This window comes from Cupressus sempervirens, chromosome 9 (genome assembly GCF_028749045.1).
Source record: "Cupressus sempervirens isolate cs-2001-9-10 chromosome 9, ASM2874904v1, whole genome shotgun sequence".
Taxonomy (NCBI): domain Eukaryota; kingdom Viridiplantae; phylum Streptophyta; class Pinopsida; order Cupressales; family Cupressaceae; genus Cupressus; species Cupressus sempervirens.
Window position 1 is genome coordinate 222,492,471 of NC_143126.1, and position 72,089 is coordinate 222,564,559.

The following is a 72,089-nucleotide window of genomic DNA, read 5'->3' on the forward strand; positions in this document are numbered from 1 at the left end:
TTGTTGGTTCAGATGCATCAAGAGGGGTCACAGGTTAACCTATGGCCGCTCTCAATGCATTTCATGACAACATATGTTGCTAGGGGCCCTAGGACCCCTAGGGAAATATTTGGTTCGATCAAATGCGTTGAGAGTAGTCATAGGTTAATCTATGACCCCTCTCAATGCATTTCATGACAACATATGTCTTTAGAGAGCCTTATAGCCCCTAGGGATTCATCTAGTTGGTTTGAATGTGTCAAGAGGATTCATACGTTAACCTATGACCCCTCTCGATGCATTTCATGACAACATATATCCCTAAGGGCCATAGGTCCCCTTGAGATGGATTTGGTTGGTTTGAATACATTGAGAGGATCCGTAGGTTAACCTATGACCCCTCTCGATGTATTTCATGACAACATATGCCCCTATGGGCCCTAAGTCACCTAGGCACACATTTTGTTGGTTCAAATGCATTGAGAGGGGTGATAGGTTGACCTATGACCCCTCTTGACACATTTCATGATAATGTATGTCCCTAGGGGCACTAGTGCCCCTAGGGACCTATTTGGTTGCTTCAAATGTTTCAAGAGGTGTCATAGGTTAACCTATGACTCCTCTCAATTCATTTCATGACAATATATGTCCCTACAGGCCCTAGGACCCCTAGGGAAGCAGTTGGTTTGTTCAAATGCACTGAAAGGGGCCATAAGTTAACTTATGACCCCTCTTGACACATTTCATGAAAACATATGTTCCTAAGGGTCCTAGGGCTCCTAGGGACCCTTTTTCATGGTTTGAATGCATCAAGAGGGCTCACAGGTTAAGCTATGTCCTCTCAACACATTTCATGGCAACATATATTTTTAGGGGCTCAAGCGCCCCTAGGTATGCATTTAGTTGGTTCAAATGCATTGAGAGGGGTCATAGGTTGACCTATGACCCCTCCTGATCCATTTCATGACAATGTATGTCCCTAGGGGCCCTAAGTGTCGTACGGACCCATTTGGTTGGATAGAATGCATTGAGAGGGGTCATACGCAATACTTATGACCCCTCTTGATGCATTGCATGACAACATATGCCCCTAAGGCACTAGGACCCCTAAGGATGCATTTGATTGGTTCAGATGTGTCTAAAGGGGTCATAGGTTAACTTATGACCCCTCTCGATGCAATTGATGAAAACTTATGTCCCTTGGGGTGCTAGGGGTCCTAGGGATGCATTTGATTAGTTGCAATGTGTTGAGAGGGATCATAGGTAAACATATGACCCCTCTCGACACATTTGGTTGGTTCAAATTCGTCGAGACCTATGACCCCTCTCAATGCATTTCATCACAACCAATGTTCCTAGGGGCCCTAAGGCCCCTAGTGACGCATTTGGTTGGTTCAAATGCATCGAGAGGATTCATAAGTTAACATGTGACCCCTCTCAAGACATTTCATGACAATGTATGTCTATACTGGCCCTAGGGACCCTAGGGACACATTTGGTTGGTTTGGATGCATCGAGAGGGGTCATAGGTTAACCCATGACACATCTTGACGTATTACATGACAATATATGTCCCTAAGGGCCCTAGGACCCCTAGAGATGCATTTGGTTAATTTGAATGTGTCAAAAGAGTCATGGTTTAACCTATGACCCCTCTCAACGCATTTCATAACAACGTATCTCCCTATGGGTCCTAGAGCTCCTATGGACCCATTTAGTTGGTTTGAATGCTTTGATAGAGGTGATAGGTTAGCCTATGACCCCTCTTGATGCATTTCATGACAATGTATGTCCCTAGGGTCTCTAGGGCCCCTATGGACCCATTTGGTTGATTCAAATGAGTTGAGAGGGGTTATAGGCTAACCTATGACCCCTCTCAATGCAGTTCATGACAACTTATGTCTCTAGTGGCCCTAGGGGCCTTAGGGATGCATTTGGTTGGTTCTAATGCATTTGGAGGGGTCATAGTGAAACCTATTACCCCTATCAATATATGACATGTCTCGACGTATTTCATGAAAACATATGTCCCTTAAGGCCCTAGTGCCCCTAAGGATGTATTTGGTTGGTTTGAATGCATCAAAAGGGGTCATAGGTTAACCTATAACCCCTCTCGATGCATTTCATGACAAAATATGTCTCTAGTGGCCCTAGGACCCCTAGGGACAGATTTAGCTAGTTTGAATGAGTCGAGAGGGGTCATAGCTTAACCTATGACCCCTCTCGATGTATTTCATGACAACATATGTCCCTATGGGTGCTAAGGACCCTAGGAACACATTTGGCTAGTTTGAATGTGTTGAGAGGATTCATAGGTTAACCTATCAGCCCTTTTGACACATTTCATGAAAATGTATGGGGCCCCTAGGGACGTATTTGGTTGGTTCAAATGCATTGAAAGGAGTCGTAGGTTCCTTTTGATGCATTTCATGACAATTTATTTCACTCAAATGTGTCGAGAGGGGTCATAGGTTAACCTATCACCACTCTGTACATATTTCATGATAATATATGTCCTTAGGGGCCCTAGGACTCTTAGGGACGCATTTGGTTTGTTCTAATGCATCAAAAGGGGTCATAGACAACCTATGCCCCTCTCAATGCATTTCATGACAACATATGTCCCTAGGGGTGCTAGAGCCTAGAGGGACACATTTTTTTGGTTTCAATAAATCAAGAGGGGTCATAGGTTAACCCGTGACCCCTCTTGATGCATTTGACCATAATGTATGTCCCTAGGGTCCCTAGGGTACATAGGGATGCATTTGGTTGGTTCAATAGCATTGAGAGGGGTCATAGGTTAAGATGTGACCCCTCTCGATTCGTTTCATGACAACATATGTCCCTATGGGCTCTAGGGTCCCTAGGGATGCATTTGGTTGGTTTGAATGTGTTGAGAGGGGCCATAGGTTAACCTCTGACCCCTCTCAATGCATTTCATGAAAACATGTCCCTATGGGCCCTAGCACCCCTAGGGACCCATTTGGGTTGTTCAAATGCATTGAGAGGGGTCATAGGTTAATCTATGACCTCTCTCGACACATTTTATGACAATGTATGTCCCTAGGGGCCCCCTAGGGATGCATTTGTTTGGTTTGAATGTGTTGAGAGGGATCATAAGCTAACCTATGAGTTGCCTCAAGGCATTTCATTACAACATATGTTCCTAGGGGAACTGGGCCCCTAAAAATGCATTTGGTTGGTTCAAATGCATCGAGAGGGGTCACAAGTTAACCTATGCCCCCTCTCAATGCATTTCATTGCAATACATGTTGCTAGGGGCCCTAAGGCCCCTAGGAAAATATTTGGTTGGGTCGAATGTGTCGAGTGGGGTCATAGGTTAACCTATAATCCCTCTCAATCTATTTCATGACAACGTATATCTCTATGGGCCCTAAGGCCCCTAGGGATGCATTTGGCTAGTTCAAATGTGTCGATAAGATTCAAAGGTTAACCTATGACACCTCTCGACACATTTCATGACAATGTATGTCCCTAAGGGCCTTAGGGCCCCTAAGGATGCATTTTGTTGGTTCTATGATTGCTCTTGGCACATTTCATGATAATGTATGTCCTTGGGGGTCCTAGGGACCCATTTGGTTGGTTCAAATACATCGAGAGGGGTCACAAATTAACTTATGAACCCTCTTGATACATTTCATGACAATATATGTCCCTATGGACCTTAGGACCCCAATGTATGCATTTGGTTGATTTGAATGTGTCAGGAGGTGTCATAGGTTAACCTATGACCCCTCTCGACACATTTTATCATAACGTATATCCCTAGGGCCCCTAGGGCTCGATTTGGTTGGTTTGAATGTGTCGAGAGGGGTCATAGGTTAGCCTATGACTCCTCTCTACACATTTCATAACAATATATGCCCCAAAATAGCATAAGACGCTTAGGGACACATTTGGTTTGTTCGAATGTGTTGATAGGGGGTTCTAGGTTAACTTATGACCCCTCTCGCCACATTTTATGAAAACATATGTCCCTAAGGGCACTAGATCCCTTAGGGATGCATTTGGTTGGTTCAAAAATGTTGAGAGGGGTCATAGGTTAATCTATGACTCCTCTCGATGTATTTCATGACAACTTATTTCCCTAGAGACCATAGGGCCCATAGGGATGCATTTGGTTAGTTTGACTACGTCTAGAGGGGTCATAGGTTAACTTATGACCCTTCTTGATGCATTTCATAATAAGCTTTGAGTGTGGTCATAAGTTAACCTACGACCCCTCTTGACAAATTTCATGACAATGTATGTCCCTAGGGATGCATTTAGTTGGTTCAAATGCTCGGAGAAGGGTCATAGGTTAATTTGTGACCCCTCTCAATGCATTTCATGAGAACATATGTCCCTAGGGGCCCTAAGGTCCCTAGAAATGCATTTAGTTGGTTCAAATGTGTTGAGAGGGGCCATAGATTAACCTATTTTGCCTCTCGATGCATTTCATGACAATGTATGCCCCTAGGGGTGCTAGTGCCCCTAGGGAACCATTTGGTTGGTTTGAGTGCATTGAGAGGGGTCATAGGTTATCCTATGACCCCTTTAGACGCATTTCATGACAACGTATGTTGCTAGGCACCCTCTAACCCCTAGCGATGCATTTGGTTGGTTCGAATGTGTTGAGAGGGGTCATAGGCTAATTTATGAGCTCTCTTGACACATTTCATAACAATATATGTACGTAGGGAAACAAGGACCCCTACGGACACATTTGGTTAGTTTGAATGCATCAAGAGGGTTCACAGGTTTACCTATGGCTTCTCTCAACCCATTTCATTATAAAATATGTCATTAGGGGCCCCTAGGGAAACATTTGGTTGGATTGAGTGTGTGTAGAGGGGTCATAGGTTGGCCTATGACCCCTCTTAATACATTTCATGACAACATATGTCCCTAGGGGCCCTATAGCCTCTAGGGATGCATTTAGTTAGTTTGAATGCATCGAGAGTGGTCATAGGCTAACCTATGTCTCCTCTTGACACATTTCGTGACAATGTATGTCCCTAGGGGCCCTAGGTCCCCTAGTGTCATATTTGGTTAGTTTGAATGCATCGAAAGAAGTTATAGGCTAACCTATGAGCTCTCTCGTGACACATTTCATGACAACATATGTCCCTAGGGGAACTAGGACCCCTATGGATGCATTTGGCTAGTTTAAATGCATCAAGAGGGGTTATAGGTTTACCTATGGCCGCTTTCAACCCATTTCATGATAAAATATGTCATTAGGGGCCCTAAGACCCCTAGGGAAACATTTGGTTGGATCAAGTGTGTGGAGAGGGGTCATAGGTTGGCCTATGACCCCTCTCAATCCATTTCATGACAACACATGTCCCTAGGGGCCCTAGATCATCTAAGGACTCATTTAGTTGTTTCAGATGGGTCGAGAGCAATCATAGGCTAACCTATGACACCTCTCATTGCATTTCATGACAATGTATGTCTCTAAAGGACCTAGGGCCCTTAAGGATGCATTTGGTTGGTTCTATGATGCCTCTTCACACATTTCATGACTATGTATGTCTCTAGGGGCCCTAGGGCCCCTAGGGACCAATTTGGTTGGTTTGAATGCATTGAGAGGGGTCATAGGTTAACCTATGAGCCATCTCAATGTCATGACCTATGACCCATCTCAATTCATTTCATGACAATATATGTCCTTAGGGACCTTAGGATCCCTAGGGACACATTTGGTTTGTTTGAATGCATCGAGAGGGGTCACATGTTAACCTATGACCACTCTCAACTCATTTCATGACAAATTATCTCCCTTGGGGCACAATGGCTCTTAGGGACCCATTTGGTTGGTTCAAATGTGTTGAGAGGGTTCATAGTTTAACCTATGACTCCTCTCGATGCATTTCATGAAAACCTATGTCCCTAGCAGCCCTAGGGATACTAGAGACACATTTGGTTGGTTCAAATGCATCGAGAGGGGTCATAGGTTAACCTATGACCCCTTTTCGATGTATTTCGTGACCCCTCTAAATATATTTCACTACAATTTATGTCCCTAGGGGCTCTATGGCCCCTTGGGATGGATTTGGTTGGTTCGAATGTATCAAGAGGATTCATAAATTAACCTATGACCCCTCTTGATGCATTTCATGACAATGTATGTTAGTATGGGTGGTAGGGCCCCTAAGGATTCATTTGGTTGGTTCAAATTCATTGAGAGGGGTCATAGGTTAACTTATGACCCCTTTTGACATATTTCATGATAACGTCTTTCCTTAGGGGCCCTAGGAACCCATTTGGTTGGTTGAAATGCATCGAGAGGTTTCATAGGTTAACCTATGACCACTCTCGATGCATTTCATGACAATATATGTCCCTAGTGGACCTAGGACACCTAGGGATGCATTTGGTTGGTTCAAATGCATTGAAACCTATGACCCATCTTGACACATTTCATTACAATGTATGTCCCTAGGGCCCCTAGGGTTGGTAGGGACCCATTTGGTTGGTTTGAATGTGTTGAGAGGGGTTATAGGTTAATAATTAACTCCTCGCGATGCATTTCATGACAACATATGTCTCTAGTAGTCCAAGGGCCCCTAGGGACACATTTAGTTGGTTCAAATGCATTGAGAGTTTCATAGGTTATCCTATGAACACTCTTGATGCATTTCATAAGAACATATGTCCCTAGTGGCCCTAGGGCTCCTAAGGACACATTTGGCTGGTTCGAATGCATCAAGAGGGGTCATAGATTAACATATGACACCTCTTGATGCATTTCATGACAACATATGTCCCTAGGGGCCCTAGGACCCCAAAGGATGCATTTGGTTGGTTTGAATGTGTCGAGAAGGGTCATAAGTTAACCTATGACCCCTCTCAATGCATTTTATGACACCTTATATTCCTAGGGGCCCTAGGGCCCCTAGGGACGCATTTTCTTAGTTCTAATGCATTGAAATAGATCATAGGTAAACCTATGACCCCTTTGAATATATTTCATGACAAAATATGTTCCTAGGGGCCCTAGGGCCCCCAGGGATGCATTTGGTTGGTTTGAATATATCGAAAGTGGTCATAGGTTAACCTATGACCCCACTTGATACATTTCATGACAATGTACTTCCCTAGGGGCCCTAAGATCTATAGGGACACATTTTGTTGGTTTGAAAGCATCGAGTGGATTCATAGGTTAGCATATGACCCATCTCAACACATTTCATCACAATGTATGTCCCTAGTGGCCCTAAGGACCCTAGGGATGCATTTTGTTGGTTTGAATGCATCGAGAGGGGTCATAGGTTAATCCATGACCCATCTTGATGTACTTCATGACAATATATGTCCCTAGGGGCCCTAGTACCCCTAGGGATAGATTTGATTTATTTGAATGTGTTGAAAAGAGTCATAGGTTAACTTATGACCCCTCTCAACACATTTGATGACAACGTATGTCCCTAGGGGCACTAGGGCTCCTAGGGACCCATTTAGTTGGTTTGAATGCTTTGAGAGGGGTGATAGGTTAAAAATATGACCCCTCTTGATGCTTTTCATGACAACGTATATCCGTAGACCCTAGTTACCCTAGGGACCCATTTGGTTGGTTCAAATGTGTTGAGAGGTGTGATCGGTTAACCTATGACCCCTCTCAACACATTTCATGACAACATATGTCCCTAGGGGCCCTAGGATCCCTAGGGATGCATTTTGGTTGTTTTGAATGCATTGAGAGGGGTCATAGGTTAACCTATGGCCCCCTCTTGATCTAGTTCATAATAACTTATGTCTCTAGCGGCCCTAGGGCCGCTAGGGATGCATTTGGTTGGTTCCAATGCATCAAGAGTGGTCATAGGGAAACCTATTACCCCTCTTAACCTATGACTTGTCTTGATGTATTACATGACAACATATGTCCCTTGGGGCCCTAGGGCCCCTAGGGACGCATTTGGTTGGTTTGAATGCATCATAAGGGTCATAGGTTAACCTATGACCCCTCTTGATGCATTTCATGACAACATATGTCCATAGGGGCCCTAGGACCCCTAGGAACACATTTGGTTGGTTTGAATGCATCGAGAGGTGTCAGAGGTTAACCTATGGCCCCTCTTGATGCATTTCATGACAATGTATGTCCCTAGGGTCCTTATAGCCCCTAGGGATGTGTTTGGCTCATTCGAATGGATTGAGAGGATTCATAAGTTAAGCTATCATCCCTATTGAGACATTGCATGACAACGTATGTCCCTAGGGCCCCTAGGTACTTATTTGGTTAGTTCAAATGCATCGAGAGGGATCATAGATTCCTCTTAATGCATTTCATGAAAATGTATTTCCCTAGGGGTCATAGGGCCCCTAGGGACCCATTTTGTTTGTTCAAAAATGTTGAGAGGGGTCTTAGGTTAACCTGTCATCCCTCTCTACACATTTCATGACAATATATGTCAGTAGAGGCCCTAGGACCGCTAGGGATGCATTTGGTTGGTTCAAATATGTCAAAAGGGGTTAAAGGTTAACATATGACCCCTCTCTACATATTTAATGACAACGTATGTCACTAGGGGCTCTAGGGCTCCTAGGGACCGATTTGGTTGGTTCAAATGCACTGAGAGGGGTCATAGGTTAACTTATGACTCCTTTTGACATATTGCATGAGAACGTATATCCCTAGGGCGGCCCCCTAGGGATGCATTTAGTTGGTTTGAATTTGTTGAGAGGGGTCATAGGTTAACCTATAACCCCTCTTCATGCATTTTATGACAACATATGTCCCTAGGGGCCCTAAGGTCCCTATAGACCCATTTGGTTGGTTCGAATGGTAGAGAGGGGTCATAAGTTAACCTATGACCCCTCTCAACAAATTTTATGACAACATATGCCCCTAGGGACCTAATGATCCCTAGGGATGCATTTTGTTGGTTTGAATGTGTCGAGAGGGGTCATAGGTTAACTTACGACCCCTCTCAACGCATTTCATGAAAACTTATGTCCCTAGGGACCATAGGACCCCTAGGGACAAATTTAGTTAGTTTCAATGCATTGAGAGGGGTCATAGGTAAACCTACAACGCCTCTCAACCTATGACCCTTTTTAATGTATTTCATAACACATATGTCCCTAGGGGCCTTAAGGCACCTAGGGATGCATTTGCTTGGTTTGAATGCATCAAAAGGGTTCATAGGTTAACCTATGACTAACCCCTCTTGATGCATTTCATGACAACATATTTTCCTAGAGGCCCTAGGACCCCTAGGGATGCATTTGGTTGGTTCCATGCGTCAAGAGGGGTCATAGGTTAAACTATGACTGCTCTCGATGCATTTGATGACAACGTATGTCCCTAGGTGCCCTAGGGACCTTAGGGACACATTTAGTTTTTTTGCATGCATTGAGAGGGCTCATAGGTTAACCTATGACCCATCTTGATGCATTTTATGACAACGTATGTTCCAGGGCCCCTAGGGACCCATTTGGTTGGTTTGAATGTGTTGCAAGGGGACATAGGACACATTTCATAACAAAATATGTCCCTAGGGGCCTTTGGAGCCCTAGGGATACATTTGGTTGTTTTGAATGTGTCAAGGGGATTATAGGTTAACTTATGACCCCTCTGGATGCATTCCATGACAATGTATGTTCCTAGGGACCCTAGGATGTATTTTGTTGGTTCCAATGCATTGATAGGGGTCATAGGTAAACCTATGAGTCCTCTAAACCTATGACCCCTCTCGAAATATATCATGACAACATATGTCCTTAGGGGCCCTAGGGCCCTGAGGGATGCATTTGATTGGTTCAAATGCATCAAAAGGGGACATAGGTCAACCTATGACCCCTCTTAATGCATTTCATGACAACATATGTCCCTAGGGGGCCTAGGGCCTCTATCAATCCATTGGGAATGTGTCGAAAGGGGTCACTAGGAGCCCTAGTGACATATGTTGTCATGAAATGCATCGAGAGGGGTCATAGGTTAACCTTTGCCCCTTTTTGATCCATTTCATGACAATATTATATTTAATAGTAATAATAATTGTATATATTATGATATATAATAAATAATCATATAATATTACTATTTATTTTTAATAATAATAATATTTATCATATATATTACTATATATTATAATAATATATTATTACTATATATAATAATAATTATAATCATAAATATAATAATAGTTATTAATAATAATCATAACCATATGTAATAATAATAATTCCCACACTTTCCAAATTTTTGTTTCCCTCTAATATGGGTCGTTTCCCTCCAAAATTTGCAATGTGGGTGGTTTCCCTCCAAATTTTTGGCAATTGGAAAATTTGGACTTTTCGGTTACTGGATTTCATATTGGGTATCCGATCTATAATTAGATACCTAATTTGAAATCAAGTATATGATTAGGATTGGTATTTACCAAACCTATTTTGTCAACCCAAAAGTCATGTTTGAGAAGGGTTTCACTAACACTCAGACTTCAAGCAGTCATTTCACAATATTATTTTCATCAAAATTGAATGAAACAAAAAGGGTTTTCTTATAAAACTCTAAAGATTCCATTAATATAATTGCTATCAAATTCTAAATTCAATAAGTATTTATTAGTTAATTTTCAATGAAGGTGATTGTAAAATGCTAATTGACATACTGATTGAAAAGTAGCTATAACTTTCAAATGATATAAAATTTTTGAAATCCAAAAGTTGTGTCACATTTTATGCTTCGCCTAGTATAAGGAAAAAAAATAAAATTTGGTAAATTTTTCAATTAGTTAAGGTGGTCAGAGAAGAGAGTTTTTTTTTATTCTAAAAAAGTTATAATAGAAAATTTATATTCACTTATTTATGTGGAATAAAAATACCCAAAAATATGCCTCACAACCGGGCATGGGTCTAGTTTTTATACCTATAATTATATTAAAAAATATTATCAATTGATTTTGATTAAGGTGGTCAAACACACACCTACTTTTTATTTTTGCCCTAAAATTTTCATAGTATTGCATTAATATCCAAACTTTTGACCAATCAAATATTCTTTTATCTAGATAAGGCCTAATAGTTTAGAAACTACATTTGATTTCATACAAATTATTTTCTTACAACTTTTTGATATAAAGTCCAGAACCAATTTAAAATTATGTGTCAAGTTGACATAACTCTAATTTATTGGTTTTTCACTACCACTTAAGGCCATAGTTTGGTTGACCATGATCCTACACATGCCCACAAGTCTCTAACCTATAGAATGTAATGCAAAAGGAATTATCTCATTTTGGTCAACTAGTTGAAAATAATAATTGGTCAAATAGGGCCTCCTAGAATTCTAAATAATTCAAAACCTAGTCAAAATATGTTAAAAGTTACTTGAAATCCAAAACATAGGTTCTTTGTGTGTGCTGGAAAATGAGTCCTGCAAGAAGCATGGGTTAACAAACAAACACTAGTTTAAAATATTCAACATGCATCAAACGTTCACCAACATGCAAGGAATATATATCAACTAATGCTTGCTTGAGTTTTGCAACCCTAAGCAACCAACAAATCCAACCTTGCAGCCACCTCTACAACTCAACAAAGGCACCCATGAGAGGCCTTGTTGGTGTGTTAAGATGGGGGGGTATGTTTGGTGTGCTCTCCCAAACACAACAATGGAGTGAATCTCTTGAGTGAGTGAGTGCAAGTGTGCATGCAAGTAAGATATGAACCTAGACTAAATGAGATGAAGAATACCTCAAGAAATGGCTATGGAGAGAGCCATTCTTGAAGACATTCAAGGATGAAGATGGCATGCAATGAAAGAACTAACTAGATCTAAACACTATGATAAAAATGCAAGTATAAAATGAAACTACAAATGCATGTAGAAACTAGATTAACAATGCATGATGCAAACTGAATCAGCTACCAAATTGTAATTATGATCCTAGAAACCTCTATGAAAATCAAACTACAATCCAAATCCCTTAGCATGAAGATTCTAAGCTCAAAATGGCATGATAACAATGCAATAACGGGAGATGCCAATGCTTAAGACAAGCCCTCTATTTATAGGCTTGAGGGAGGGCTTGGTGAGGTGGCTTCCACATAGGTGCCACAAGGGATACACATGGGCTAAAGGACAAGCCATGCAAAAGTAAAAAAAAGAATGGGGGACAAATGTGTAAGAGGTGTAAGAGGCATAAATGAAGTGGAAGAGCTTCTCACACATGTGTGAGAAAAAATGTTTATAAAAAAAGGATTTAAGCTAATGAAATGAGATTAAGTAATGGGTAAGCTTAGAAGGATAAAAATGATGGTTATAGGCTAGGCTCTAGGTTAGGCTTAAGATTAAATTAAATGAGATTTAATTTAATCATGAGTTTAGAGGAATTAATAGGATGTGAGGGTTGAATAAACAAAGTTTATTTTAAAAAGGGAATGATGGAGAATCATGTGTTAAATTAATTTAACACATTAAGGCTAGAAGTATTTAAATTAAATTTAAATACTTAGGAGAATGAACTCATTTAATTAAAATAATTTAATTAAATAAATAGAAGAATGTGTGCAATATAATTAGCTAATTACAATGTAACGGGCAATATTAAAATTAATTAATATAGTGTTTAGGGATGATTTTAAGCGTCTACACTTTGATATGCATATTAAACATTCCCAAAGTTGTGAGTCATGAAATATAATTGGGTGCAAGATATTCAATTGTAAACTAGGCCTCATGTCATTGTTTGACACAGGCAAAAATGGAGAACTAAACCTGCTCAAAATGAAACTTCATGAATTGACTTGGAATGGAAAAATAGTAATACAAGATGCATGAAAATTTTGAATGTAAGGTGTTAGAAATAGTAAACACCTCTTAGGCCTCAAAAGGATAGCTGGGTACACATGCATTAAATGTGCTTTAAGGGCTCAAAAGCTTGGAATGGTACTCAAATTAGGAAGTTGATTTTGAGTCCCATCACGTTGTAGACTTCAAACCATCACGTGCTTCTTCAAATTGCAATATTCAAACAACACACATGGTCAAATATAATGGAGGCTTTAAAATATTTGAAATGAATCTGATATCATATAGAACCTAAGATTTATACAAACAAAAATATACACAATTAAAATTTTAGATTTTAAAGCCAACCATACATTAAGATAAAAAAATAAGTGTATATATAGATATGAGTTTCTCGATAAAATATGGAATTGACTTCTTATAAAAGAGTGGTAGAAAAAGAACTCATAGAAATAGGGCATTGAGTCAAACACACTTTTGACACTACTCACAAACCTATAGTTATGTAGATATCTCATGAATGTAGGCATCAAGTTTCCTACTTAGGCTTATAAATGTATTTGGACATATAGGTATAGAATAATAATGTGCAATAGGAATTTGGAACATGAATATAAAGCCATTTAAGTGTTGAATTTTGGTGCATAAGAACATTTTATTCTACATTAGCACAATTCAACATTGTTTGGCACTAACTATACTATGGAATGTGTAACACCATATAGAAGCATTAAATGTCATGGTTAATGTATTTTGTCGTTTCATTTCAATGAAAATGAACAGATATTGAATATAGAAAAAATAATTGGGCATTTTATATTTTATGTGGTAACTATTTATATTTGATTGTCAGAATGAATTTGTGAATTTAGAATTCCATTTCATTATTTTAATTGTCATGTTTTTTGTTTTTTTTGGAGGAGACTTACATTATCATGTAGATTTGTAAGTACTACATTATGGTTTTTTCTTATAAAAAAATTCAAAGTTGAAAATGAGTATATAATTTTGTGGATATTTATTTTAAAAAGTGCATATGCTATCAAATAGTATAATATGAACAAGGGAATTTAGAATAGAAAGATAATTTATTGTGAAATTATCTTATACAAGTGTGATTTATTACAAAATGACAAGATTCAACATAATTGAACACTAAATTTCTAAATTCAATATTTACTAGATGTCTTCTTTTGTGTTGTGTACCATTCAATAGTTAACAAAAAATGGCTCATAAATACCCATAATACTGAGAAAAAGAAATTAATTATAAAGTGAATTGTATCCGGCCAACTCACATTTCCCAATTTATCATTGCGAAGAGGCCTTTTGAAAATCATTCAACACTTAAAAAAAATCCAACTTATACAAGGTACACATACATGATTAATAAAATATAAACATATTTATTTGTTGAATTTCTTTAAGTAGATTTAGCAACATAATATAAGATGGAACTATGAAAGACAAGGTTATATTCACCAAATTGTTGATTATTCATAAGATCTTGATGAATATAAGATTGTGTTCCGTAGTTCTTGATTACTTTTATCACGTCTTTTGACATTGATAATTCTTATTCCCCCTAACTTATACAACCACTACTATTAAGCATTGGCATTATTTTTATTATTTTTATTAATAATCATATATGTTTTCTTGACAACCCAAAAAAATATGCTTAGTTAGTAACTAAAATATATAGATTTGAAATCACAATACGAAAAAGCTAGATTTGGGCTTTGATTCTGAAGAGACTTAGATAAGGAAGGGTTCAAAGTAAAAACATAAATGTTTGGGTAGTAAGCTAAACATTATTTTGTTGACAATATGCCATAATATTTTATTTTATTTTATTTTCATGTACATATGTATACATTATGAAAGAGAAAGATAATTTAACACTTCACTAAAATCCCTCAACACCCTTTCAAGTGGGGTATACCTATTCGAATTTTAAAATTATCCTTAATAGTGGTTGGCTATTATCAAGAACATTTTATATTATTATTTTCCATAAGATAAAATTTAAAAGCTATTTATAATCCTAAAATTAAATTTGCAAAGAAAATTCATTTTCAACCTAAACCCTAGCAAAAGTAATAATGTAACTTGCACAATAATGTAAACCACTTACATTTGGTAATTTCAAACCAAAGCTTCTAAATAGAAATATGAAATGTTCTCCTTATTTTCATTTCTATGCAATACTTTTGTATTTCAAAGCAAATGAAATTATTTCTATGCAATGCTTTCATATTTCAAAGAAAATGAAATTGTTTCTATGCAATGCTTTTGTATTTCAAAGAAAATGAAATTGTTTCATTCAAAACCTTGACTATATACATAGGAATAATACAACAATACATTAAAATAGAAAGTGTATGCGTAGAATAGAATGAGGCACTTTGGGGAAAAATAAAATATAAAATATTAAAAAGCTAAACATTTTAGGGTTCAATACAATTGGATAATAACTATTGAACCCATACCATTGGCTACAAAGAGAAAGGACAAATGGTGTGGATTTTTTAATTGTTGAGAGCATATCTAATGACTCATCATATCTAAAAATTGGCACATTTTTCTACACATGTTAAATTTGATCATACAAAAAAATTAGAGAACTTGAATAATAGTATAAACACATTATATTTTGAATGATTAGTAAACTAGAGAGAAGTAAATAGTGTACACAAATAATAATTATAAAAACCAAAGCTATAAACTAAAAATAAAATTCAACTCTTAATTTAACATGTTAATTTTAATAAAATTAAAATAAAAAATTGATAAGTGCATAATATTTTTTTTACTGGTCATCATTCCAATTTTGAATTCTACAAGAATAAGATATCTTAGGCAACTCCTTGAAGAAATAAAGAATAATCTTATGTAATTGCCACCATATAAATCCAAAAATAGATGAATGCTATATTCTAAAAGCTCCTTTCTTTTTTTCCTAACATGAAATGTAACTCTAAGTCTATATTTATTAATTCTAACCTATTTGACATCGCACCTAGTTTTTTTAATCCTACTAGAAGAAAGATGTGGACTAGTTTTTAGTCATGAGTACGAATATTGAATCCGTTGTATATAATAGTCTCATGTTAGTACTACCATATGTACATTCAAAATAGATGAATGCTATCCTAAGATGTCCTTTGCTTTTGTTCTAACATTGAATATTATTTTGTATTGATATTAATTGTTTGGTTCTATTAGCTGCACATAGATTTTTGTCTAATTAGAAGAAAGACTTTGACTACTTTTAAGTCTTTGTGAAGACTACATAGTGCACTGCAAATAATACATTCATATTATTACTACCATATGCAAATCCAAAGCCAAATGAATGTTGTCCTAAAAGCTTCTTTCCTTATCCTCTAACATGAAATATGATTCTAATTTGATACACATAATAGTTTTTCCTATCATAATTGATACACGTAATTCTTTTGTCTGAACTAGAAGAAAACACTAGTTACATTCGTTTGTAAGACTACTGAATGCATTGGAAATAACGAATGTCTCATATTATTAGTACCATAAGTAAGCCTTAAAAAAAAATGATTGTAATCTAAAAGCTCCTTATCTTTTCTCCTAGATTCTGAAGTGACATTCCCATTGGACGTACACAGATTTTCCTCCAAGTGGAGTAAAGATTGTAGACTGCTTTAAGTCACGAGTCAGGACTACTTTATGTAACGAGTCAACCCTATATATTGCATTGTGGGTCATTCACATCTTCGCATCTTTCGGATATATCAGGTCCATCTAACATCAAAAGCCAAATCCATGTTTGCAAGTGAACACCATGAAATTGCATTATTGTTGACGTGAGAAAGAATGGAAACATATCTCCAATATTTGGCCTGTTTGGTGAGCGGAATAGGAATACTATTCCAAAAATTTTGAATTTCTTGTTTGGATGCACCAAAACGGGATTGGAATACGAAGCAAAAATGAAATATGTATTCTATTTTTTGCCCAAAATTGGGGTTTTGCAATTCCACCAAAATAGGTGTTATTAGAATACGTATTCCTATTCCAATTTTTTTAATTTTAGAAAACATATATTTTCGGGTCTGCGAATTCCCATCAAATATTAGCTGAACCAAACAGAAAATAGGAATACGTTCTATTGCAGAATGCGTATTCCTATTCCGCTCACCAAAAGTGCTACACCAGAATTTCTACACAGCGAACTCTTTTCTTATTTTAATTTGCTGTTATGAAATATAAGAGTATGTAATCATGCTCTGCCCAGCTCTCGCCTTCTTTCCACTTATTCTCAGCTGCCTACTTATGATTCCCCATTGCGCTTCCCTCTCACCAAACGGCCAAATCTTGCTGAAAATCAAAAAGGAAGATTGGACGGACCCCAATAATTCTTTGAGCAACTGGGACGACTCTCACCAAAATCGCGCTTGGAACGGAATTTCTTGTGATAAATTCAACACCGTTACGGCTGTTGATCTCACTGGTGACTCTATTTCTGGCAACTTGACTTCTGCTCTTTGGGCCCTACCCAATCTCACTGTCTTTGACTCTCAATCACAATGCTTTCACCGACCCCTTCCCACTTGGCCTCTTGCACTGCAAGCGTTTGCGCAAGCTCGATTTTTCTCTTAACAAATTCACTGGAATGCTGCCCGCTCATGTCTCCCAATTGAGTGAGTTGAGAGTCTTGAATTTAGCGAATAACGTTTTCAGTGGCATCATTCCTATATCTTTCGAAATGCTGCCGAAGCTAGATGCTCTCTTCTTGCACGACAATAGTTTGAGCGGAACATTCCCTTTGTTTCTTGGGAATTTGGAGTCCCTAATGAACTTCACAATCGGGAGTAATCCTCTGCATCCCGGTGTTATACCGAGAGAGCTTGGCAATTTAAAGAAGCTGCAAGAGTTAGGGCTAGATAACTACAGCCGTGTAGGTGAAGTTCCACCATTCTTGGGCAATTTAACGCAGCTGAGGTCGTTGGACATTTCCCAGAATCTTCTCTCTGGCGTTATCCCGCTTTCCCTGGGCAATTTAACACGGTTGAAGTTGTTATGTTTGTGGCAGAATAATCTCTTCGGCGCCATCCCAATATTCTTGGGCAATCTATGCCAGCTAGAGGAGTTGAATATCTTGTTGAATCATCTATGGGGCAAGATTCTGGCCAGTTTGATTGCTCTATCAAATTTGCAAATACTGTCTCTGAGAAACAACAACTTGTCTGGACGAATTCCGGCCAACATTGACCAACTGAGGAGCTTATCCAATTTGAATTTTGGTGCGAATCAGCTTTACGGCACAATTCCTCAAGCAATTGCCAATCTCACAAACCTGAATCTTCTTCAACTGTACTCCAACCGGCTTACCGGGACGATACCTGCTCAGCTCGGGGAGCTACGTTACTTGAGTAACTTGATGCTCTACGACAACAAGTTCAATGGCGGGTTGCCTCACAATTTGGGTATGTACTCAAATCTCATTGAAGTTGATCTGTCCAGAAGCGGATTGGAAGGCCCTTTGCCGACAAATCTGTGCATGGGAGGAGTGTTGTATGGTTTCGAAATCACCTCGGACAATTTCAATGGTTCGCTGCCTTCTACTTTTAAAGATTGTAAGTCTCTGCGCTTTCTCTACATTGACAACAACCAGCTGAGCGGTGAGATTCCTCCAGGGCTATGGGGCGCTGTTAATCTCCAGGGATTGTTCTTAAACAACAATAAGTTCCGAGGGAAGATTTCACCTGCAATAGGCCAAGCGAAGGAGCTGAGTCGATTGAAGATAAGCAACAATTTTTTCGAGGGAAGAATTCCTGCGCAAGTCGGACAGCTGAAAAGTCTTCTAGTATTTGAAGCTGGCAACAATCGTTTGTCTGGCCCCATTCCCCGTGAGCTCGGGAGCTTGGTTTTGGTAAATATTCTTACGCTGAACCACAACTTTCTGTCAGATGAGATACCCAAGGAAATAATTTCTCTGAAGAACCTCAGTGCGCTCAATTTGGGTCATAATAGACTTACTGAGGAAATCCCTGCATTGTTTCTGAGTGACATGACTAGTCTTAATTTGTCAAACAATTTTCTTTCTAGAGGGGTTCCTCCCGAATTGGAAGCATCGACTATTTACGTTTTCAATGTTTCCAACAATCACTTGTTCGGACGCATTCCTGATGGCTTAGACAATCCGGTTTACAAGGACAACTTTGTGGGCAACCCGGGGCTATGTGGAGGTCAAAATTTGATGCTTCCTTCGTGTTCCTCTGATCAGCACAATCTCCCGTCTCGTAGTTTGGCTACTCTTCTATCGATCTGTTTAGTTGTACTGGTCGTTATCCTGTGTTCCGTTTGTCTGTATCGTTCCTTGTGTTGACCATATTCGAAAGTTGGCAAACAATAGAAAAGTTTTTCAAAACAGGTAAAGGTGGCAAAATATTTGAAACGTGGCATACAAACATAGCAAATAAAGGTGGTTTTTTGGCGGCAGCATAAAAGATTATAACACTGACATAAAGTACGTGTGATTAATTTCTCACCGCAGTATGTGCCAAGTGCTATAATATTGTGGCGGACTTGAAATGGCATTGAAATACAATTTTCTTTGTGGGTGCTTGTTAAGGTTGAAAGAAACATTAACACAGTGCATTATGAGGGTTTTCTTGGTTGTTCTCTGTAAATTTATGGTTCGGAAACAGGATTCTTTTACTGTTATTGCAAGTTTAATCTTCGTGGAAGAACTCTTGGACAGATTTTTGACAGCGAAATATAATTTTTTGAGTTTTGGCATGCAAATCTTTTAAATAGTTCACTGAAGATAATATATTTGTTTGGCATTGCGAAAGGACAAAATTTTTTCATGATACTGATTTCTTCTTTGTTCAAACCCATTTGTTTTTCTTTTTCATATGCTTGAACGAGAGGAATAGTGTGCTGCTTCTTCAAAGCTGAATATGGATTTCAAAGGCAAAAGGATAAAACGTTTTCAGGTAAAAAGACGACAGTCTTCAGGTATGTTGTGAAGAGATAAATATGTCATTTTTTGAGTAAGAGACAAATGGTGTCTTTCTTCATTTGTTTTCGAAAATACAATCAATAAAACTTAAAAAAACTGTAGCCAGAATAGTAAAGTTGAAAAGGTTTGCATTTGATCTTCAGAATTCTTTTCTTCATGAAGTCAAGGGTTTCAAAATTTTAGTTATTTCTTTCATTGCTGTTGTCAGATCTTTTTAATCACATGGCAGATCGAAACTCCAAAAGAACAAATCACAGTCATTAAATTATAATCTTTCAAGGTTTTTTAAAAGAATTCTGAGAGGAGATAGGAAAGAAGTTTTTTTTTTTTTTGGATCTTTACTGAGATTCAGACAAGAATGACATAAACTCTAAACGAAAGTTTCAAAAAGACAAAAGAAATAAATGAGAAGACACATTATCTGTAATATAGATGATTTCAAAAGCATTGCATGTTCAAACTAGAAATACTGAATAACCAGTGGTAAAATGTTTTTCTTTTTGAAGAAGTAAACAAATTATCTTGAAGATTATTTTAAGAGTATTAAACTCGGAATACTTCCAGCACAGTTTTGATTAAAAAGGAAGAGATGACAGACCCTTTCATAAAGAAAGGGCACATTCGAGTTTTAAGTAAATTAAGTTGGTTTCTTTAACAACATTTTGAAAGAAGTTTTTTTTAACAAACCTAACTGGTTCAGTTAGGTTCATGTAACTTATCAGTTTCGAATTTCATCTCTATAAATATAGAGATCATTTGTAAATAAAAAACAGAGAGAGTTGAAAAGAGGCAAAAAGAAGACTTATATTTCAAAACAATTTGTAAAGACTGAAAGTCTTATTATAAACTTGTATGCATGTATAAATGTCATACATATACATTTATATATGTGTATAAGGTTGTAATTACAGTATTGATAAAAGAGTTAAAATACCCGGAGCAGTAGAAGCTGTTGATAGTAAAAGAGTTGGAACTCAATAAAAAATACAGGTTCATGGAGTGGTTTTTCTCCCTATGACGAAACCGTGAGAATTTTTGAGGGTTTTCCACTCGGCACAAAATTGGTGTCTCTTCTTTCTGTGAGTTGGTATTATTATGCATGTTTACATTTCAGTACAGTTTGATTTCTCCACTACTATAAATTGTGAATTAAAATTAGTGTAATTAGATTACGAGATAATTTAATTGTGTTCTGATTCACCCCCCCCCTTAGAACTATGATACTTCCAACAAGTGGTATTAGAGCATAGGATTCCTTTTTGGAATTGTACCAGGGATATTAATTGGATGTCATGGCTCAATCTGAAGGAGCTTCTCTTAATAGGGCTCTACTATTTGATGGAAATGATTATGTTTTCTGGAAAGTTATGATGGAAGCCTTCATACATTCCTTAGATGTAAGAATGTGGGATGTTGTAATAACAAAATATATTGTCCTAGCAATAGTTCCCGCTGATGCTAATGAAAAACTAAAATTTGAACTGGATAAGAAGGCAAGATATGCCCTTCTTTGTGGTCTCTCTAGAGACATATTTGCCAAAGTCATTTATTGCAAATCAGCCAATGATATATGGGTTAAACTTGAAACTATATATAAAGGAGATGATAAAGTAAAAGAATCTAAACTGGTTACTCTTAAAACAAAGTTTGACAATCTAAAAATGAATGAAGATGAAACTATTGTTGCTTACTTTTTAAGAGTAGATGAAGTTGTAAATGCCAGAAAAGGTCTAGGAGAAGAGATAGAAGAACATGATGTAGTTTCAAAGGTCATTAGGTCAGTGTTATCTAAATTTGAAACAAAAATATCCACTTTAGAAGAAAAGATTTTTTTTAAAAAAATGACCTTGGATCAAATTCAAGGCACATTAACTGCATATGAAATGAGGATTAGCCATCAAGCTAGTTCCTCATCAAAAGAATCAGCTTTTAAAGCTGAAAAACATGATGAGAGCGACTCAGATCTAACAGATGCTTTAGAAGCATTGCTAGTTAGGAGAATGAGAAATAAATATAAAGGCAAACCAAAATGCTTCAGCTGTGGTCAATTAGGACACTTTGCTACAAAGTGCCCAAATGTCGAACTTGATGCTTGTGATAAGAAAACTGAGAAGTTTTCTAAAAAGAAGCCTTGGAATCAGAATAAAAGATTTCAGGATTATAAGAAGAAAAGTCTTCTTTCTAAAGAAGATTCAAATGAAGATTCTAGCGATGTGGATGAAGAAGGGGAAAGACTATTCATGGTTGAAATAGTCCATACCCCTAAACATGAACCCAGTGAATCTGAATCATTATCTGATTCAGATACAGAAGTAAATCTAGAATAAGAACATTTGAAATTGTTGCAAGAACTTAAAAGACTAAAGAAGTTGATTTCTAATCAAGAAATTGAAAATAAAAAAATTCAAGAAGAGTTAAAGGAAGGAAATATGATTATAGAAAATCAAAAACTTTTGCTTGAAGAAAAAGATAAAAAATTAAAAGTCTTACAGAGTTCATTAGAAGAATCTACCAATTAGAAAACAAAGTTCTTGTTAAGTGGTTATTGTTTTAATTGTAATATTTTTGGGCACAAGGCTATCTTTTGTGAAAATAGCATAAATCAAAGAAAAGGAAAAGTGGTTAGATGCTTTAAATGCTTTCATTATGGTCATTATGCAAATCAATGTAAACTGAATATGAGACCAAAACAAGTCAGGAATCAAGTAAGGACAATAAAAAAGTCTTTAATTGTTGAAACAACTCTATTTGCTCAAAAACCTGCAACGTGGGTATTGGATAGCGGCTATTTACACCATATGACTGGGTGTAAAAACAAATTTAAGACCCTAAAAAATTTTGATGGAGAGTTTGTTCGATTTGGTGATAACTCAGGAGCACACATTACGGGAAAAGGCTCAATAATTCTAAATAAAGACACACCAATTCATGATATGTACTTTGTTGAAGGTTTAAAACATAACTTACTAAGTGTAAGTCAGATCTATGATAGTGGATATTCTCTTTCTTTTGATGCAAAAGGTTGTTATATAAGAAATGAAAAGAATAGAGTCATTGCCAGTGGGTTGAGAACAAATGGTAATCTCTATAACCTAATAGATTCATTTGTCCAAGAAACTTCATTAGTTAATACTTCTCTAATGAGTCAAGTAGAAGAAAATTGGTTATGGCACAAAAGATTGGGACATTTAAACTTTGATAATCTTGCCAGAATTAACAAGAATAAAAAGGTTAGAGGTCTACCATAGATTACCAAACCAAAGAATATTTGTGAAGAGTGTGTTAAAGGCAAACAAACAAGAGTTTCTTTTAAAACAAAAGAATACTTGTCAAATAGACCACTTGAATTAGTGCACACTAATTTGTGTGGTCCAACTAAAACAATCTCTCTAAATGGTGAAAAATATTTCATGCTGTTTATAGACGATTATTCAAGAATGGTTTGGGTAATGTTTTTGAAACATAAATAAGAAGCTTTTGAATGCTTCAAAGTTTTCAGAAAATGGTAGAAAGAGAAACTTATTTAAAATTAAAATGTTTGAGATCAGATAGGGGAGGAGAATTCATCTCTCAAGAATTCATTGAGTATTGTGAGAAGCATGGAATAAAAAGGCAATACTTTACTACTAGGACACCACAACAAAATGGTGTTGTTGAAAGAAATAATAGAATAGTAAAGGAAATGGCCAGAACCATGTTAAACGAAGCTAAACTACCTGATAGATTCTGGAAAGAAGCTATTCATACAGCTGTTTACATTCAAAATAGAGCACAAATCAAAGTTAGAATTGCTTACACTCCATATGAATTATGGAATGCTAAAACAAAAAATGTCAAGAATTTTAAGATTTTTGGCTACAAATGCTTTATCAAAAAGAACGATGATTCTTTAGAAAATTTTAACTCAATGTTTGATGAAGGAATCTTTCTTGGGTATTCCAAGCATAGCAAAGCCTATAAATGCTTTAATAAAAGGTTGAACAAAATAGTGGAAGTTGTAAATGTCATATTTGATGAAAATTTTGTGTGCTGTAATGGTCAAGAAGACCATGAAGATTCATCCTTTCAGATATCAGATGTCATGACCCCAAAATTGAAGGATATATACATATTTGAATAATGATAAAAATTAAGAATAATAACCAATAGCTAATAATAACTATTATAATGATAATATATTCACATTTGACTATATATGATATTAATAACTAATGATAATTACAATAAATTGATTAAGAATTAATAAAACAATATAGTATTATATTTACATAACATAATATGTTATAATAACATATTTTAAACATTAATATATATATATATATATATATATATATATATATATATATATTCTTTGAAAGGATAAATATTTATAGCCTATTTATATTACTCAACTATTTTATACTAACATAAGTTATTATTCATAATTATTTATATTATTCATTATCATATACATATATCTACTACAATATGACTCTTATAAATTATCAAAAGCAATAAATAACACAAATCCAAACTAAGCAATTCAACGTGATATAATATGCATTGGGACATGTCCCCTCAAATCACATGGGTTCTAACTGGGTTGAGCTTTTCGAAGGATGTGGAGACAGAGATACAAAAGCATCCAGATCGAGTATATACGGGGATCATCATAAGGATTTTGTGAAGATAGACGACATCGAATCGCATCAAGCATTAATTTTGAAACTTCCAGCAAGCTTCCACAGAATTCATTAACACGTGGACCGAGGGATAACAACGACATCAACATTAAACATCAAGGTCGACTTCAACGAAGAAGGCAGGGCAGATTGAGGTGACGACATTCTTTTGCAAAGGGTTACAAAAAACATACTCGGAAGGAACCACATTAAAATTAAAAAGAAATAAACCAAAGCAAATCGGTGGTCCAACACGTCACCATTATAAACAACCCTCTTAGCACCAACCCACGTGAAGCTTTGTTCGCTCAACACAATAACCAAAACATCACTATTATCTCAACCTTATTGTGAAGGGAGAATAATTGAGGTTAAATTAAATTATTAATAAGAAGGAATATTAAGTTGATATAATTATAAATATAGTTTATAATTATATTAATTATTTAAAGATTGAAATTAAGTTGTCATACAACAAGGAGACAGTTATAATTAGAAATACAATTGATCTCTAAGTTATCAATAATCATATTAATTATTTTAAAGGATTAAAATTTCTTGAAGATAACTACAAATTTCCTATAATTCCACATATAAAGTGAATATTTGAAGCCTTAAATTGGAAACTAAGAGCATTCCCAAGGACATCAAAAAGGGATCATCACATCAGAAATAGTACATGATAAACATACTAAAAATGATAAACATGAACTAACTAATGAAAATGAACTGGTTGATGAAACTGAACCAAAAAATTGTTCAAGTCCTAAAATAACTAGTACTGGTTCAAAAATAAAAAATTCTTCTAGAATAATAGCTGAGAGACATCATGAGTCTCAAGTTATTGGAGATGTAGTGAAAGGAATTCTAACCAGAAGAAAAGCCAAAATAGGAGAACAGACACATATTGCTAAACATTTTTGCTTAGTAGTTGACTTGGAACCAAAGAATGTTGCTGAAGCCTTATCAGATTCTTGTTGGCAAAATGCTATGCAAGAAGAGATAAATCAAATAGAGAAAAATAAGACTTGGGAATATGTTCCTAGACCTAGTAACAAAAATGTCATAGGTGGAAAGTGGATATTTCGTAATAAACTGAATGAAGAAGGTAAAGTGGTCAGAAATAAAGCTAGATTTGTTTGTAAAGGCTATGCTCAATAGGAAGGCATTGATTTCGGTGAAACATTTGCACCAGTTGCAAGAATGAAATCAATTAGAATATTTTTTGCTTATCTTAGTCATAAAAAGTTTACTGTTTATCAGATGGATGTTAAAACAGCTTTCTTAAATGGGTATCTTGAAGAGGAGGTATATATGGAACAGCCAGAAGGTTTTGAATCTGCTGACAAACCTGATTATGTTTATCGACTGAAAAAGGCTTTGTATGGTTTAAAACAGGCTCCTAGGGCTTGGTACTCCAGGTTGGATAAGCATTTGATTTCAAATGGTTTTTCTCGTGGGAAGGAAGACATCACTTTATATATCAAGGTGATTAATGATGACATTTTGGCTATAGAAATCTATGTAGATGATATTATTTTTGGGTCTACTAATGATGATTTAGCAAAACATTTCTCTAAAATCATAGAATCTGAAATTTGAGATGTCAATGTTAGGGGTGCTCACTTTTTTCCTTGTTTTGCAAGTCTCACAGCTAGAACATGGATTATTTCTTTCCCAAACAAAATATGCCAAAGAAATGTTGAAGAAATTCAATATGTCAAAATGCAAACTTGTTAGCACTCCTATGGAAACTAGTTGCAAATTAATGAAGAATGATGATTCACCATCAGTTAATCAGACTCTTTACAGATCTATGATTAGAAGTTTGCTATATCTAACTGCATCTAGACTTGATATAATGCAAGTTGTATGTATAGTGTCAAGATTTCAATCTGATCCAAAGCAATCACATCTTAACATAGTGCATAGAATACTGAAATACATTCAAGGCACTCTTGATTATGGTTTATGGTATCCTCACTGCAATGATTTTACTCTTGTTGGTTATACTGATGCAGATTGGGGTGGATTTGATGATAAAAAGAGCACTAGTGGTGTAGCTTTCTTTCTTGGTGAGTGTCTGATTACTTGGCATAGTAAGAAACAGGATTGTGTAACCCTATCCACTTGTGAATTTGAATATGTTGCCGTTACAACATGCTGTACTCAATTAATTTGGATGGATTATTAGTTATTTGATTTGGGCATTTAGGTTTCAAAACCTATTTCAATAATGTGTGATAACATGAGTGCTATTCAATTAAGCAAAAACCCTGTTATGCACTCACGCACCAAACATGTAGCCATCAAACTTCATTTCTTGAGAGATAAAGTTCAAAATAATGAATTCAAATTGGTTTATGTGCCTACTCAAGGACATGTGGCTGATATTTTTACAAAGGCACTACCAAGAGAACTATTTGAATAGTTGAGAACACGATTGGGACTTTTCTCTCAATCACTTCTTGCATAAACTCTTTTACTAATCACTATTCTGTAATAGATTTTTGCTCCTTTCACAGAAAGCATTCATGAAAAGCAGGTGGTCAATTTTTGACGCAAAAATTTTGGGGGAGTAATATAATCAGCATTTCACACAGGTTGTTTTTAGTCGGTTCACAGATTGGTTTATTGGTTTTAGATTTGGTTTCAGATTTGATTTCTCAGTTTGTGGTTGATTCAAATTAAGTTGGTTTTAGTGATATGGATCAGCATTTCATGTGAAAATTTTTGCATCAAAAATTGGGGAGATTGTTGACCATATTCGAAAGTTGGCAAACAATAGAAAAGTTTTTCAAAATTTGCAAAGGTGGCAAAATATTTGAAATGTGGCATAAAAACATAGCAAATAAAGAAGGTTTTTTGGCGGCAGCATAAAAGATAATAACACTAACATAAAGTATGTGTGATTAATTTCTCACCGTAGTATGTGCCAAGTGTTATAATATTGTGGCAGACTTGAAATGGCATTGAAATACAATTTTCTTTGTGGGTGCTCATTAAGGTTGAAAGAAACATTAACACAGTGCACTATGAGGGTTTTCTTGGTTGTTCTCTGTAAATTTATGGCTCAAAAACAAGATTCTTTTACTGTTATTGCAAGTTTAATCTTCATGGAAGAACTCTTGGATGGATCTTGGATAGCGAAATGTAATTTTTTGGGTTTTGGCATGCAAATCTGTTAAACAATTCACTGAAGATAATATGTTTGTTTGGCATTGCGAAAGGACAAGGTTTTTTCATGATACTGATTTCTTCTTTGTTCAAACCCATTTGTTTTTCTTTTTCATATGCTTGAACAAGAGGAATAGTGTACTGCTTCTTCAAAGCTGAATATGGATTTCAAAGGCAAAAGGATAAAACATTTTCAGGTTAAAAGATGATAGTCTTCAAGTATGTCGCGAAGAGATAAATATGTCATTTTTTGAGTAAGAGACAAATGGTGTCTTTCTTCATTTGTTTTTGAAAATACTGTCAATAAAACTTAACAAAACTGTAGCCAAAATAGTAAAGTTGAAAAGTTTTTCATTTGATCTTCAGAATTCTTTTCTTCATGAAGTCAAGCATTTCAAAATTTTAGTTCTTTCTTTCATTGCTGTTGTCAGATCTTCTTAATCACATGGAAGATTGAAACTCCAAAAGAACAAAGCACAGTCATTAAATTATAATCTTTCAAGGTTTTTGAAAAGAATTCTGAGAGGAGATAGCAAAGAAGTTTTTTTTTTGGGATCTTTACTAAGATTCAAAGAAGAATGACATAATCCCTAAACGAAAGTTTCAAAAAGACAAAAGAAATAAATGAAAAGACACATTATCTGTAATATAGATGGTTTCAAAAGCATTGCATGTTCAAACTGGAAATACTGAATAACCAGTGGTAAAATGTTTTTCTTTTTGAAGAGGTAAATAGATTATCTTGAAGATTATTTTAAGAGTATTAAACTCGGAATACTTCCAGCACAGTTTTGAATAAAAAGGAAGAGATGACAGACAATTTCATAAAGAAAGGGCACATTCGAGTTTTAACTGAATTAAGTTGGTTTCTTTAACAACATTTTGAAAGAAGTTTTTTTTAACAAACCTAACTGGTTCAGTTAGGTTCATGTAACTTATCAGTTTCGAATTTCATCTCTATAAATATAGAGATCATTTGTAAATTAAAAACAGAGAGATTTGAAAAGAGGCAAAAAGAAGACTTATATTTTAGAACAATTTGTAAAGACTAAAAGTCTTATTATAAACTTGTATGCATGTATAAATGTCATACATATACATTTATATATGTGTATAAGGTTGTAATTACAGTACTGATAAAAGGGTTAAAATACTCGGAGCAGTAGAAGCTGCTGATTGTAAAAGAGTTGGAACTCAATAAAGAATACAGGTTCATGGAGTGGATTTTCTCCCTATGACGAAATCGTGAGGATTTTCGAGGGTTTTCCACCCAGCACAAAATTGGTGTCTCTTCTTTCTGTGAGTTAGTATTATTATGCATGTTTACATTTTAGTACAATTTGATTTTCCACTACTATTAATTGTGAATTAAAATTAGTGTAATCAGACTGTTAGATAATTTAATTGTGTTCTAATTCACCCCCCCCTCTCAGAACCTTCATACTTCCAACACCTTGTATTACAAGAAGCCAAAAAGCATTCCATTGTGGAAAGTAACTCCATTCCACTCGACATCAGTGAAGGAGTGATACATCTTCCCAAATTTGAAGGAGAGTAACGTGATTGGATCCAGAAGTGCTAGAAAAGTTTACAAGGTCCATCTGCAGAATGGAGAAGCAGTGGCTGTTAAGAAGGTCCATAACATAAGTAGATTAGTTGGGAGTTTGAAAAGAAAAAGCAAAGAAAAGGAAAGTAAAATGGGAGAAGTGGAGGTGAACATGTTGGGGTACATCTCGCATAAGAACATCTTGAAGCTTCTCTATTGCATTTCGAGTAAAGAGGCAGATTTTAAGCTCTTGGTGTACGAGTTCATGCCCAATGGCAAATTTTTCGACTGTCTGCATCGGTAAGGCAGAGGACAAGGAATGGTAGGTGAATGGTGGATAAGATATCAAATTTCTCTTGGCACAGCTTGGGGGTTGAGTTATATGCATCATGATTGCTGCCCTCCAATACTGCATAGTGATGTGAAATCCAACAACATCTTGCTGGATGACAAATTTGGGGCTAGAATCATAGATTTTGGCATCTCTAGAGTGCTTCAGAGGTTGGGGAAAGCACATTCAGTGTCTAACTATGTGGGCTCACATGGATATATAGCCCCCGGTATGAAACTTTCTCTCTACAAATTCTAATTTTTAAAAATTTTGGCTTGCATACTTTTCTCATATTTTCTTCCCGCGTATGAAAATCTGATGTTTAGAATATGTAGAGAGACTAAATGTCTTCTAAAATTTTGTGAGACTCTCCTTTCTGGTACTCAATTTTCTCCCACTATCGTCTATCAATAATAGGTGGTCTTTTTTTTCAATAAATCAAAAGATTAAAAATATTAAATAATATAATGTAACTATATATTGCCAAATCCTCATGGCTCTTAGTTGTTAGATGATGATAAAATGCTAGTCTATATTGTTAGATGACTCAACTTATGGTGAAATACTTTTTTCTTAGACTTATTGATTGATAATTTGATGTTAGTTATCTTACATATTAGACTAATGACACTAATCTTATGTTTAATACTTATGACTAGTGATGACCACTTTTGTACAAAGCCCTCATGATTATGACATAATTTATTAAGCATAGGGAAGTGGCTATATGAGTATATTATGATGATGATTCATGCATGTTTAATAATTATTAATATGTGCAAGTGATGTTTTTTGTTTCTTATGGATTATGGTGCTCCATAAATACTAGTGTTAGATTATGGTGACTGATTAGGAGAGTACTGTACATACTCCATAATTTCTTTTGGGCCCTATTTTATCAAGATTCGTAGATTCACCATTCGTAGATTTGAGCCAACATGTTATAACCCTAAAGCGGTTTAATATTTGTACAAAAGGGCTTAGAATTAGGGATTGTAATATGTTGTGATGCAAAATTGCTTCTTGCGGTGATATTGAGTTGTAAGGGATTATGGATTGTAATCAGGTTGTAATCACTGGATTGTAATGAGACTGAACTTGCTGTTTGGTGGACGTAGCCTAGGGATTGGGTGAACCATGTTAAATCTTGGTGCTTTGTGTTCATTTTTGTGTGATCTATTATTTTCTATTATTGGTTATATTTGCATGGAGTTTTTATTTTTGCTTATGGTTTTATCCTAACAAGTGGCATCAGAGGGAGGTTGTCTTTTAGTTATCCTCTATAGGAAAGTCTCACGCTTAAGTGGGAGTCTTATGGTTGAGTGGGAGTGATGGAAGATAAGGGTAAGCTGAGGGTTGACAGGTTTAATGGGCAGAACTTCTACTTATGGAAGATGCAAATGGAAGATTATTTTTATCAGAAGGATTTATAGAAGCCGTTGGAAGGAAAAGCCAAGAATCAAGGATCTATGTATGATTTTGAATGGGATCTTTTGGATAGAAAGGCACTTGGAAGCATTCGGTTATGCCTGGCACCATCAGTTGCATTCAATATTACAAAAGCAAAGATGATAGAAGACTTGATGAAAACCCTAGCGACACTGTATGAAAAGCCCTCTACTTCAAACAAGGTATTTCTCATGAAGCATTTATTTAATATAAAAATGGCAAAAAGTGGATTTGTTGCAGATCATTTAAATGAGTTTAATACTATTACTAGTCAGTTATCTTCTATGGGTATCAATATTGATGAAGAAATTAGGGCTCTCTTGATTTTGTGTTCTTTGCCAGAAAGTTGGAATGGATTGGTAATGGCTATGAGTAATTCTATTCTTGGATCTAGTACACTAAAATATGATGATGTGATCGGTGTTGTTTTGAGTGAGGAAACTCATAGGAAATCCTCAGGTGGATCTACATTAGAAAGTGCTTTGAATGTACAAAGCAGGGGCAGAACAATTGAGAGAGGAAATAACTCTAGAAATCATGAGAAATCAAGAGGAAAGTCAAAAGGGAAGAGGTCTCAATCAAGAGGACCAAATGACTGTTGGTACTGTGGCAAACCAAGTCATAAAAAGAAAGATTGCTTGAATTGAAAGAAAAATGAAGGAGATTAATCAGATGGAGACAAGAAGGCAAATATGGTAAGTAACAAATCTGAAGAGGATGTTTTGCTTTTTTCTTTAGAAAGTGTTGATGATTCATGGGTTTTAGATTATGGTGCTTCATTTCATGCTACACCTCATAGAGGTTATTTCATTGATTATATCCAAAGGGATTTTGGGCTTGTTTATTTGGGGGATAATGAACCCTATCAGATTGTTAGAAAGGGAAAAATTGAGATTAAGTTGCAGAATGGAAATCATTGGCTACTACATGAGGTAAGACATGTTCCAAGGCTAAGTAGGAATTTAATTTCAGCAAGGAAACACGGTGATGAGAGTTGTGTAGTTACTTTTAATGATAAAAATTGAAAGGTTTCAAAAGGTTCGCTTGTAGTAGCAAAAGGTGTGAAAGTAGGCACCTTATATCTTTGTACAGGTCATATTGTTCCTTTTACTTTGATTGTTTCAGAGAAAAATGAATGTTTAGGAACAATTACTGCAATTGAGCAGGGACAACAAATAGCTGCTGTAGATTCTGATACAACATTGTGGCACAATAGACTTGGGCACGAGTGAGAAAGGTATGAAAGTACTTCATTCAAAGAAAGTTTTACCAAGTCTGAAATGTGTTAATATGGATTTCTATGAAATCTGTGTGTATCAAAAAAAAAAGAGAGTGAGTTTTGTAAAGACTAGGAAGGAAAACAAAAAGAAGAAATTAGAGCTTGTGCATATAGATGTATGGGGACCAACTCTGGTATCTTCCCTTGGTGGCTTTCATTATTATGTTACATTTATTGATGATGCAACTAGAAAAGTATGGGTTTATTTCCTTAGACAAAAATTTGATGTATTTCAAACTTTTAAGAAATGGAAATACTTGGTTGAAAATGAGACTGGTAAGAAATTAAAATGTCTCGTATCGGATAATGGTGGTGAGAATTGTAGTCATGAATTTGAAGATTATTGCTCCACTAATAGTATCAATAGACTAAATATTGTTCCAAGGACTCCACAGGAAAATGAAGTGGCTGAACGCATGAACATGACTATAATGGAGTGCACAAGGAGCATGAGGTTGCATGCTGGGTTGCCCTTACACATGTGGGCGGAGGCTACAAAAATTTTAATATATTTGATTAATAGAGGCCCCTCTACTCCTTTGGGCTGTGGTATTCCAGAGGAGGCATGGACTGGTAAGAAGGTGAGTTATTCTTTTCTCAAGACCTTCAGTTGTGAAGCTTTTGCTCATATAGACTCTGAAAATAGAACCAAGCTAGAAGCTAAATCAAAGAAATGTGTCTTTGTTGGATATGGCATTAATGAATTTGGTTATAAACTTTGGAATTTTGAAAATCATAAAATTGTTAGAAGTTAGGATGTCATATTCAATGAGAAAGTGTTGTACAAAGATTTGTTGCAACAACATGAGAAGAAAGAAGATGATTATGTAGTGCTGGATGATACTCCAAACCCTGATGTTCCAGCTATTCCTCATGATGTGCAACAACCTCAACAACAAATACCACACACACCAGTGAATGTTAGATGGTCAATGAGGCAAATAAGACCTCCACAAATATTTTCCCCCTCTTTGTATTTTATTTTACTTACTGATGCTGGTGAACTTGAAAGTTATGATGAATCTATGTAGGTGGATACTAAGATTCAGTGGGAGTCTACAATGACAGATGAAATGGACTCTTTTTTGAAGAATAAGACATGGGATTTGTCCAAGTTGCCTGCAGGTAAAAAGGATTTACAAAGTAAGTGGGTTTACAAGTTGAAAGAAGAGGAAGGAGGTAAGAAACGATTTAAGGCCAGGTTAGTTGTAAAAGGATTTGCACAAAAAAAGGGAACTGACTTTGATGAGATATTTTCTCTTGTTGTTAAACTAACTTCTATCCATACTATTTTAAGTCTTGTGGCTATTGAAGATTTGCATTTAGAGCAGTTGGATGTTAAAATAGCCTTTCTTCATGGTGATTTGGATGAAGAAATATATATGGCTCAGCCATAGGGTTTTGAGGTCAAAGGTAAGGAGAACTTAGTGTGCAAATTGAAGAAAAGTTTATATGGCTTGAAGCAAGCATCTCGACAATGGTATCTGAAATTTGATAGGTTTATGCATGAGCATGGCTATAATAGGTGTCATTCAGATTATTGTGTTTATTTTAAGAGGTTGGATGATGATAGCTACATTATTTTATGTTTATATGTTGATGATATGCTTGTAGCTGGGTCTAACATGGATCATATTAAGGGGCTGAAATGCCAGTTAGCACATGCATTTTCTATGAAGGATTTAGGGACATCAAAAAAAATCCTTGGTATGAAGATTTGTAGAGATAGGAAGAATAGAACCTTGACACTATCTTAGGCTAATTATGTTGAGAAGGTGTTGCAACGTTTCTCTATGAAGAATGCTAAAGCTGTCAACACACCTTTACCTGGTCATTTGAAATTGACTAAGAAGATGAATCCTAAGACACATGAAGAGGAGGATAAGATGTCCAAGGTACCCTATGCTTCAGCTGTAGGAAGCTTGATGTATGCTATGGTATGCACTAGGCTTGATATTGCCCATGCAGTGGGAGCCATTAGCAGGTATATGAGTTATCCAAGATTTGAGCATTGGAATGCTATCAAGTGGATTCATAGATATTTGAGAGGAGAATCCAATAAGTGTTTACACTTTGGGGGCTCTACTACTAATTTACAGGGCTATTTTGACTCAAATTTAGTAGGGGATATCGATACCAGGCGGAGTACTATAGGTTATTATCTTTACTGTTGGTGGGGCAGTTGTGAGCTTGGTTTTTAGGTTACAAAAGATTAATGCTCTATCTACTATAGAGGTAGAGTATGTTGTTGCTACAGAGGCAACCAAGGAGATGATATGGCTTTTTTTCTTCTTGGAAGAATTGGGAAATCTTTAGAAGGGTAATTATTTGTTCAGAGATAGTCAAAGTGCCATTCATCTTGCAAAGAATTCAGCTCTGCATTCTAAGATCAAACACATACAGTTGCGGTATGATTTCATTCTGTTAGTTTTTGAGGATGGATAGTTAAAGCTGGAGAAGATACATACCAATGACAATCCAACAGATATGTTGACAAAGGTTGTAACAAGGGAGAAGTTGAACTCCTCTTCAGCTTCAGTTGGTCTTCTAGACTGAACATGAATAAAAGAATAGTAGAGTCCATGGTGGTTTGATCTAGTGGGAGCCCCATCTGGTAGTGGTATTGCTATAGGATTAGTCTCCAAGTGGGAGATTGTTGTTTAGTGTGGAGCCTGATCAGTCCCTAAGTGGAAGATTGTTAGATCATGGTGACTGATCAGGAAAGTACTTTATTTACTCTATAATTAGATTTTTTTTGGGCCCTATTTTATCGAGATTAATAGATTTTCCATTTGTAGATTTGGGCTGACATGTTATAAACCTAAGGCAGTTTAATATTTGTATAAAACATCTTAAGTTTAGGGATTCTAATATGTTGTGATGCGAAATTGCTTCTTGCGGTGGTATTGAGCTGTAAGGGATTACAGATTGTAATCAAGTTGTAATCACTTTAATGTAATAAGATCAGACTTGCTGGGATTGGGTGAACCACATTAAATCTTGGTGCCTTGTGTTCATTTCTTTGGGATCTATTATTTTTTGTTATTGGTTATATTTGCATGTAGTTTTTATTTTTGTCTGTGGTTTTATCCTAACAACTAGCTTATTGTCATGTCTGAGTTTTGTTGGGGTGAAGGTGATAGTGTGGCTAGGATAGAGGAGGCTAGTTCCTCCATAGGCTAGTTCCTTTGTTAGATTGATCATTATTTATACACTGTGTCTCGTATCTTAATCTTTAATTGACTAAAGTGATGTTAACTAAAGTTGATTGGAAGAATTATTCTATTGTATTAGGTAACTTATCTGAAAGAAAATTTTACTAACCAAAAGTTAATGTATAGGAAGTGTATTTATTATCCATTGAATATGTGAATAAAATAATGAATACAATGAGAAATGTGAGATTTTTTCATTTGATATTAATAAGAAAATAGTGAAATGTAGTAAAAAGGAGAAGATATGTTTTACCAAAACAAGAGATAGTTAGGGTGAGAGAGAGGGAGTACTAAATATATCTAACCAACTCTAAAAATGGGGGCCACTTCTCCTAATTTTTTGGTAAATGAAAATTAAGAAGAGGAACTAATGATTCTGAATGGGTAGGAAAGTGAGAAGATAGAAAATGTCCTTATGAATTGATATGTTTGAAGGATCTTAAAATTTATAGTCTTCAACCTATCTAAAATTCAATTTTGTTCAAACATATGATTTAGATAAATTCATTCTAGTTGAGTTATATATAGTCTCACACTTTTCCAAGTAGAAATGTCTATTAAATGCATGTTTATACTAGTTTATATCAAATTGCTAAATAAATAAAATTATTTCAGAAAAATGGCATTTAAATAACTCTTACTAATTTTTATGATATTTTTCTAATAACATATAAACATTATTTTATAGATATCAAAGTCAAGAATATTCTCATATAGAGATTACAATGTTTTAATTAGATATAGTATATTGTAATAAAAAAATTCTACAAACACATATTTTAACACTGAAGAAGATGTCAATTTTGAGAAAGAAAAAACTATCAAATCATATCAAAATAAAATAAAATTTATATAACATTCTAGAGGAGAGAGTTCTCTTCCCAAATGTATAATTTTTTTTTTCAAGTTAGAATATCTTTGTTTTGAAAAATGTGGTGGGAGATTAAAAATATTAATTTCAGGTGAGTTGAAATTTGCATAATTATAAAAGACAAAATATAGGTCTAAAGCCATTTAATTTTTTTTTTATTGTTCTAGCTATATCTGTTATATATAACATAGTCTGAGATTAAAGGGAAATAAGTTTATTTCCATATAGTTTTGTGGTGCAAACTAGACCCCTAATTTTTAGCATTCTCCAAAAACCTAAAATATTATATATAAAAATTAGGAAAATATATAAATTCTTATTCCAAATAGTTATAAAAAATTATAATCCAAAACTTCATCCATTTCCACACATTTTATTAGTTTACTTCATTTTCAAATTCTAAATAATAATACTAGTTTTATGTCATTGAAGGTGAACAATTATACATTTATTAGCCTTTTCCTTTACAAAAAGGTGACACTATAGGTTTGTTCTTTTATCTATAAATTAGACTCCCCCTCCTAACTTACATTGCTGGTAATGTATCCTTATTGATGTAGAATGAGAAATTGCGAAATAACTATGCATTTAAGATGAATCATGGTATGCTTGATGCTAAAGTTTATGGAATACATATACTTAAAGAATCTAAAACATGTAAAAAAAATAGAGAAACATAGAAAATAGAGCATTTCAAGAATTTTACACAAACACAATTTTTCTATTGCTCTTCCATGTTGATCTTTTACATATTGTAGGTTGCTCTACTTTTGATTCTGCGGCTTATAAAAAAAATCCATTTTTTTAAAGATCTTATAGCTAGTATGCATCACACTATAAAAAAGTTGAACTCATTGTTAAAAAATTGCAATTTACAAGATGCATTTTATGTTTTATATCTAAACTTTGAGTTCCACTTGATTGTTTTGTAAGAGAAGAACTAATTGTCTAAATAATAAAATTGATGCAAGTCAAAGTTGCATGGCAAGTCTTTGGTTGTGGGAACAAAATGATTCACAAAATCAATTGTTAGAAACTCAAATTGAAACAATTGTTATGTTGTCATTGATGTCAAATCTATTGGTGAGATAGTTTTCTACCTAATCTAAGTGTCATATCTATTTGATTGATAAAGAGGATTTGAGTAGTTTTTAATAGCAAAATCATCTAGAGAATAAGTTGAGTTATAAAAATGAAAATACAAATGAACATTTTATTAGTTGGACTTTAACAAGATAAATTATTTTTTCAAATCATGTTACAAGTAAAGAAGATAGTAATGCTCAAGTCTTGAAAGTGTAAACAAAGATAGATCAAATGTATAGGCTTGAATGAGCAACATAGGAGAAGACTAAAGAAATTTGAAGTGCATGTCGAGTGATGCTAGTGTCAACTGAGCTACAATGAATGCCAAGAAAAATAATTCTTGACTGAGCATTAGTATTGACTAACTAACAGTGTATGCACTAAGCAAGAAATTTAATAGCAGCCAAGTAGCCTAGCGATGACTGAGTGTGAGAAATTAGTGTTGGCCAAGGAATAACATTTTAACTGTTTATAAAAAAATGTAATTTTCAGCCAAATGAATTGATTTCTTGGGATATGGAAAGTGTGTTGAAGATAAGGATTAATGAGTTGGATCCTTTAACTCTAGGGGAGGGTTAGGTAAATGACCTAAGGATTGGATTCCAAGAGAAGTTTCTAAAAATGAAGAGGAAAAATGAAATGGAAATTAGATTCATTATATGTGATGAATCAAATCACAAACCCTAAAATCTACAATGGTGTTTAAGAGGAATAATATCATAATTACTTATTTAAGGAGGTATAAAGTTGAGCTTATAGTGTGTTTGTACATGTGCCTACATGCGGATGCTTGTGAAGTAGAAGCAGTTATTGATGTTATTGACTAGCAAATCTAAGAAGAAGGATGAGAAGAAGAGTGATTGCTTGAAGGGTTTCCAAGTGAATTAGAGACAAAATGACAATGGAGGCTAGACAATTAATCAATACATGAGAGATGAATAGAGATCTGTACATGCAAAGTAAGTTGTACTTAATAGATCCAAGCCTTATCATTACTTGCTAACCATTGTGAATAATATTTTAAATCCTTTAATCAAGGTGGACCTAATAGTCACAATGACTTAACATTTATGTGTAAATCCTTTAATAGGATGAAATTCTAATGGAATGTTCTAAAGTAATCTAACAAGGCTACTCTTAGTAGGGTTATTAAATCCTTTATCAAGGTCACATTAACACTATATTTTTGTAACCTTTAATAGGGTTGGTTCCTAAAGAAGCTCACTTCAAAAGAATGAAAATCGGTGTTATGTTGTTGGTATTTTTTTCCTAAATTAGGTTTCCATGTTAAATGCTAACTTGTAAAACTTGTGTAGATGTTATTATATATGGTGTTTTACTAATTATTTTTTACATTTTTCAAGTCTATTATTTTAGAATAGTGGATAGCTAGCTAATGTTATTGAATGTTTATAGTAGAGACTGAGATGTGGAATGATAAGATTTGAAGTTGTTTAATTGTTTGTTTATTAAATTGGTACATTTTGACCTTGGATAATTAATTCACCCCTCTTTAGTTATTCTAAATATTCTAACAATTGGTATTAAAGCATTGGTTCTTGTAGAGAGAAGTTTGAAGGTACTCAAAGCTAAAGATCATAGCATACAAAAGGGAGGTACCAAAGTTGAAAAAAGAAAATTTTCCTACATGGAAACTATTGACAAGGTTACATATAGTTAGGATTGGTGATGCTACAATAGAGTTTTTGGATAATTCATATGTGAATATAAAAAATTCCCTCTAACTACTTGACAACTAAGAGAAAAGAAAGAGCATAATCAGGCAATGTTGGAGATTGCTTCGGTCCTAAGCTATGATGAGTTTGATGACATAAAAGAATGAATGAATGCAAAAGAAATGTGGGATAAACTGAAGACCATATATGGAGGAGACGATAATGTCTTGTTTGTTAAATTAGAAAACCTGAGAGGAAAGTTTGATGAATTATGAATGTTAGAAGGTGAGAACATAGTCCAATATTCTACAAGAATCAAAGAGGTTGTTAATGCTATTGTAGGAAAAAATAGAAATATTGTGGATGAAATAGTAATAAGCAAGCTATTGAGAAATCTACTTCCTATTTATGCTATTAGGGTTTCTACAATACAAGGATTGAAATGTACTCTAGGTAATACATTAACTCTAGAAGGTGTGATTGGTAGGCTTATTTCTTTTTGAGATGTCTAATTTTGAATTTTACACTCCTAATACTATAAACCATGTGCTACCTAATATAGGATAAAATTCAAAATTCACTCCTAATACTATAAATTGAGTGTCAGAAGATGCCAAGTGTTGATAGTGGTTTTCGAGTATCAGAACTTCACCAAGTCTATCTTTGGAAGTCAAGTTACAAAAGTTGGGCCAACTTTGTGTATTATGATTAATTTGGTATTGTAGCCAACTCCAATAAGATGTTAATTAGATTAATATATACGTAATACATTATATTAGGTCAAAAGATGCAAGGAAAAAGAAGCAATCAACAGATAAGTGTGAATTGAAGGCTACAAGTAGTATATGGTACAAAAAAGTAATATCCATCATAGCAAGGTGATCATTGCAATTCAAGGAATCTCAACTAGCAAACTAAAGTTGTAGATCAAAGATCAGCCACTAGTTCATCCTAACATGTGCATTAGTTCAATCCTCTAATAGGGTGGACTTTATAGTCTTTTTCTAAATCTCTTAACTTAGTGCATACTTCATTGTGTATTTTGTAAATCTTTTCACAAGGTGAACCTAGCAGTCCTATTGCTCCTAATAGGGTGGGTCATTAGAAGTGATCAATTGTAAGCCTTAATAGGTTAACTTTATACTGTATTACTAAAGCTTGTGGGTATCATCCCCACCCTAGTTTTACTTTCTATTTGGAAGGTTTTTGGGTCACCATATCTTATGTCAAATTTTTATGAATGTCTTATTGATTTCATTCTTTCATCCATGCAACTAGACCAGTTTACGTGATCATAGTTTAATTGATGAATTAAGTATAAAAGTTTTATTGGTTCCCGATTCACCCCTCCCCTCTCAATAGCCTAGTCTACATTATATTTCCAACAATTGGTATCAGAGATTTTGATTCTCATATCATAAGTCTAAAATCTAGAGAAAAGATCAGAGTTAACGGAGTTATACATGCTAGATAAAGCCATTGAGAATGAGAAAATGGATCTACAATTGGCCTTGGGATAGGTCAAAAGATTAAAGGAACAACTCTGTCAATCCTAGGAAAGAAGAAAATAAATAGCCACACAAATCAATGACAATCTCTACTTTGGAGAGAAGATTGAAGATACATGCCAAGACACAAGTTTAGATAAAGAAACTATTGTAATCAAAGATCAAGTTGAGAAGAATCTCATTCTTCAAGAAGAATATAGAAAATAGAAAAGAGAGTAAGAGACACAATTAGTAAGGATGTGTGAAATCTTGGAACAAGGGGATATGGAAAATGATTAGAAAAGATTTCTATCTAAGAAGTCTAATGAAATCCATCAACTATCTCTTTAGCAAGTAGATTTTAATCAACTCACTAGTGCAAATGAGGAACTTATCAATCTAAGATCAAAGAATGAAAGAGTGAAGAATGATCTCGGCCTGGAAAAGAAAACCAATGAAAGGATGATGAAATCTCAAGAAAGCATGAAAGAAATGGATAGACAAATTCAATCAAGCCACAAAGGAAAAGCTAGACTAGGTTATATAGATGAAGGAAAATCATCCAAGCAAGGAGCAAAAAATAATAAAAAACCTACACACAATCATTGTGGTAAGATAGTTATACACCAAAAAAATGTTGGAGCCATGGTAAATAAAAATTCAATGGAAAGTGTTACAATTGCAATAAGCATGGACATAGAGAAAGTGAATGCAAAGAGAAATCTAAGTTTGAAGGAAAATGTTATAGGTGCAATAAACAAGGACACAAATCTTCAAAATGAAAGACCAAGAAGTTGAACCCAACAGAACAGATTGTGAAAGAAATATTTAGATGGGATTATAACACATGGTGTAGATGACACTACTATGGTGAGTTTGGAAGCATTGGAGGAAATTGTGTAAAACATCATATGAGGTAAAGAGACACTACAAAGAGATGTTTTATTTGTACATAACTTGGACATCTTGCCAAGAACTATATGAACAGAAGAAGAATTGAAGATGACAAGATAGGCAAAACTGACAACATCAAAAAAAAAATGAGGCAGCAATGGGTACCATTATCTCCTGAGAGTGCAAGCCAAAATCATGAAGTGAATGAAACCTAAGTCAATGAGTTGGGTGGCCCAAACATTTTGGTTTAGTTACCTATGAAGATCATTAGAATTAAGATTTAGAAGTAGACATCCTTCATTCGTTCCAACTAGTGAGAGAATGATCTAATCAACATTCAAGATGCACAAGGATCATCAACTAATGATGGTAAACTCAAGACCCTACCAAGCTAGGCTTGGTCACAAGACCTTATCGAGAAAGATTGGCATCCACTAAAACACTAGATGTAGACACCGAGCTAATGATGGTTCTACTAATTTGTAAATGTCTCTTAAGAACTAAAAACCAAACTGAGTAGAGGACAATTTGTCACCAAGCTAGTACATATGCAAAGCATTAATGGTGATTAAAAGAAGGAAATTTGTTAAAAGGAAGAAATAGAATGCATTGCTTCACCATAAATTTCCAAACTTATTTGTGAAGAGAAAATTTAGAGCCTCCAAACAATTCAAGTGCTTGTTGTTGAAGAATTATCAAGTCTTTAGAAACCCTACTGAGCATGGCATCTTTGAGTAGCAAAGCTAAGAAATGATAAAAAATGTTAGTCCATGGAGAGGAATGTGAGTTTCCTCCATTCAAGTTGAGTCTAGTGATTGTAGAGGAGTTCGACCCAGCCAGTGCACAATCATAAATTATGCCTAAGATATTGCTCATACATGACATAAATTCATTTTACCACTGTTCTATTCAGGAACTCAATACTCTACAGATGAATTAAGCATTGAATTAACTATGTGTGAATGGTGTATTGAAACATAAGCATCAATATTTGGAAACCAAGGGTTTAACACATATTTCACATATGATAAGGGATTTTTAAGACAAATGGATCAGACTTATCTTAAGCCATGTTCATAATGGGAAATTCTGGTTAGACCAACCCATTCATATTTTAAGGAGAATAATTCACAAAATCACCAATTTGTCAATACTAAACAAAGCTAAAGTGACCAAATCCATAGGTCGAGTTGAACTGGTAAAGAAAACTGTTGCTAAATGGGACAAAAGAAGAATGAAGATAAGTGGGATAACTGACATGGAGCTAAAGTTTAGAAAACACGTAATTGCTCACAAAATATACTACTCAAGTCAGTTGAACAATGTGTCAGATGAAGTTATTGACCTAGCTTACAAGGTGATGAAGAACAACATGTCCTTTGACCCTGTCGAGTTGCTACTCAATCAATTCAATGATAATATGCAGATAATGGGAGGATCAAAGCACAACCTATGTAAGTTTGGTTTTCTTTTGACATGTTTTTTTCCTTTGTTCAATAGTTATTTCTTTCCAATGGAACAATAGTATGGAGAAAAGATGTCTATCTTTTCTACCATATCAATGAATATATAGTAGAAATGGGTGAAAATTTTGGTGGCATCATGGATAATAATTTTGAAACTTTCAAAGAGAAGATGCAAAATAGGTTAGGATTCCTATAAAGATTGTGGAAGACTACAAGGAAGATATCTATTTCGTGGTTGACTGTGACAAAGTATACTTTTAGGTAGTCAGACCTAGAGTGGCATGGGTTTTAAACCTCTAGAGTATGAGGTTAACATTGATAATACTAAGGATATCATTGAATCTATGTTGAATGAGCCTACAGATCCTAAAGCCACCTATTTTAGAACTTATGATGAAGAAAAGGAAATAATTGAGCTTGAGATCAAGCTACCTCAAGTAGTGAATAGAGGAAGGAAGAGGATAGAAAAGCTAATGAAAAATACAAAGCAAGAAAGTTCTACTATCATGCTAAAAGAAGGAAAAGGAGATGATGTAGAAGAGGATGAAGTAGAGGAATTCAAAGTGAGAAGGAAGAGCCTCCCAAGAAAAAGGGGAAGGTCATCATAACCACACTTGCAAAATCCTCCCTAGCTGTATTTACTAGAAGGGCAACCAAGTCCAAGAAAAAATTGAAGTTAGGTGAAGATGAAGTAGAACATATTATCTTCAAAAGATCAGTACTTACACTCCAAGAAAAATTAAAAGAAATGGAACAAGGAAATAGCATGGCACATCCCAAATTTCTCAAATATGAGACAAGGAACGGAGAAGAAAAAAAGAAGATAGAGGATACACTCATGAAAAAATTAGGAAAGTGGAAGTATTCACTAGATAAGCTCTCATAGAAAATTCCAAAAGAGCTTATGGAGGTTGTCAAACCTAGATGAGAAAATGCAAATAAAATTGCCAAGGATATATTTGAATAGACTTTGAGGTGTAAAACCCTGCCAAGGGATCCAAAGAACCAACCTAGAATTTCACTGAGTTTGGTAGCATTATTTTTTTAAACATGAAATTAAATACCACATATAACTTATGCATAAAAGTGGAAGCAATAGTAATGTCCCTCTGAAATTAAACATACCATACATAATAGATTACATTCTTTAAGATCCCTTAACATTGAATTACATCTAAACAACTAACATTAATGAATCCATCTAGTACAACATCCACATGAAATAATAATGATAAGTCCAATGTTTATTCATTACATTTCAAATGCTCAATCATCCACTATACATGTCACAGGGTATGACAAGGTCAAAGAATATACATTCATCAAATAAGGTACATTATCCGATTTTAATCAATGATACATCAAATAAACATAATCACATGATATACACGATACATCATCAGAGAAGATCAAACATAATAAACTAAGTGCACAGTTCCTTCCAACCATTAATAACATCATTAGACTATCGTGGATCTTAGCAATCCCTCTGTGCGTAACATTCCAAATCACCGAAGAGATCATCAGTACTAACATAGTAGGAATGTAACTCCTAACATATACAACATCATATGTAGAAAGTAATCTAACATGCAAATATAAGCAGAAGATAACATCATCTAACATATGCTAAAACATCAATGAAAGGATACATATCTACCATCATCCAGGACACATCAGCCACGATGTCTCAATGAATCTCAAATGATAAGAGTGGAAAATACACTACCACCCGACTGCGTGGTACCTAATGGTCCACTCCCACCATAATGAGGAGATAATCTCAAATCCCAAATAGGCTATCAAAAATCACATAGCATAAATCTCTACAAGTCCAGGAATCCTAAAAGTGTACTAACTCAAGGGTTCCAAACACGAAATCGACATCTAATCCCTAGAGGCACACAATGACATGTAGGAACCTACTATGCAAGCATGAAAGTTTCATCGCATTTATCATGTACAATTTACCTTGGCAGTTAGCTAAACTCCACGGGTCCATACTGATCTCATGCGGCCATTAGTATCCTCTCATACTGACGAGGCATACTACAGAATGCAAGGTCGCAACTATGCGTTCTCACTACTCCCATCCTAGTCTGTATAGGCACTCAAGGCATGGGCAAAAACAAAACACTTATCTTTTTAGGTTCATTGAGTTAGTATTAGGTGTGAATATTATCACTTATTAATCCAACTTACAATGAGTTACCCTGGCAGCCTCTTAGGGCCCCAGCCCACATTGCAAGCCACTTCCCGTCACTACATGCAGATATCCTACTCTAAGCTCATGGAATCATAAATCTCAAAATCACAAAAGATAATTCATAATAAAATCATCAAATATGCATAAAAGCATCAAATCTCCATGAGCAAACATCCATAGAAAATCATGAACACAACAACTCTCTATTGGCAACTGAAGTATCACTGATAATCAAAGTATCTGATGGTTCTCAATAACCAAAATATATCTCAATCATACTGATTGAAGACTCCAAAAATGGTTGAGTTAAACATGTCACAACATGACATCATCAAGAATAAATCCACATTACAGTCCCATCATGGGGACTAGAAAATAACCAAGGATAACTAATCGATGACCAAAAATAATGGTAAAGTCAAGTGTCTCATACATAAGAATCTCAACTATCAGTAATCACATCCTATACATAGAGCATTCCATCACATAACCATGGTTGGGTTTACAAAGATCGAGATTAAAACATCATCATGACATGACAATCACATAACTCCCAAGCCTCTGGTAGACGTCCTATAACTAATCAACACTAGCCAACCCAAAACCCAAAACAATAGCATAAGAATACACAATGCAAACACATGTTTTAGTTTTGCTAAACTTGAATTTAAATGCAAAAGTCTCGGTTTACGTTTTCCAAATTAAATATCAAATGGAGAAATTTCACGTTTTACCTAATCCATGTTTTTGTGCTGGTAGATAAAAGTTTCTCCCCAAAAACCATTAGACTCAATTCTCTAAATGTTCTAAATGTCTTTTATATACACATTTTGATGATAATTACCCCCATCATTTTCAAGATAATATTTGGGATTCTTTTCATATTAATCTTTCCAAATTAAAAGATTATATTGAATCTATATTGGTCAACATTATAAAATAACTTATTATTAAAGAATTTCTCTTTAAATTCCAAACATCAATTAATATATCAATTATTTATTATTAATAATGTATATACATATATATATACCTACACACACACACACACACACACACACACACACACACACACACACACACACACACACACACACACACACACACACACACACATATACATACATAAATAAATACATATATGTATATATATAATAACATTTAATAATTTAATAACAATGCAACATTGAAAAGTCGAAATTCATATTCAAATTACATATGAAATAAAATTTAACAATTTCCACCTTTTAAAAAAACTCAAACCGAATGGGATATAAGTACTGCCAGTGCATGAATGACCTACATATCACAGGTATTCTGCGAGTCACTGGTACTTTGCTGACCGCAGGTACACTGTGATCTTGCAGTACCCTATGATACTGTAGTGGTCATAATGGTGTTGACAGGGGTGGGCAAAAAGTCCATCCACCCCTATAAAAATTAATTTTTATAGATATATTTTTAAAAATGATATCAATAACATTTTTTTCAAACGTTGTTTCCATACAAATCGCAATGTGATTTTATATATATTTTCACTGTGTGTGTGTGTGTGTGTGTGTGTGTGTGTGTGTGTGTGTGTGTGTGTGTGTGCAAATGCAAAAATTATAAACATGTATATTTTACAATGAGCATATACACGATTTATTTAAAGATCTCAATTTTCAGAATTTCCCTATAAACTATTTGGTCTCAAAATTTCCAATAATTAATCTAATGGGTTTGACTATGAATCTCAACCCTAGCCCCATGTTCTTTTCAAATCTATCCATACAAAGTTTTCTCAAATAAATTTTAGCTACCCATATTGAGAATGCATGCAATAGAAATATGAATTTCCTCAGAAGACATATGGAAGACACGAAGAAGACAGGGAATGCAAGGTCCAGAAATAGCATAAGTAAAATCACAAGAATCTACTCGGATTTTGATGCTAAATCGCTCTTCCTCAAAAAAATCGAAGAGCAAGCTCCCTTCTTCAAAGTTCTCGAATCCTCCAATGCTCCAATTGCACTCCAAACGCTATGTCTAAGCTTCCAGGAATGCCTGAATATAAAGAGCTCTCAGGAAACATCTAGAATGCTTCTTGAAATAGCTAGAAGGTGTCACCAACTAAGCATGGGTCTTTTCCAACCTTCTAGATGAGCCATAGGGTTGTAGACACCATGTGCTTAATTGATGGACTAAACTCTATGTTGTTGACACAAGAGAAATGAAAAGTGCATTAACTCCCATGCAAGTTTATAACTCCAATTCACTTTTTATATAATTTCTATTTAAATATTTATAACTTTCATTTTAATTTTTTATAACTTTTATTATTATTATTTATTTATTAATTTCTTATTATTTTATTATTAATATTAATTTTAATTTCTAATTTTCTTTTATTTAATTCTTTTTTCCTTAATTAATTCTCATTTAACTAATTATAATCAAAATATCAAATAACATGATATTTTATATTAATTTTTTCAAATAATTAATTTAATTAAATCTATTTATTAAGACTTAATTAATAGATTATTCACCATAGACCTCCAAGATAAAATATGAAAACCTATCATAGAGCAAATCACACAAAATCAGTCTAAAGGGTTAAAAAACACGAATTATGTCATCCGACAGATTCGGCGGGTAAAATATCTACATACTTGTCCTACCTCACTAGGACAATTGGCTTAAAAGTTTGGGATTTGGACTTGAGAATTTATCTCCCTTCTCTTATCATTGAGATAGTATAATAGGGTATGGTCATCTTGCCAATTCAGGGAAGTCGATACCCAGTACTTACAACCTGCAGAAAAACCATGCATGTACATACAATATATATAATGCTAAGCTAAATAGACAATGGCAGAATGTGGTGGATTGTGTAGATCCCGACTAAGCAGGTGACTACAACTCTCTTCCTTAATCACATCAAGAATGCCATATAATAAGAAAACACGCACACCATACACATGCAAGTATGGGGTAAGTATCCATAATAAAACACATGCGATAATAACCATCCAACTAATAATCAACAATGACTGAAAACAATATAATGTTCATCATGTATGCATGAAATGTAAAGTCTAAATGATCTCATCATATAACCACTGAATCCATAACATAATGTCTGATAGTCTCAAAACAATACCACTAATCCATCAACCATAAAACTAATCTACCATAGTGTGATAATAACAACAATAATGTCTAGAAAAGATGTGAATGAGGGTAGGCACTACATCCACCCCCCCTTGGGTTAGGGTTACTCCTAGAACCCTACAAATAAGTAGGGATATAACTCCCTGAATCTAGCTGCATCCTCCCAACTAGTTGAAGAATAATTAGTAGGGTCCCATTGGACCCTTACTTGCTCAATGGTTTGACCCTTGAGGGTAAACTCCTGCTGCTCCAGAATATGAACCGGCTCCAAAGCCAGCTGCCCATCCTCTACCTGCAACTCATTCCAATCAAGAACATGTATAGTATCAGTAAATACTACCGAAGCACTGAAACATGGAAAACATCATGAATGCGAGCTAGGCTAGGTGGTAGAGCAAGGCGGTAAGCAACCGGGCCAATCCTCTCTAAAATCTCGAATGGTCCCACAAAACAAGGTGCTAGCTTAGAACCCTTTCCATATCCGATCGGATTCTTTCGTGGTCACACTCTCAAAAAAACCTTATCACCTGCAGCAAACTGCTTATCAGTCCTATGAGCATCGACATACTTCTTCTGCCTATCCTGTGTCGTAGTCAAGTGCTCACAGATACGCACTACCTGTTGCTCCATATCATGAAGCATCTTAGGACCCAATAGGATGTGATCCTCAAGACTATCCCAACTCAATGGTGTACGACAAGGATGTCCATATAAGGCTTTAAATGGTGCCATGCCAATAGAACTATGATACCCATTGTTGTAAGCAAACTCCACCAGGTAGAGATAATCCTCCCAATGTGTCTGCCTATCCATCACATACATCTGTAACATATCCTCCAAAACTTGATTCACCCTCTCTGTCTAACCATCAGTCTCTGGATGATATGCCGAACTGAAGTTTAACTGCGCTCCAAGCTCATTGTGTAGAGGTGTCCAGAATGCAGATGTGAATACAAGATCCCTATCATAAATGATCTTTCTAGGAATACCATGTAATCTCACAATGTCATGCATGAAGAGATTGGCTACAGAAACTGCTATGTAGGAAGACCTAATCAGTGAAAAATGCACCACCTTAGTCAAGCGATCAACGGTGACCATGATAGCATCATGACATCAAAATGTCATAGGTAATCCTACTATGAAATCCATGGAAATGATATCCCATTTCCAAGAAGGAATGAGATTAGGCTGCAAAAGTCCAGTTGGGTGCTGATGTTCTACCTTAACTCTTTGACACTCAAGGCACCTAGCCACAAAATCAGCAATATCTCACTTCATCCCAGACCAAAAGAAAAAATGTCTCAAATCAGCATGCATCTTCTTGACACCTGGATGTGTTGAGTACGGTGTACAATGAGCTTCTTCTAGTATCAAGGTGTGAAGCTCATCCAAAAATGGCACATAAATCCTCCCCAGATGTCTTAAAAGATCATCTGATTCTCAAACGTAAGTTGCAAACTTACCTTCCAAAGATCTTCCTAAATCTATCTCTCTGCACACTTCTTGATACCATGAATCCGTAGGAAGTGCCTGAAGAATCCGAATCCTCAAATCCACACTAAGGTCATCGATGATACCACATGTTTCCTACAACTCAAAGCATTTGCCACCACATTCTCCTTACCCTGAACGTACTTTACCTCAAAATAATACTCGCATAAAAACTCCACCCATCGCCTCTAGCGAGCATTCAAATTAGGCTGAGTAAAAATGTACCGAAGACTACGATGATCACTGTGTAGCTCAAATCTGTGCCCCAACAAGAAATTTCTCTACCTTGTCAAGGCATGAACTATTGCTGCTAACTCAAGATCATGTGTAGGATAATTTAACTCATGATCCCTGAGCTTACATGATTCATACGCAATCACCCATCCATTCTGCATCAACACTGCCCCAATCCCTTCAAGAGAAGCATCTATACACACCATAAAATCACCTTCTAGATCAAGTACGGCTAGAATCGGTGCACTGGTCAAAAGCTCCTTGAGCTTCTGAAAAGCTTCCTCACATTTCTGTGTCCATACAAACTTCTTTCCTTTCCTTTGAAGAGAAGTGATAGGATGTGCTATCCTAGAGAAGTTTTGGATAAATCTATGATAATAAATGGCTAAACCCATGAAACTACGAATCTTTGACACATTTGTCGATGTCGGCCAATCTATTATCACCTAAATCTTTGCAAGATCCACTAAAATACAATCACCTGAAATAACATGCCCTAAATACTGAATCTCCGATTTGAAGAATTTGCACTTAGTTGCATTGGCATAAAGCTGATTATCTCTCAAACATTACAATATCAACCGCAGGTGTTCCTCATGCTCCTTCTAAGTCTTAGAATATATCAATATGTCATCAAAAAACATGAGTACAAACCTATCTAGATAAGATCAGAACACACCATTCATCAAACTCAGGAAAACTGATGGAGCATTAGTCAACCCAAAAGGTACCACTATGAACTCATAATGCCCATAGCGAGTTCGAAAAGTGATCTTGTGAATATCTGCTTCCTTAATCCGAAGCTGGTGGTATCCTGACTTAAGGTCAATCTTGGAGAATACTGTAGCTCCCTTGATCTGATCAAATAAGTCATCAATCCTAGGCAAAGGATACCTGTTCTTAATTGTCACCTTATTCAACTGTCTATAGTCAATACAAAGGCACAAAGAACCGTCTTTCTTCTTCACAAAGAGCACTAGAGCTCCCCATGGTGATATAGTAGGTCGAATTCTCCCTTTGGCCAGAAGTTCCTCTAGCCGAAGGCGTGGCTCACCCAATTCTTGTGTAGTCATGTGATAACGAGCTTTAGAGATAGGCTCCGATCTAGGAATCAAATCAATACTAAAGTCAATGTCCCTCTTCGGAGGCATGCCTGGAATCTCACTTGGAAAAACATCTGTGTACTCCTGCAAAATTGGGTGATCTAAAGTCTTCCTTAAAGGATCTTCCTCATCAAGATCATTTACCATAACAACAAATATCTGAAATCCCTTACGAAAACTTCGCTTCAATTGCATAGCAAAAATCATCCGCAGAGATATAGGCCTTGGTATCCCAACTATCTACATATCATTCCCTTGGTCATCTTGGCACAAAATAATCTTCTTCCTGCAATCTATACTGGCTCTATGAGATCCAAGCCAGTCCGTGCCTAAAACCATATCATAGGAAGCAAGTGTTTATGACTCGAAGATCTACTGCCGTATCGGATCTTCCTAAGCTAAGCCCACAATTATGAACTACAGAGTCTATGGAGACCTTAAAACCTGAGACTAGTTCCACTTGCCAACCATGATCTTGCTTCACCGCATCCAGCTTACACTTGGAAACTATAGATGGTGAAATAAATGAATCTATAGCTCCTAAATCAAACAATACTGAAAGAGATATACCTCTAGTAGCACCTGTGGTCTCAACCACTGTTCCTTGATGATCTGCTTGACATTGATCAACTGCTGCAAAAACTTTATGAGCTCTACTTGCATCACCAACTATAGGCTCTGAAACTATAGGTCTAGGTCCTAAGAACTAAGGTGCTCGCAGAGGACACTGAGCTGCATAATGTCCAATCTATCCACATGAAAAACATTTTATATTTCTGCCAAATCCTCTTCCCATAGGTGTTACATTTGATTGCTAACGACTGTTCTTACTAACAAAAGACTAGCTACTCTAAGCTCGCTGATTGGACTGATTTTGTTTATTGCGTTGAGCATTGCGATTATTCTTGGTGTTAGAACCTTTGCCACCACCTTGAGCTTAAGAATTTGATCCCTTCTGTTGCTGTGTCTGCTAAGACTACTGCTGATACTGTTTCGCCTTACAGAAAGAAAACTACTTGTTACCACCTGAATTGTAGTTACCTTTAGATCCTGATGCTGTTGGCGCTCCTACAAAACCACCTTGACCAAGGTTGACACTTTGCTCAACCAGGATAGCTCGATGTACGACATCCTTGAGGGTTTTTGACTCAAATACCTTAACTCCCCCAATTATATGGTTATTCAAACCCCTAATAAAATGTTGTGTCAAAAGAGCTGAATTTTCATTAAACCCTAAAAAGGACATGAGCTCATAAAACTTATGCTCATACTCGGTCACTGTCAAAGTGTACTATCTGAGATTATGAAATTCATTAGCCCTTTGCTGTTTCCATTCCTTTGGTAGGAATCGTTCACTGGAACTTTCCAAGAATAGTTCCCACATAACACTGCTCATATCGATACCTAGCTTCTTCTCCTCAATCGTCCACCAAGTGGCCCCAAAATTCTCTACATTAGTGATTGCAAATCTTGCCTTAACATTGCTATCGAACTCCTGCATGGGAAAAATCCTATCAAAGGAAATAAGGCACTACTCGACCAAATAACCAGATCCTTGCCCATTGAAAGGCTTAACCTTGGATCTTGAAAGATCCTTCATCTGAGTGGACACAATGGACCTCTGACGATCCTTCCGAGGACTTCTAGATCTGGGTCTATGCTCTTGTTCTGTCTGGTGCACTTTGGGTTGTTCTTGAACAGGAGGTAGATGTTCTAGAATAGTCTGCATCATCTGTCTCAAACTGACCTCTTCAGACTTAGCTTGGTCCTCTTTATGGCTCTCTTCCTACTGCGTACTAGAGTGCTCTTCCTTGCTCTCTACATGAGCAGATCCCTCATGGGCAGACTCATGGACACTGATAGCTCTGCCACGACCATGACCTCTGCCACCGCCTCTACCATGGCCTCTAACAGAAGACCTAGTCCTAGATACCATCCTACAACAGTGCAAACTACTATTACAATCACATGTTGCAATAGACTAAGTTCAGTTCAATGTTTAGGTTTAAGTAAGATTTCCAATTTTGAAAACTAAGTGTTGAAGTATGAAAAATATGCAAATAACAGTTCATGTTCTATTTTAGTTCACCTAGTTACTAGTTCGAAAAGATACACTTAATAGTTCAAAGTTCTAGTTGTTCCAAAATACCTAGAGCTCCCAATATAGAAACTCGGGCTATGATACCAAATGTAATGCCCTGCCAAGGGATCCAAAGAATCAACCTAGAATTTCACTAAGTTTGGCAGCATTTTTTTTTAAAACATGAAAGTAAATAACACATATAAGTTATGCATAAAAATGGAAGGAATAGTAATGTCCATCTGAAATTAAGCATAACATACATAACAGATTACAGTCTTTAAGATCCCTTAACGTTGAATTACATCTAAACAACTAACATTAATGAATCCATCTAGTACAACATCCACATGAAATAATAATCATAAGTCCAATGTTTATTCATTATATTTCAAATGCTCAATCATCCACTGTACATGTCACAGGGTATGACAAGCTCAAAGAATATACATTCATAGAATAAGGTACATTATCCTATTCTAGTCCATGATACATCAAGTAAAGATAATCACATGATATACATGATAAATCATCATAGAAGATCAAACATAATAAACTAAGTGCACGATTCCTCCCAACCATTAATAGCATCATTAGACCATCGTGGATCCTAGCCATCCCTCCATGCGTAACATTCCAAATCACCAAAGAGATCATCGGTACTAACATAGTAGGAATGCCACTCCTAACATATACAACATCATATGTAGAAAGTAATCTAACATGCAAATATAAGCAGAAGATAACATCATCTAACATATGCTAAAACATCAATGAAAGGATACATATCTACCATCATGAAGGATGCATCAACCATGATGTCTCAATGAATCTCAAATGATAAGAGTGGAAAATACACTACCACCCGACCGCATGGTACCTAAGTGGTCCACTCCCACCGTGCTGAGGAGATAATATCAAGTCCCAAACAAGCTATCAAAAATCACATAGCATAAATCTTTAGAAGTCCAACAATCCTAAAAGTATACTAACTCAAGGGTTCGAAACACAAAATCGACATCTAATCCCTAAAGGCACACAATGACATGTAGGAACCTACTATACAAGCAAGAAAGTGTCATCACATTTATCATGTGCAAGTTATCCTAATAGTTAGCTAAACTCCATAGGTTCATATTGATCTCATGCGGTCACTAGTATCCTCTCATACTGACGAGGCATACTACGGAATGCAAGGTCGCAACCATGCATTCTCACTACTCCCATCCTAGCCTGTACAAGCACTCAAGGCATGGGTGAGAACAAAACACTTATCTTTTTAGGTTCATTTAGTTAGTATTAGGTGTGAATATTATCATTTATTAATCCAACTTACAATGAGTTACCCTGGCAGCCTCTTAGGAACCCGACCCCGATTGCAAGCCACTTCCCGTCACTACATGCAGATATCCTACCCTAAGCTCATGGAATCATAAATCTCAAAATCACAAAAGATAATCCATTATAAAATCATCAAATATTCATAAAAGCATCAAATCTCCATGAGCAAACATCCATAGAAAATCATGAACACAACAGCTCTCTATAGGCAACTGAAGTATCACTGATAATCAAAGTATCCAATGGTTCTCAATAACCAAAATATATCTCAATCATACTGATTGAAAACTCCAAAAATGGTTGAGTCAAACATGTCACAACATGACATCATCAAGAAAAAGTCCACATTACAGTCCCATCGTGGCGACTAGAAAATAACCAAGGATAACTGATCGATGAGCAAAAGTAATGGTTAAGTCAAGTGTCTCATATATAAGAATATCAACTATCAGTAATCACATCCAATACATAGAGCACTCCATCACATAAGCATGGTTGGGTTTACAAAGATCGAGATTAAAACATCATCATGACATGACAATCACATAACTCCCAAGCCTCTGGTAGATGTCTTATAATTGGTCAACACTAGTCAACGCAAAACCCAAAACAATAGCATAAGACTACACAATGCAAACACATGTTTTGGTTTTGCTAAACTTGAATTTAAATGCAAAAGTCTCGGTTTACGTTTTCCAAATTAAAAATCAAGTGGAGAAATTTCATGTTTTACCTAATGCATGTTTTTGTGTTGCTAGATAAAAGTTTCTCCCCAAAAACCATTAGACTCAATTCTCTAAATGTTCTAAAAGTCTTTTATATACACATTTTCATGATGATGACCCCCATCATTTTCAAGATAATATTTGAGATTCTTTTCATATTCATCTTCCCAAATTAAAAGATTATATTGAATCTATATTGGTCAACATTATAAAATAACTTGTTATTAAAGAATTTCTCTTTAAATTCCAAACATCAATTAATATATCAATTATTTTATTATTAATAATGTATATATATATATATATACTTATATATATATATAAGAACATTTAATAATTTAATAACAATGCAACATTGAAAAGTCAAAATTCGTATTCAAATAACATATGAAATAACATTTAACAATGTCCACCTTTTAAAAAAAAAACTCAAACCGAATGGGATATAAGTACCGCCAACGCATGAATAACGTACGGATCGCAAGTACACTGTGGGTCGCATGTACTTTGCTGACTGTAGGTACACTGCGATCTCGCAGTACCCTATGATACCACAGTGGTCATAATGGTGTTGAGGGGTGGTGGAAATGTCCATCCGCCCCTATAAAAATGAATTTATATATATATTTTTTAAAAAATGATATCAATAATGTTTTTTTCAAACATTGTTTCCATACAAATCGCAATGCGATTTTATATATATTTTCACTGCAATTTATAAAGTACGATTATTCAATGTATATATGTACACACACACACACACACACATATGTGTGTGTGTGTGTGTGTATTTATATATATGTACTCGTAGAATTTAATCAAATATTACAACAGATATATATATATATATATATATATATATATGTACGTAGATGTGAAAATTATAAACATGTATGTTTTACAATGAGCATATACACAATTTATTTAAAGATCTCAATTTTCAAAATTTTCCTATAAACTATTTGGTCTCAAAATTTCCAATAATTAATCTAATGGGTTTGACTATGAATCTCAACCCTAGCCTCGTGTTCTTTTCAGATCTATGCATACAAAATTTTCTCAAATAAATTTTAGCTACCCATATTGAGAATGCATGCAATAGAAATATGAAATTCCTCAGAAGACATATGGAAGACACGAAGAAGACAGGGAATGCAAGGTGTGGAAATAGCATAAGTAAAATCACAAGAATCTACCCAGATTCTGATGCTAAATCGCTCTTCCTCAGAAAACCCACAGAGCAAGCTCCCTTCTTCAAAGTTCTCAAATCCTCCAATGCTCCAATTGCACTCCAAATGCTATGTCTAAGCTTCTAGGAATGCTTGAATATAAAGAGGTCTCAAGAAACATCTAGAATGCTTCTAGAAATAGCTAGAAGGTGTCACCAACTAAGCATGGGTCTTTTCCAACCTTCTAGATGAGCCATAGGGTTGTAGACACCATGTGCTTAATTGATGCACTAACCTCTGTGTTGTTGACACAAGAGAAATGAAAAGTGCATTAACTCCCATGCAAGCTTATAACTCCAATTCACTTTTTATATAATTTCTATTTAAATATTTATAACTTTCATTTTGATTTTTATAACTTTTATTATTATTATTTATTTATTACTTTATTATTATTTTATTATTATTATTATTATTAATTTCTAATTTTCTTTTATTTAATTCTTTTTTTCTTAATTAATTCTCATTTAGCTAATTATAATCAAAATATCAAATAACATGATATTTTATATTAATTTTCTCAAATAATTAATTTAATTGAATCTATTTTCTAAGACTTAATTAATAGAAAATTCACCATAGACCTCCAAGATAAAATATGAAAACCCATCATAGAGAAAATCACACAAAATCAGTCTAAAGCGTTAAAAATCACGAATTATGTCATCCGACACATTCGGTGGGTAAAATATCCAGATACTTGTCCTACCTCACTAGGACAATTGGCTTAAAGGTTTGGGATTTGTACTTGAGAATTTATCTCCCTTCTCTTATCATTGAGATAGTATAATAGGGTACGCTCATCCTGGCAATTTAGGGAAGTCGATACCCGACACCTACAACCCGCAAAAAAACCATGCATGTACATACAATATATATAATGCTAAGCTAAACAAACAATGGCAGGAAGTGGTGCATCGTGTAGATCTTGACTAAGCAGGTGACTATGACTCCCTTCCTTAACCACATCAAAAATTCCATACAATAAGAAAACACGCACATCGTACACATGCAAGTATGGGGTAAGTATCCATAATAAAACACATGAGATAATAACCATCCAACTAATCATCAACAATGACTGAAAACAATATAATGATCATCATGTATGCATGAAATGTAAAGTCTAAATGATCTCATCACATAACCACTGAATCCATAACATAATTTCTCATAGTCTCAAAACAATACCACTAATCCATCAACCATAAAACTAATATACCATAGTCTTATAATAACAACAACAATGTCCAAAAAAGATGTGAACGAGGGCAGGCACTACATGAGGTAACTCATGCCAAGTCTCAATGAGAAGGAGGTGAAGGAATCCTTGAAGAAAAATGAGAAGAAGTTCACTGTCATATTAAACACATGTATGCTATTGCTTAAGGATATTGAATCCATGGTGAAGAAAACTACTTCTACCTAGAAAAACATCTATCAACTACACAAATTAAGTGATTTTGTTGTGCAAGTAGATGATAAAGATGATGAAGATGAAGAAAATGTGGGAAAGGAAAATTAAGAGATTAATGATGAATAAGTGCACATCATGGATGAAAATGATGATAATAAGGAGTAAGAATAGGAACAAATAGGAGGAATCCTTCCAGAGATACAAGGCAGCAAGGAAAGATATGCAGAGAAAATAGTAGCAATAGTCATGGCTTCATTTCCTGATTCTCTAAGCACAACCTTAGTGCAATATGGCTCCAAGAAAGCTTCTACCAAGTTGGTTTGGTTACCACTACTACACCCAGCACCCAACCAAGCTCTAGACCTATTTAGATGAATTTTATATTGATTGAAGTGTCCAACACTTCATCTGTTGAGTAGCAAGTTCCTCCATCTTTAGGCTTAACCGAGTAGCAACAAGGTATTCCTATTGTTAATGCCATAACTATATTTGTTGCTAGTCCATCAATTTCCACCATTGTTTTTATTCTTAGTGTATCTATAGCTAGTACAATGATAGCTAAGAACAACTGAACATATATTCCATTAGACTTATGTTGGAGCTCAACTTTCCTACCTAAAGATGACATTTCTTATGGGCTACTATCCAAAGTAAATTTTTGACTATGGATAGATTTATGAAGATGGGATTCAGAGGGCCCTCAAGATGTGCACTTTATATAAATAACTCTAAAACAACTAAACATATCTTATTCAACTTCCCTTTTTCCAGAACTTGTTAGTCATGGTTATGTGAAAAACTAAATTGGAATTGAGCCTTTCAAAATAGTATTTTGGATTATGTAAAAAGTTGGTCCAAGAAAGGATCATCTAAAATATATAATAAATTTTGGAAGATCTCTCTATCTATACTTGTATGAGAAATTTGGAAAGAAAGGAATCTTAGAATATTCATTAATGAGGAGTTGCAAATCTCATCTCTCCTAAATAAATTAGAAGTTAGTATCATAGAATGCTAACATTAAGCTCAATTTGACTATTAGTGATTTAACACTTAGTCAATTAGTTACAATTGCTACAAAGCTCTATAGTTACTATGGATCTTATCTTTTATCTAGTAGTGTTAACCAAGTGCTTTAGTTTCTGAAGAGCTAAGTAGTCAAAATATAGTTACTATTGAGCTATACAGTTCCTACCAAGCTTCAAAAGCAATATGCAGTTCATGCCTAGTGTAGCAGTACCCACTGAGCTATTCGGTGGAAGTGATGGAGACTCTCTATAGTGTTAGCTGAATTCTCTAGTGTTAATCAAGCTCTATAGTTTTAATTAAGTTCTATAGTGTTAACTGAGCTCCCAGTGTTAACCAAACTCTACAGTGTCTACCAAGCTCTCAATATTAAAAATGTGAATCTAGTATTGATCGAGCCATGGAGTGTACACCAAGTGATTCAGTATATGTTGAGTTTCTTAGTGTTCACCAAGTCACTAGAGCTGACCAAGTTCTTGCTACTTGAAGTGCACACCACCTATCACTTGACCCAAGTTATAGTTCTACACATTTTACAAAGATCAGGTATCTAACAAATCTATAGGAAGAATTATTAAGGGAAGAAGCTAGAATCAAGGCCATACTTGTAGAAGTTCAGGGCATGATTCTTCCCAACATGGATGAATTGTAGAAGCACATTGCACATGCAAAGACTCTCATCCATGAGAACAACTTCTCCATAGTTGATCACATTATGGAATTATTAGAAAATTTCAGATTACCTTGCATGCTAGTAAGGTATTACAAGAGAATTGGGACAAGACAACGACACTAATTTTGAAAGCACATTCTAATTTTTCATCACATTTTGGTATTAACCCATAGATATTGTACACCTTTGAAATTTATGTCAAAAGGGGGAGAATATTATTAGTATAAGGGGGATAATACTAATTGGTATAAAGTATAAGAGAAGAAGAGTACTATTATAGAAGAGATATATGTATGGGGGAGTAGTATAGTATACATGTAAATATAAGGAACCAATATCTCTACAAAAGAAATTTAGAAAATTTAGAAAAACAGTGTACTATACTGAGTTTGAGACACAAAATGTTGGTAAAATAATGTTTTGACTTGTAATTTTGAGAATTCAATTTTTGGTTTGACAAGTGTTTTTGTCACTAATGCCAAAGGGGGAGATTGTTGACATTAAGGTCAATTTTTCTATCAATGAACTAAGACTTAGTCAATTGGTTATAGTTGCTACCAAGCTCTATAATTACTATAAAGATTATCTTTCATGCAACAATGTTAACCAAGTGCTTTAGTTTCTCCTAAGCCAAGCAATCAAAATATAGTTGTTACTGAGCTATACAATTGCTACCAAGCTTTAGAAGAAATATGTAGTTCTTATCGAGCATAGTAGTATCTACTGAGCTATTTAGTGGAAGTGATGGAGACTCTAGTGTTAACTAAGCTTTGCAGTGTTAATCAAGTTCTCCAGTGTTAACTAAGCTCTATAGTGTTAACCAAGTTCTCTAGTGTTAAGTAAGCTCTCAATATTAATTAAGCTATACAATGTCTACTAAACTCTTAGTGTTAACAACGTGAATCTAGTATTGACCAAGCCATGGAGTGTTAGCAAAGTAATTTAGTACATACCAAGTTTCTCAGTATTCACTAAGTCACCAGATTTGATTGAGTTCTTGCTACTTGAAGTAATTAGTATGGACTGGGTCTCCACTTCAACCAAGTGCCAGAAGATTCTGAGTGTTGATAGTGGTTGTTGAGTATCATAACTTCACTAAGTCTATCTTTGGAACTTGAGTTACAACATTTGGGTTGACTTTGAGTATTATGATTAATTTAGTATTGTAGCCAAATCCAATAAGATATTAACTGGATTGATGTGTGTGTGTGTGTGTGTGTGTGTGTGTGTGTGTGTGTGTGTGTGTGTGTTTGTAATGTATTATATCACATCAAAAGATGTAAGTAAATAGAAGCAATGAATAGATGAGTGTGAATACAAGGCTACAATAAGTATATGGTAAAACAAAGTTATATCCATCACAACAAGGTAACCATTGCAATTCAAGAAATCTCAACTAGCAAACAAAAGTTGCAAATTAGAGATCAACGACTAGTTTATCGTAACAAGTGTAATAGTTAACTCCTATAACAAGGTGGAATTTGCTATATTTTTCTAAATTTCTTAAGCGAGTGCATACCTCATTATATTCTTTGTAAATCCTTTGACAAGGTGGACCTAACAGTCCTATTGCTCCTAACAAGGAAGATCATTAGAAGTGATCAATCGTAAGCCTTAACATGTAGACTTTATACTAAAGTACAAGATCTTCTAGGTATCATCCCCACCCTAGTTTTACTTTCTATTTGGAATTTTTATGGGTCACCATATCTTTTGTCAAAGTGGTATGAATGTTTTATTGTTTTCATTATTTCATGCATGCAACTAGATCCGTTTATGTGATGATAGTTTAATTGGTGAATTAAGTAAAAAAAATTTGTTGGTTACTAATTCACCCCTCCCCTCTTAGTAACCTAGTCTACTTTATATTTTCAACATAGAAAATCAACAACATCCTTAGAAACTTGATTAAAGAAGAGACATTTTTTGAATGGGATGAAAAAATGAAAATCAATTGGAAAAATCTCATTAATCCTTTAATGATGTATCCTAAAGAAAATAAACTAGCTAGAGCTAATTGTGAATGGTTTTCACCACTAAGGGGATCAACCAAACTAAACTTTGTTGAAGCATCATGGAGAAACCCTGGTAATGTAGGCTTAGGTTGTATCATTCATAATGATAGTCAAGAAATGTTAGTCAAACGAGCCAAAGGGTTAGGTAAGGTCACTAACAATGTGGGAAAAATTGAAGCATTAATACAAGGGTTTTTCCTAAGCTTGGAATCCAGTATCAAGAAGTTGGTTATTGAAGGATATTTTCAAGTTATTTTAAACACAATTAGGAAAAGAGAAAAATTGAATTGGCAAGTCAACTACAAATTAGGAGAGGCTTTAGAATTAATGGACAAATTAGAGCCAATTTTGATTCTACACATATAAAGGAAAGGAAAAAAAATAAAAAATGCTTTAGGAAATGCAAGAGTTGACGATGACAACATAGTCATAAAAAGTATTAATCAAATAGAATAAAATAAATCCATTAACTAAACCATAGATAGAGAATTTAAGCATTCAATAGACTTATAATTAGGAAATGAAAAATATTAAAATAATTGCAAAATTCAACAAGAGCCATCCAATTACAAAACACAAACATTTTGGTTTACCTGTTGGTTAGTTATCCTAATCTCTTATTTAATATTCCTTAGCCTCCTTAAGATTGTATTTATCTTAGGCTATGGTTATGCATACACCTATTATGATCAATGGACCTATGCACCAGATAAGGACTTAGTATGGTAAGAGGACTATAAGAAATAGTCACAAACCTACTTCAAATTAACATAAAAGGCTAAAGCATCCATACATGTTGAACTTTCTTATGTCAACTTTATATCTTGGGTATATCAATATGAAGATTTTTTGGGGTTTTTTTCTTCAATTTGAATTGTATCTATGTTCCAATATATGTTTTGATATATCTCTTATAGAGTTCTACGATGAAAATAAAATAATAGATGTAAGATCTTCTGATCATGAAGGATATAAAGGCATGATCTAAGAATCAGTCTTCATGAGAGGAATTGTAGCTTTAGGAAAATAAAATATTCATGGATGGGATTTAAAATCATGAGAAAATGAAACAGTCTACTAAATACAAACAAAAATATTTTTCTATAGTAGTAATATCTGAACAAAGAGAAACTTAACCAAAATAATGAGTAATGTAATAATAAAGTAAGCTAATATCAATAAATTAAAAACATTAATCATAGGAATAAAAAAAAAGCTAAACCACAAATAAGGATTAAAAAAGTACATTCAATAAGAACTATATGGAAATATAAAATACAAGTTAAAACTGAAAAGAAGGAAAGCATTTGATATCTTCCAAAACATAGAAGGAACAAGGATAAATATATAAGATAGTGATCTAAGAAAATTCATTGATATTGTTTGAAATTTAATTATGTATAGGTGACTTTGGGGGTGCGAGAGTGTGTGGGTGGGGGGCAGGGGGGGGGGGGGGGGTGGTGTGGGTGGGGTTGTGAATAGGGAACCACTTGAAACTTTTCACTTAGAATATGTTTTCTTTACTTAATTAGATTGTTTAATCTACTTTCCATGCATGAACAAAAAACAATAAAGAAACAAACACCATAACATTTTGTCACAATATTTGGTAACCCAGAAACCCTCAAAGGAGAAGGTAAAATTGGGGTGGGGATGATACCACAAATCTTCACTACTACAATAATAAAGTTGGCCTATTAGGACTTACAACTGATCACTTCTAGTGATCTACTCTATTAGGAGTACGAAAGACTATTAAGTCCACCTTTTGAGAGGATTTTACTATACAATGAACTATGTACTCTCTTAGGAGATTTTACAAAGGATTGCTAAGTCCACCTAGCTAGAGGATTTGCTTGATGCACCTATTAGGATGCAATTAGTAGGATGATCCTTGATTGCAACTTGATTTCTCTGATATAGACCCTTTAAAGATTGTAATCACCTCACTATGATAGATGAGTCTCTACTATACCCTTTATACTACTTGGTAGCCTACTAATCCATCTTCTCTATCTTCTTCTTGCATTCCATATTTTTTTGGTGTACTTTATTTCCTTTTCTTCTTCTAATGTGTTTCACATATTAGACAAAAAAATACCTTGCTTATACATCCATCAAAAAATATTCTCATTCCAAGTCAACTTAAAAAAAAGTGATGCCCTTACAATAATCAAATTACATCTTTGGGTCAACTAAATACTGATGCTTGGGTCACACTATACATTCAAGTGCCATGCTAACGCTAAGAGAATTTAGTGAACTTGGATGATACTCTAGTACTCGGGTAATGTTGGATGCTCAGATTATAGTATCACACTTGAGTAACACTAGATGCTCAAGTTATAATTTGGCACTTAGGTGACATTGTATGCCATTCTTGAAATGAGAACTCAGCCAACCCTGCTAGCTTGGTTCACACTACTGACTCAATTTACACTAAGAAATTGTTCTATATGGTAGATCTTAGCAAACACTATATGTTTTCAATTTGCTCTAGCTACACTGAAGGATGATAATTGGAGGAAATCTCAGTTGTATTATCAACCAACCTTCCTTGATGACTTGAGTATTTTGTCACTAATTCACAATATATCTTGCAATAGGGTAAAAAATCTCCCCCTTTGGCATTACTGACAAAAACACTTATCATGTGCAATTCTATCATGAATCCAAAAAATATTAATATAAAAGTTTCAATTAAACTTCCTCTTTCCATATACTCGTGTCTACAACTCAAATTGAACTAGAAAAATGTGGCTCAGTCACAACTCAATGATTTTTCGGTTTTCTAATTTTTTTCTCCTCGCATGTACCAAGACATATTCTTTATATATACATATACATATATGTTTATACATATACATATACATATATGTTTCCCCTTGTATATATTCCTCTACATATACATAGACATTTCCTTCTATACTTTCTCCTCTTTATTTTTCCCCTAATTTTTGTTACAAATTTTGTAAAAATATCTTTAAATGATTATAAAAGAATTATTGAAGAAATCATGATGCACTTTCAAAATTAGGGCCATATTTTTATCCTAGTTTTCTTTTAATACCTTCAAAGTGTGTAGTTCAATATGAAGTTCAACTGATACCTCCATCATGAGATTTGGAACTAAGAAATTTTTATCATGAACTAGCAGCTTTGCATGTGCAAGATATTTTTACATTAAATCCATGTGGGGAAGCATCATACTCTGAATATTAGTTACTATTGCCCTATTCTCGGCTTCCTCCCTTAGTTGTTCAGCCTATAAATATGTCAAAAAGTTGACCTTCATAGAATGATTCGAGCTAGTGCTTGGGTCAAGTGCCAAGTGACTAGCACTATTCTTCAAGTCTTCATCAATCTTGGCCAATTTTTATTTTATTTCCTTGGTGAAATTTGAAGTATCACATAATTTTCTAAGTAAAGATACAATATTATTTACAACTCCTAATGTAGCAATGCGAGTGGAAAATTTCACTTGATTAATACCAATGTTTTTGGCTACATTTTCCAAATCTTTATTCTCAAATTTTCTTTATGCCCTTTTTAGAACTTTTTATTGACCATTCTAATATTTATTGAATTTATGTACAATGTTAATCAAATTCTCAATGATTGAGGCTTCATTATTTACCTCAAATTGAATCACATTCAAAAATATGTCCTTGATATCTTCAAGAACCTTTATCCCTTTCTACCTTGAGTTTCCTATACTGAGCTCTTTTCCTCCATAGTTCGCTCAAAATCTCCATTCGTTAGATAGAGAGATTAGATTGATCCTAATTTGGAATCACAATCTCTTGTTCAAGGTTAGTCTCTTTTGTAACCTTTTCTTTTTCTTTTTCCTTGGTACTTGGACAAGGAATAATTTATTTTCCTTTTCTTTCATCCTTCTTCTCTTCACCACTTGGTTGACTCTTTCTTTCTTCTTGGTTTTCTTTGTCAACTATGTCTACATCCTTTTTTGACATTTTCTTAGTTATGTTTGGCCTACAGGTAGTTAGATTTTGTTTCTTGGGTGCCACTTTGGTGGATGGAGAATTTTATTTCTTCTTCTCTTTAATCTCTACCTTCTCTACAATTGATGGAATTGTATCATCTTAAAATAGAAGCATTTCCATGGTAAGAGTGTTTATCCCTCTAAGTAATTGGGTTGAGGTTATTTCAAGTGCTTTAAATAGGCCTTTGCATGGATCTGGCAGTTTTCCCCCTTTTTTTCTTATCTCTCTTTAGTTTTTGGCCTCTTTTTGACAACTTTTCTTAAGAATTTGAAAATTTTAACTTTCTGCGTTAAGGATGACCTAAAGGATTGAGGTCAACCTCGACCCTGACCTAGGTTAAGGATAACCTTGACCTTAACCTAGGAAAAGGTTGACCATGTCATTGACCCTAGGTCCAATTTTTAATTTTTGAGAGTTTTGGGATATCTGAGTCAACTATTTCAAGTTTCAGAATGGTAAAATCTTAAATTACATTTAATCTAGGTCCACTTCTAGGGGTTATTTTTAATTTGGTTTTAATTCTCCAATGTCAACTTCTCTAGAATTTTATGCCCTAGATCACTATATAAGGAAGTGTTCTTCCCTCATTTTGACATCCGCTCACTATCATCAATTATCTTGCACATCCACTTTCTATGAGTGACTACCTTATTTTCATAAGGATATATTATCAAGCATCCATTTTCAAATGAGAAAGTATTCAATCATTTAGGTATTCAAGTTCTCCAATGAAGATCAAGGATTTAAGCATTCAATATTCATCATTCAAAACCCAAGATCTAACCATCATGGTGATGTGATCTCCCTCCAAGATCCTTTGTTCATATTCAAGATCTATATAATCTTCTCTCAAGGTTGATTTCAAGCACACAATTATGGAGGTTTAAAATCACATTTGTTAATGTAATGCTTAAGCTTTCATATCAATATACATGTTTACATTTCAAGTATACTTGCATATTTATTAAATATCATAGTTTCATTTTTAGATTTACTTCTACTACTTCTTAGCATTCTATATTTCAATTCCATTGTTAATGATTATTCTAAACTAGGGTTTGACCAAGGAAAACCCCTCACCCAAAAAAAAAACCATTTTTCTTGTAGATATAGTTGTGGAACAATGAATTAAAATGTAGATTTGGATACCCTTTTTTCCAATCTTGTGGGATCCACAAACATAAATTTTCTCAGAGTAGTACATGTCAAGGTAAAATTTTTGGGGTACAATTGCGCCTTGGGCTAAGATCGTGCCTCGCTAAGAGGGTCAAACTGGACCTCCCCTAAAAAGAACAATTTTTTTTTGGGTTTTCTCCATCTCGACATTTCCAGTTTGAAATAGATTGTAGAGAACCCCAGAACTATACACAAATGCCACAAATCAACATTTTTGAGACTTACTCAACTCCAAGGTTAGTATTTTTCTCTTATTCATTTAATATTTTAAGTAGTTACCTTTTAATAGCAAGATTATATGATCTACTCCTTTCTTCCTCTTCTCCATTACTTGATTCATTTGTGCATTGATCACTTCCATGTGATCAATCAATTTGGATTATTTATATTGGAAATTAAGATTAAGGATAGGTCCTAGTCTCTTCCTATTCATTTTGGTGAATTTGACACACTTTCCCCCTCTCTTTTGTGGAATTAGATTCCCTATTAAATTGTGTGATGTTAAATTTCATTTCATATTTTCTAGATTTTTTTCTTGCATTAACATTAGATTTAGTATATGCTATTGCATTTTAAAATTCAAAAATACAAAAAAAATCTATATATTCCATAAAATACAAAAATATTTCTGGCATTTCATTTACTATGAAGATTATTAAGATGCTTTGGTGTGTGGTTATGTTCCTTATTACCCTTGTTTTAGCATATCTTTACCATACTTATGATGTTTATGAGAGTCTCATTCATTTTAATACGCTCATGACATTTCATTTTATTCTCACTTATACTTTTGTGCACTTGATTGATACTAGTCTTCCTACATTCAAATCTTTCATCAAAGATTCATGTGGTAGACTTATTGTTCTCTTGGATTATGTGAAGAATTTTGTAGAAGATACACCACCTCGTAATCTTCCTATTCCTAATCCTACCATTCCTAATTTAATTCCTAATCCTATCATTCATTGTAAGAATTTTCCTAAGGGAAAAATCACCCAAGATCAAGAAGCGTAAGCACTAGCACAATACGGACCAATCAAGTATGATTAGAATAAAAATATGAAATTGAATTAATGTACATACATACTAGGAGTGTCTGTATATAAAGGCCTCTAGATTCCCTAGGAGTTAGCAAAATGATAAACCACACAACTAAGCACATGTACACCAAGAGTAGATTATTGTCCATTAAGAACAGAAGTTAGTAAGCTTATGTAGGTGTGTCACATAAAAAGATTTTGTAGATGCCATGTGCTTAATTGGAGTGCAAAAAACTATGTTGTCTACATGAAAACTCAAATTCATACGCAAACTCTTGCACTGTAGATGCCATGTGCTAAATCAGAGTTTCTAACTCCTATGTTGTTAACAAGACAACTCATATGACTACGCATACTCCTAGGTGTTTAATTAATAACTAAAAAAAATATGCATTAACCTAATTAAACTTAAGTAAAGTGTAATAATAATTAATTATTTACACTAACACCCCCCTTAAATACAACTTAGTGGAATGCATTTAAGCTCACAAAAGCTATAATGAAAATGCATGATGGGTCTCGACTACTAGGCCATGTTAGGTACCCATGTACAAAAGAAATGTAATCTCTCTAAAAATGGAGAAAGAGGGAAAACCTCATGGAAAAAACCCTCCCCCAAAAAGAGAGATGAAAAAATTAGATGCATGGATGGATGGAGTAATTAAGACCCCCCCATTACAACATACATCATGTATATATAATACAGTAGTATGAGAAGGACAAAACCCTATAAGAGGAAAAAGTCCCCCCCATAAGAGAGAAAAAGAAGAAGAAGAAGAGAGAGAAGGTAGTCCTCCCCCCAAAATGTAGAATTTTGATTAGTGATAGCTACTTTAAGATGAATGTAGAAGTTGATCCATGACTTCCAAATAATGTTCCTCCCCCTAGTAAGAAATAATGTCATAGGTACATATGAGATGCTTCCCCAATTTGTAGAAAGATTCCTCAAGATGAATGACATCTTTGAAACCTACTCAACTAACCCTATGTTGATATTGATGATGGTCACCCCTTCCAACATTTCTTAAAAGAACAAGTTTAGATCTAGCAAGGATGGATGTAGAACATATCCCAAAGAACCAACTATCTCCTCAAATGATAAAGAGACCTACAACTATTGTACATAAGGATCCACAATCATATCAACCTTGTAAGACTAATCATGTAGAGAATGGACAAGAGGGTTAGAGTATTCCCTCACAACAACTAAAGAAGGATCGTCTTCATTAAAGAGAAGATGCATATCATCAATAATGTTTCCCAGAACTACTATGAAGGACTCTACAAAAATAACTTGAAATATCTATTATGTAGTCATCCCTTGATTCTAGAACTAGAAGAAAAGTTGTACCAAACTAGGCTAAATTATATGGATCTATCACTATAGAAATGTATTCATGTGGAGTTTTTTCAATTTTATGACCTTATTCTATTAATAGGATTCCCCATATCTAAACTTGTTGAATCACTATCACTATTGTCACTATCAGTTTCCACAATGTATGAGAGGATTAGAGGATAAGCTAGGTGAACTTTCCTCAAAGTGAACATTCCTCTCTATGAATATCTCATGAGTCTTAGGATCCATAAGTCTATAAGCCTTAACACTTTTTCCATATCCAATGAAAGTACAAGGCCTTGGTGGTGGTGCCTTGCATTCCCTTGAAGATATCTGTGACCATGATGGACAGCCAAAAACTCTGAAGTGTTTCACAACTAGTTTTCTTCTACACCATGCCTCAAAAGGAGTCATTCCATCTAATATATTATGATGAGACCTATTAGGGATGTTATTGCCATTTCTTATTGCTTCTACTTCAAGTGATGGATGGAGAGACTTAGCTTGAATCATACAACTTTCCATTGACTTAAGAGTTATAATCCTCATTGCTGCAACACTTTTTTTTTGTGGACTAAATGCTACATGATTCTAAAGATCAAGACCCTCAAATTCACAAAAGTCTCTAAGTCTTGAGTTCACATAGCTACTTTCATTGTCCATATGAAGAACCTTAATGGCTTTACTTGATTTCTTCTCAACATGACTTTTGAAGTCTAGAAACTTATGAGACACTTCATTCTTATGATTAAGAAATTAGACCCATGTGTAGCATGAAAAGTCATCAATGAAACAACAACCCTTGTTGAAAAAGAGCCTACTAGAATTGTGTGAAGCAACTCAAGAACAACTGATGCTCTCCAAAACTTCCCTTTGTCAAACTTCTCTTTGAGATTCATATCCATAGAACAAGTTGAACATTCACCATTAGAAAATTTGATTGTAGGTAGGCCTTTGATCATTATTTTTAAGCTAAGTTGATGAAGATAGCTAAAGGAAAGATGTCCATACCGCTCATGCCATAATTTACTTTATGCGTCTGAATGTGTCAACAAGGCATGTGAAGGAGACTTAGACACTAAGTGGGAGAAAGAATAAAGTCATGTATCATGATTAACTTTACCCACTACAACCAATGAATCATATTTAAGATTTCTCACCATTAATGAATTGGGAAGGAACTCAACTTTATTGCCACCTCCATAGTGAGTGATACGGTAAATTAAAATGAGATTAGTGTTAAAGTTAGAAGCATAGAGAACATCTTTGAACTCTCCATTTTCCATCTCAACTTGTCATTTCCCTTCAACTTCCATGTGTGTATCATTCCCTACAAATATGTGAGGTATGTTAGGCTATTTCAATGAAGAAAAGTGTCCTTTTGAAGAACCCATATGATACAAGACACTTGAGTGAAGAATCCACTCCCTTGAAGAACTTCAACTAGCCATAAATGTTTTCCCTTCCTTGTGAAGTGGATGGATTTGAATCCTTGGAAGCTTTTGGCACATTGATTTTGTTCTTCCTAAGTAAGTTTTCCATCTCATCTATTCTTTTAGTCTTGCAACCTTGCTCATCATGATTTGGTTTATTGCAATATACACAAAATAGTTTATCCTTCTCATTGTTGTCTCCCTTCTTGTTGGAATAAGAATTGTCTTGTTGTGAGGAGGAAGATTATTGTGTTTCTGATTGTGATTTGGGCTTCAACTACTTTTTGTTGTTGCTGGTAAAACTTTTTCCGCCTTGATTTGTTTAGTTCTCATTACTAGCCACCAATGTCATAAACTTTTCCTATATCTATCAACTTGGATTATTTTGACATCAACATTTATGCAAATGCATCAAATGTAGGCTTAGTGAAAGCACTTCCCATGCTCAACCTATGAGTGTTGTAACTTGAAAAAAAGGATGCATACTCTAAAGGAAGCTTCTTCAAGATGTGATGAATGAATCTATCATCCTTCATGGGATTATCACAATCCTTAAGTGCTGCTCTTAATTCATTTGCTTTGTTGACATAGTCTTGAATTGTGTTGAAATTCTTAGGATCTAATAGAAGTAGATCATCCTCAATCTAAAATCCCTTTTCCTCATCAACTTATGCATCAACATCAGTGTGTTTTATGTTAGGAATAGGGCGTCTCAACCTTGTATAATTCCTATTCTTATTATTTGTTTTGTAAAATGTATTTCTTGCAAATAATGTTGATGTGTCGACATCTTGAATTGTGCATAAGGAGATCATTACTAAAATGGTTATGACGGATTCCTATGACACGTAAGAGCTATGTTAGGAAGATTCGATGATAGGTGAGGACATGTGGCAACTAGAAATTTTTTTTGGGGTTCCTATTTTCTCGGAGAATGGTAAAACCCTAAGACGGTTTACCTTTTGGGAGTAGCCCTAAAGTGAAGCGCATGTTATAAGCATTTTTAGGGTTGCAAAGAGATGTGATGCAAAAAAGGTGTATTGTTGGTATTGCGAGTAGCTACTGGAGTCTTCTATTGTTGATGTTGAACTTGCATTGCAAGTGTATTGTAACCTTGTGTTGAAGATAATGCATTGTGCAGGTTCTGAAGGGGTGGGGTTGTTTTACCGAAAGGTTTTTCCCCACTGGAAAATCTTTGTGTTATGTGTTCCTTTCTCTCTCTATTTTTTGTATGCATGTTTGGGTGCAATATTGTTGTTTACATGATATTGAATCTATAAGTGTAGAAGATTTTAATAGGATTTGCATCATACTTTCCTTATGAGATTAGTGTAGGGAGCTATTTTCGCACCTGAGTTTCCTTACAAGTGGTATCAGAGCTTGATCAACTTTTGATCCTAGTTGTTGGGTAGGGTTTTTTGAGCTAATCTCAAGTTGAGTGGGAGTCTTGTGTAGAGCATCCTAAATATTATTTGTAGATTGAGATGGCGAGTTCATCATATGGAAGAATGG

General features: G+C 34.8%; 1 pseudogene; it reads left to right on the plus strand.

Annotated features, from left to right (window-relative positions):
- The first annotated feature begins 16,987 nt into the window (after nt 1-16,987).
- On the plus strand, nt 16,988-29,721 carry LOC149538309 (uncharacterized; annotated as a pseudogene).
- The last annotated feature ends 42,368 nt before the right edge of the window (nt 29,722-72,089 follow it).